This window comes from Felis catus, chromosome D4, assembly GCF_018350175.1.
Source record: "Felis catus isolate Fca126 chromosome D4, F.catus_Fca126_mat1.0, whole genome shotgun sequence".
Taxonomy (NCBI): Eukaryota; Metazoa; Chordata; class Mammalia; order Carnivora; family Felidae; genus Felis; species Felis catus.
The window spans coordinates 28389149-28450681 of record NC_058380.1 but is presented as its reverse complement, the minus strand read 5'-3'; the positions used below and the strand labels follow the sequence as shown (position 1 = coordinate 28450681).

General features: G+C 43.1%; 1 protein-coding gene and 1 pseudogene across 1 annotated transcript; both read right to left on the bottom strand.

The window, feature by feature from the left end:
• Positions 1 to 5938: 5938 nt before the first annotated feature.
• LOC111559122 (procathepsin L-like) lies at positions 5939 to 10392 on the bottom strand. The gene is given in 8 exon segments (XM_023249690.2): positions 5939 to 7110; positions 7564 to 7681; positions 8339 to 8501; positions 8950 to 9174; positions 9358 to 9504; positions 9597 to 9637; positions 9640 to 9724; positions 10263 to 10392. Coding segments are annotated over 8 exon segments (1005 nt in total). The 5' UTR covers positions 10389 to 10392; the 3' UTR covers positions 5939 to 7010.
• Positions 10393 to 15185: 4793 nt separating this feature from the next.
• LOC101080956 lies at positions 15186 to 57970 on the bottom strand (annotated as a pseudogene).
• Positions 57971 to 61533: the final 3563 nt, after the last annotated feature.

Here is a 61533-nt window from a genome sequence, read left to right as displayed (position 1 = left end):
TCAGCAAACAATCAATGTGATTCATCACATCAACAGAAGAAAGGACAAGAACCACATGATCCTCTCAATAGATGCAGAGAAAGCATTAGACAAAATACAGTGTCCTTTCTTGATAAAAACTCTACAGTAAGTAGGGATAGAAGGCTCATACCTCAAGATCATAAAAGCGATATATGAAAGACTCACTGGTAATATCCTCACTGGGGAAAACTGAGAACTTTCTCCCCAAGGTCAGGAACATGACAGGGATGACCACTCTCACCATTACTATTCAACATAGTATTGGAAGTCTTAGCCTCAGCAATCAGACAACACAAAGGAAGAAATGGCATCCAAATCGGCGAGGAGGAAGTCAAACTTTCACTCTTTGCAGATGACATGATGCTCTGTATGGAAAACCCAAAAGATTCCATCAAAAAACTTCTAGAACTGATCCATGAATTCAGCAAAGTCACAGGATATAAAATCAATGCACAGAAATCAGTTGCATTTCTATACACCAATAATGAAGCAACAGAAAGAGAAATCAAAGAAATGATTCTATTTATGATTGCACCAAAAACCACATTATACCTAGGAATAAGCCTAACCAAAGACGTGAAAAATCTATACACTAAAAACTATAGAAAGTTTATAAAAGAAATTGAAGTAGACACAAAAACATGGAAAAATATTCCATGCTCTTGGATGGGAAGAACAAATATTTTTAAAATGTTGATACTACCCAAAGCAATCTACACATTCAATTCAATCCCTATCAAAATAACACCAGCATTCTTCACAGACCTAGAACAAGCAATCCCAAAATTTGTATGGAGCCAGAAAAAACCCCAAATAGCAAAGCAATCCTGAAAAAGAAAACCAAAGCAGGAGGCATCACAATCCCGGACTTCAAGATGTATTACAAATCTGTAAAGACAGAATGGTACCGGCACAAAAACAGACACTCAGATGAATGAAACAAAATAGAGAACCCAGAAATGGACTCACAAACATATGGCCAACTAATCTTTGACAAAGCAGGAAAGAATATCCAATGGAGTAAAGACAGTCTCTTCAGCAAATGGTGCTGGGAAAACTGGACAGAGACATGCAAAAAAAAAAAAAAAAAAAAAAAGAAAGAAAGAACCTGGACCACTTTCTCACACCGCACACAAAAATAAACTCAAAATGGATGAAAGACCTAAATGTAAGACAGGAGGCCACCAAATTCCTGGAGGAGAAAGCAGGCAAAACCTCTTTGGCTTCAGCCACAGCAACTTCTTACTCAACACGTCTCCAGAGGCAAGGGAAACAAAACTAAAAATGAACTATTGGAACCTCATCAAAATAAAGAGCTTCTGCACAGAGAAGGAAACAATCAGCAAAACTAAAAGGCAGCTGACAGAATGGGAGAAGATATTTGCAAATGACATATCAGATAAAGGGTTAGTATCCAAAATCTACAAAGAACTTATCAAACTCAACACCCAAAAAACAAATAATCCAGTGAAGAAAACATGAACAGACACTTCTCCAAAGAAGACATCCAGATGGCCAACCGACACATGAAAAAAGGCTCAACATCGCTCATCATCAGGGAAATACAAATCAAAACCACAATGAGATATCACCTTACACCTGTCAGAATGGCTAACATTAACAACTCAGGCAACAACAGATGTTGGCGGGGATGCGGAGAAAGAGGATCTCTTTTGCATTGTTGGTGGCAATGCAAGCTGGTGCAGCCACTCTGGAAAACAGTATGGAGGTTTGTCAAAAAACTAAAAATACAACCACCCTACGGCCCAGCAATTGCACTACTAGGCATTTATCCACGGGATACAGGTATGCTTTTTTGAAGGGACACTTGCACCCCCATGTTTATAGCAGCACTATCAACAATAGCCAAAGTATGGAAAGAGCCAAAATCCATCGATGGATGAATGGATAAAGAAAACGTGGTATATATATATACAACGGAGTATTACTCAGCAATCAAAAAGAATGAAATCTTGCCATTTGCCACTACGTGGATGGAACTGGAGGGTATTATGCTAAGTGAAATTAATCAGTCAGAGAAAGACAAAAATCATATGACTTCACTCAGGACTTTAAGAGACAAAACAGATGAACATAAGGGAAGGGAAGCAAAAATAATATAAAAACGGAGAGGGGAACAAAACATAACAGACTCTTAAATATAGAGAACAAACAAGGATTGCTGGAGGAGATAGAAGGTGGGATGGGCTAAGTGGGTAAGGGGAATTAAGGAATCTACTGAAATCATTGCTTCACTATATACTAACTAATTTGGATGTGAATTTTAAAAAATAAAAAAGAAAGTTAAATTTAAAAAAGAAAAAAAAAAGAATATTTGGAGTAAGATATTTAATGCCCTGAGGCATGTCCTAAACAGGTCACGTCATCCTAAATAGATAACCGTTGTTTACACCTCTTGGAGTCTAGATGTAGAGCTGTATAAGCTGTCTGCCTTTTTCAGCTAGTACCCCTAAGAGAATGAGAGAGTCCAGAAAAGCTCCCAGCTTGCTTTGTTTATAGAGCAAAGGGTAACAGCAGGGAGCCTTGGGTAGAAGTTACACTGTCTAGCTGGACTTTAAGGACTTGGGAAAATATTGCATACACCAAATATCCTTGGAGTATGCAAGCCCAGGTGAATGGTCTCCCTTTAACGGTGAAGGCACAAGAAACCAGGAGTCAGGGTGGAGAGGAATTGAAAAGGAAGCTGCTCACAGGTCATTTCTGTAAACCAGGTTGCATCAGCAGGAATGATGAAGATTATCAGCTGGATTGCAGGGCACAGGGTGCCGAGAAATTATGAAAAAGATTATGGTCTCTAGATCCTGTACAAATTGATGGATTTGGTTTTCCTCTGAGTCACATTTGCCTTCTTTCTTTATGGGCAAGATTGGGGTGGTACAGGGTCGGGTGGTAAAGACAAGGATGCTGTGGTTCAAGAAAGACTCTATTACAGGGGTATCACTTGCTCTGAGTCTCTAGAGGGAGGGTGCTGGGCCACGAGAGCGAGGGTGGGTTCGTCTCCCAAGAAATGCACCCAGGCTCCCACTTCCTAACAACTCAACTTCAACCGTGTGTGTAGCCCAAAGACTGACTCAGGCATCTTTTAAACATCCATCCTCTTCAGAGGAATTTATCTCAGGATGAACTTTCAGTACAGAGAGCAGGACACTTGGAGCTTGACCTGAAGGTGAGGAAACAAAAGTGACTTTTCTTATTGCAATTTACATTGGCATTAAATGTAGATAACAAATCTTTACCAAGAAGGTTTGCCAGTTAACATCTGGGAAGCAGCAAGGCCTGGGAGTGTGAACAGGGCCTGAAGAATCTGGGCTGGGCTGGGACATGGGCAGTAAGACGGGTCGCCCTGAGACTCTGAGAGCCTGAACAGAGTCAGGTGACAGGTAGAGATCAATCCTCTGAGCAGATGGGAGAGAGAGTCACACCATTGCAACTCAAGATATCTAGTTCCTGAGCCTCTGTTTAAAGTTATCTGGAAGGTCCTGGCGTTGACTGAGTACTGGCTGACCCATCATTTAAAGGGGGAATTGTCCCTCTGGAGAAAAATGAATTTTTTCAGGGTTACGGGGATTAGGGGAAATTGTTTCTTAGACTTTCCTTTTTCTTAAGTGCAGGACAATTTCTCTCCCAATGTCCTGTATTATTTGCAATATCTGCAGTTGTCTGGAGGCAAACGGGGACACGTCAGAGTAGGCTGGAGTCATTCTCCATCATGCTTTCACCTTTCCAAAGATTCAAGTTGTAAGGCAAGACTTGTTTTCTGTTCCTTTCTTTTATTCCTGTTGGCTTTCTTGCGAGCTATTTTCAAAGATGTAGGTAGCTGTCTCCATTATTTTGTTTGGTGTTTGCCCTTTCCCACCAACCACATTATTGTGGACTTGTCAGGTATTTTTTTAAACCATTTTTTAAATGTTTATTCATTTATTTTTGAGAGAGAGAGAGTGAGAGCAGGGAAGAGGGAGACAAGCACAGAATCTGATGCAGGCTCCAAGCTCAGAGCTGTCAGCATAGAGTCCAACGGGGGGTTTGAACGCACAAAAGGTGAGATCATGACATGAGCCAAAGTTAGATGCTTAACTGATTGGGCCATCCAGGTGCCCCTGTTTTTTTTAATATCGGGGAGGAAATTTCCCACAGAAGCAGAAATTACAAGAATTTTATGTTCTGGGGCTACCGGATTGAATACAGTGTGCTTCTTAGTTTGTATATAATGCTTAACAAACGCTTTTGGATGTTCCTCTACTTCCTGAGTGTATATTTCAACCGTAGACCAGCTCACTTTGGGGAGACAGGCCTCCTCCATTGCTCCTATTAACCCTTGAACAGTTGAGCCTTCTCCTGGTCATTCCCAGGAGGGCCAGAGAGAGGCTGAGGCCCTCTGTGTCCCCTGTGAGGGGGGCTGTTTGGCCTGCCTGGTAACAGCCATATACTCATGGGCTGGAAGGACTCCCTTTAGCAGCCAGTGAAGGTGTCTGTGAGTTGGGTTGTAAAAAGGTACTAATTTTTAAAATTTCTCTGTAATTTCGGTAGGATCTTCTGAGAGTAGAGGTAAAGGGACTTGATAATTCAAAAGGTCTGTTGCTGTCAGGGGACATGAATTCTTTGTGACAGGGGTCCAGGAAACACTCCTCGAGGACATTGCTGAGGAATGCCTGGAACTGGCAGAGCTATATCATGAAGCCCTGGAGACTCTGAGCAATTGTACGGACCACAGCACAAGCTTTACCACCTAACAGGCCGCTCCTGCTAGATCTACTTGTCGACACTCAGCACCTACAGGAGCAAACTGTATTTCCCAACCAGAAGGCCAGGCCGAGGTACTCTCTATAAATCTTGTAACAAAACAATTGTAAAAATAAGGAGGTGATCGTTCAGGTTTTTCCAGGGAGAGTTGGAGTTTTTGGATTTAAGGGAACTGGCTGAAGAGCTGGGGCTCAGTTTTGAAGGGAGAGTTTCTAGACCAGGAGCCCAGAGATCCAAAAGATCTCCTGGAGGGTCAGGGACAGAGGCTTGGGATGAAGGGGATATAAGAAGGGGGATTGAAGTCAGATTTGTTTTTTAATTCTTATTCTTAGTCTGATTTTTGTTCTCTCATTAAAGATTCCCTAACACTAGCCTTATACTGGTTTGTGTTTTCTTTTCATTTTGATGCCCCACTAAATACCAAGAAGGCAGCTGCTAGAAGGGAAAACTCTCTAAGAAATGTTCTAAATATAGAAAATTTTCTAGTTTGAAAGAATTGCTATCTGCTCTTGGTGAGTGGGATCACTGGTAGTATATTTATTTTCATAGCGACTCAATCCAAGAAGCCTCTTTACGAAAGGACTCAGCGACAACTTTCCAGGCTTAGAATAAGTCTCTACCATGGACACAAGAGATGTTTCTGGAGAGGGTATGAACAATGAGGCCTCCATGATCCAAAGTTTACTCCTGAAAAGAGTAAGAAAACAAAGACCTTTAAGCAACATCCCATGAACAGGTGTGCCAGGATATCCCTGAGGAGCTCCAGGCTCCTATCACCTGGCTTTTGTCTCCAGTGAAACTTGCTGCTGTATTGTATTTGGTGCCTGTCGCCAGATGGCCCAGGGATGTGGGGAAGGCCTGAGACCCTGCCTCGTGATGGGAAGAGGAAAGGCCACTGAGCAGAAGGGTGTGTGGGATGAAGACAAGGCTGGGTCCATTTGGAACATGCAGTCTGCCATAGTCTCTGAACATCCCCTAGAAAGGACTCCTTGTAAAAGTCGTCTTGCTTCACCATGACAGGCTCGCTCAGCCTGCTGTCCACACCATCCTGGGAGTTCAGCCCAAGACTCTGAGAACATGTGCAGGTACCAATGGGACAGAAAGTGGGTAGATCTGACTGATGTGTGAACAATTCAGCAGATGTTAGAAGCTTCTGTAATTTACAAGCCATTCATATTTATTTAAAAATTGGAAAATCACAAATCATCTTTCATAAAACTATTTTGAGGAGCACTTGGATGGCCCAGTCGGTTAAGAAATAGACTCCTGATTTTGGCTCGGGTCATGGTTTCAAGTTCATGAGATTGAGTCTCAGGCTGTGCACTGACAGTGTGGGGCCTGCTTGGGATTTTCTCTCTCCCTCGTTCTCTGAGTTTTCCACTGCTTGTGCTTTCTGTTTTTCAAAATAAATAAATAAACTTAAAAATCCTACTTCTAAGAGAAGCTTATAGACATGAAATAAATAAAGCAGAAACTCCTCCCTAAGTCTTGCATGTATCATAAAGTAATTACCAGTGTTTCCTACATTCCATAGACCTTTGTAATTTCTATCAAAACAAATTGCAAGGGAAGCAAATGATTCAGAAATTAGAAGGTGGAATTTGGACAAGTGTGCGTGTACTTACAACACTTGGTTCTTTTAGGAGCAAAGGACTCAGAAGAGTGAAGAAATCTCCATTCCAGCAGCGCATATATTTCAATCATTATCACTAAAGTTTAGTTAGAGATCATACACTATTCAAGTCCTTCTTTTTTGTTCCAACATTTTAAGGTGGAGGAAAACATTAATGGTAGTTAGGCCACATTTGTGGGCTTCTCTAAAGAAATTAAAATCCTAAACTGTCAGCTCACAGAGCCCAATGAGGGGCTCAATTCCTCGAACCATGAGATCATGACCTCGGTTGAAATCAAGAGTTGGACACTCAACCAACGGAGCCACCCAGGCACCCCTGTAGTTGTTTCACTTTGAAAAAGTAAAATTTCATAATTTTTAAAAGAAACTTGAAAATTCAAAAGTTACTACACTAGTCACTCATACAAAAGTATTTACAGCAGTAATGAGTGAAGTGGTAACATTCACAGTGAAAAATGTCACACAATCAAATCACAACTTGGTTTTTAAATGATTCAAGTGTTTTACCCCACACAGCAGGGTGTGGTAGGCTTGAAAATAAAACCCATTTTCTGGATAATTTGTTGCCAGTCAAGGTCTTCTTTACACCATCATCTCACACGATAGGAAAGCTGGCCATGGTGGCGATTCCACAGTGGTTGTCCCGGTCCTTGGCCATGAGTATGTAGCCGTGTTTGCCCCAATTTGCACCCCAGCTGAAAGAAGATGGGTTTTTTCATTTATTACAGAGGAAGAAACATTTGTCTTTATGGACAATAACACCTGATACTCAGCAGTGCCCCAGAGGCCAGGACAGATTCAGGATGAATCAAGAGAGGCCATCCTTGTTCATGGTTGAGTTCCAACCCAGCAGAGCAATCTATCCCCAAAACTTTCACAAAACTGCAAAATGAGAGACAGGAAAAGGAAAGTCTTGGGTCAGATGTGTTTCGGATGCAGTACTACTCAAACTATATAGCAGGACCATTGCAAGTTTGAAACAGTAGCTTAATGTCAACAAATGAATATGTCTCTGTTCCCACTAAGTAGGGAAAACACTTCTGGGGTCTCAGAAGTGGGCTCAAGGGTTTGATGATCTATATCCAAACACTGATGCCAAAAGGATTTCCTTTTCAATTCCAAAAACAAATATTTTTGGCTTTTTATACCTGTTCTTGACAATCCAGTATTTTTTGTTATCCGATTCTTCTCCTTCAAAGCCATAGCCAACCACCAGAACACCATGATTCAGGCGTTTATTGCTGCACTTTGGATCATAATAAATGCCTGGAAAAGTAAATTCAGTTCCAAGGTGGGACATCAAAGCGACATGATAACATCTAACAATAACCGAGTCACCGCAGTAAAGGAGGCATCTCAAAATTCAGGTGGGATATAAATCCAATAAGACTTAGAAATAAGTTCTTTTTGTTTAGCAAGGCTAGGGATTTAGGCCCTCCCTAAATCTCCCTGCAATACCAGCAGAAATACACATCATCACAATCTCTTTTGTGAAGAACAGTCAAGGGGATGGAAGAACACTCGCTGAAACTTTCTCATTCTATTCTACCATGTCAGCATTGGGAAGCAGCAGAAAAACACACAATCACTTGAGCCAAAGGGTTCTTTCCAGTGTCCATTTCACTAGTAAAACTCTTTGGAAATCTTCCAGGTCTAACAGGTGGGAAGAACTAAAGTAAGTTAAACTATACTAATCAAATTATGTAGCCATTTGAATATATTTATGAAGTGGTTGAAAGAGGGGAATTTGGGTGAAGTCATGTCAACATGCTGAACAACAGGCACAAAATCCCATGTGCTGAAGGAATAACTACGTGAAATCCATACCCTCCTGATCTGTACACAGCAAAGGGTCTATCTTGCCTTATATGATGGTGGTTCCCCATTTGTCCTGCCTACTTTTCTATATAGACACATGCTGACCTTTTTTATAGAACTGGAAGGAATTCAGGCTTGCATCTACAGCAGCAGAGACAGGCCCCACAGTTGCCACTGTGGTCATTAGGCCATCCTCCTTGTTTATGACACTCCAGAAGGCAGTCATGTTGGCAACAGAATTCTCAGGCTTGTATTTGCAGGATTCGTTCTTTGAAAGGTAAAGGAGAGAGGCCTGATCACTACCATCCACCTCCAGGGGAACAGGAGTGCAAAACTGTTTGCAACTGAATGATTTCCAAGTCAAGTTTGTTATAAAGTATCTCAGGACATAAAATGGGATTGATTGTTTTGAAGTTGAAAAATTAGCAGTGTCTATCCAATGAGACACTCTTTGGGTCTACTCATTCATAATGTTTTCACTCTGGAGACCTGTACTGTATATAAGATGGTGTTCGTGTCACCGTGTAACATAGTTGTAGGAACAGCTATATGGTAATGAGGTGATCAGAGAGCTGTGCTAGTAGACTAATACATTTTAATGGCAGTTCTGACCATTTGCAGGTATAGAGTCTACAATCACATACAAGAATTCTAAATACAGGATCTGTTTCTACTGAAATGCTCAACTTTGATAAAAGAGAAGGAACTCCACTTACCCGTGCATGATATGGATAGGATTCCTCTGAGTCCAGTCCCCCATTGTCCTTAATATACTGGAAGGCTTTATCCATTAGGCCACCATGGCAGCCCTTATTGCCATGAGTCCAAGAGCAGTCCGCCAGGTTCTGCTCACTCAATGAAACAAGTTTGCCAGTTTTCTGAAACATCTGTCCTTCTAGGGCACCAGTTGCACTGAAAGCCCTACAAGAACGACAGTCACCCTGAAAACAAAACGCAAAAGCTCTGAGCCTACAAAATAAATTGCAAGACTTTGACAACATCCCATAAATCTTAAAACTCTTCTAAAACATAATAAACTGCATATTGTGCCTCAATTTCCAAAGCAACAACACTGATTCCTTTTGGCTTTACTCTTGAGAGGGATCTGCTGAATATTGTCCCACCTGATCCTTCACGGAAGTCACATAGCCTTTCTCTCCCCAGTCCACAGATGAAGGGATCTTGGCAAAGAGAGGTGCTTGGAACACTTTCCCCTTTTTGTGTTTCTGGATTTTAAGGTCATTCAACACCTGCTTGAATTCTTCACTGGTCTTCAAGGAAAAGGAAACAGAATGTTGGCAAGCATGAGATGTTTTGGAAAAGTACTTAAAGGAAGCATGAAACATCCAACAATCCGTGCCACACTCATCATGTCACCAAAGCCATTCATTGCCATTGTGAGCTGTGTTTCCCTTGGCTGTGTTCCAGATTGTGCTGTTCAATCATTTGCATATTCCTCTCCCACACTGCTCTCTTCTGTCCTTCTTCATCCTGGAGATAAATATTTAACTTATCATCTATATTCCCATTTAAATCCTAGGAATGACCTGGGATACCTGAGTGGCTCAGTCAGTTAAGCATCCAACTTGGGCTCAGGACATGATCTCGTGGTTCCAGGGTTTGAGCCCAGTGTCAGGTTCTGTGCTGACAGCTCAGAGCCAGGAGCCCGTTTAGGTGTCTATGTCTTCCTCTCTCTCTGTTCCTCTCCTGCTCAATATCTGTCTCTCTCTTTCTCTAAAAAATAAATAAATATTAAAAAAATAAAAATAAAAAAACCTAAAGACCTACACCTAGTGGATGTGCTTACAGAAAGGAGGATATCCCACACAACCAGGGATGGCCTGAGGCTTCTGGGAACTGTTCTCCAGCAACCACACAGCAGGACATATGCCCATGTTGTGCACAGTCCCAGTGCCCTGTTTACTGCCTAGGTAAGAATAGCCTCAAGAAGCTACTCCCTGCTATGAACTCCCACCAGCATGGAATGTTCTCTGCAAGGGTCCCTCTGGGAAGTTTAAATGTTACCAACCATGCTATATAGTTTCCCGTGTGTTGCCTTCCACTGGGACCATTGTTCATCTAAGCTCTGATTGACTTGTGGAGCAGCTGACGCTATTCCCAGGCAAAAGGTAGCCAGGAAGAAGGCAGGATGCATGTTCGAAAACCTAGGAAAGGAAAAGAATGAGTGTCTGATTAGATCAAACCACCTAAAAAGCCATTCTTCCCTCTGAGATGTTAGAGCCACTGAAGTAGAGCAAAAAGATTGAATTTATCCTCCTGAGTGTTTACACAGGCCGTGGAGGAAGGCTGAGGATGTGGGATGTGCAGTGCTCCCACTCCCTGCCCTGTGACCCACCTCCTGCTTCCAGAACATGTAAATGGCAGTGCAGGGAGTGAGGAGTCCTGAGTCTTGGTGTGTGGGGGCAAGCTGCCATGTCTGGAGGGGTCAGGTCCTAGAAAAGTGCCTCCTGGGAGCCCCAATCCCCGGATCCCCAAAGCAGCTGTCCCCGGTGTTTTCAGAGGTGGCCCACCCTTCATGCCAGTTCTGGGGATCTCACCTGTGGCAGATGTAGTTGTGCAATTTCAGTCACAGCTTTAGGTCAGGGGATGTCCAGGAAGCCTGGCAATGGTTGGGAGGCTGCTCATTTAAGGTCTGAGATTGGCCCTACCAGCCTTGTGCCCCACCTGCCTGCACTACAATTGGCTGATCCATCCTGTGGGAGGGGCCTCTGTGCCCTGGAATTCTGGGCTGCTGGGGCATGTGATGCCTGGGTCCCTAATTATCCCAGGGGAATTTGTGTCTGCTTCAGTGGCCCCAGGGGGAGGTAAGGTGGAGGACCAGGGACAGCCCTTTGGAGGGGGAGGGTCCAGCATCTCCCTGGGGACCTACATCAACTAATTACCATGAACTTATCCGTTGGTTTTCAGCATCACCCTGCCCGTCCTTTAGTCCTAGCTTTTTTGGTGAAAATCTTCTGGAGGGATGAGAACAGGATAATCTAGTCTAGTGGTTCCTGTTTATTCTGATCAAAGGTGGGGCAGGTAAAGGATGCAGAGTCCACAGGGAGAGGTGTTATCGCTGTGTCAGGATGGGATGCCCCTGGGTATGTAAGAATCTGGAGAGGGCTGGCAGTTCCCCAAACAGGGTATGCACTGGGCAAGGCCCAAGTCATTTCAGGGAAAGGGGCAGATGGGAGGGGTGTCCCAGGAAAGTGTCTTATTTTGTAATGCTCCCTTCCTGCCTCCCCCAAGTAGGGATTGTTCTTCCCTCTCAAGCCTTTTTCAAAACCAACAGAAAAGAGTTATTTACAGAATAATATGGTTTAATAAAAGGAGGACTGGCAGATTGTGGAAACAGCTTTTCCTCCCCAGTCTTTGTGTTATGGATTATTATGGTCCTCACTATCTGACGTGCTTTTCTTCAGATTTAATTTAAAATGTTTCAGAAAGACATTTATCTCAAGCAAAAAATTATTTATCAAGAGTTTATGATTTTCCCCTCTAACAACTGGTTATGCTCTCCTTATAAACAGGATTCCATATGTCTAAACAGTGAGTGGTTGATGACCTCCTTTCCCAGACCTACTACATGCCTGAGACACCCAAGTGATCTTCCTCACATGTTGTTTCCAGCACTCTGTACTCTGGGAGCGCAGTGGTCAGAGGGATTCTGTACAAGGGTTTGGAGTCAGGGCTGGGCCTGCATGGCTATTATACAGTTCTCTTGGTGTGGGTCCCTGGTAGGTTCCCCAATGTCCTCAACCTCAGTTTCTTCAGTGAGGACATGGGGCAATAAGTAGATTTTCCTCAGAGGACTCTTGTGAAGATTAAATGAGATAAAACACGTCAGGCATGAGCATAGAGTAGGGCTAATTTAATACTGCTTCCTTGTGAGGTCACAGAAAATCCTTCCAAAAGCCCTGCTTCATTCAGAAAATATTTATTTGAGAATTTGATACATAGGCAATACCTACCAATTTCTTTACTTTCTGTGAACCAGGTTACCAGATTAGTGAAATGAACGATAAATAAGTAAGCCTATATGCTAAAAAAGCCAAGCTACATCTGCTTAACATTCTTAAATTGTACTCCCAAACTGATAAATGAGGCATACATGTCCTAACTATACCCACAGAACCTAAAATACGTATTGTCTCACGTTTGACCCATTATGCTAGAGGTAATATCACATTTTAAATGTTTTATTTTGCATGGTGTAATCATAGCAAATGGTTTCTGACTAATTGTCCGTGACTGTTGAACTACTTAGTCCTTCACAGTGTTATCTCTGGGCTCATCCTTTTATCCCATTCTGAAGGAGCACCATCACTCTCATCATTATCTTTGTTTTCTGCCATTCTTTACTGCTGGCCCTAAATGGCATTTCCAGGCTCATCTCTCATCCCTGTCACAAAGCAATGAATGGTGTGCTCCATCAGTGGGCTACTGTGATGACCTGATGTTGCCCGAGGGGCTCTCCTGTGCCTCAGTGCCTTTGGCAAGCTGTGCCTTTATTACCTTTATTTACCTTTATTAAAGAATGCTCTTTATTACCATTCTACCTCTTTAAGTGCCTGGTAGAATCCTATTCTTCCCTCCAGTCCCCTAATGAAAAGCCAGTAAATGGATTTTTTCTTTGTGTTTCCACAGATTCTAGACTTCAGAGCGCTCAGGTGCCTGTTACAGTGTTTATACGTTTTTGGTAATCCTGGCTAGGCTGAGCTCTTCAAAGTCATGTTCATGTCTACTACACCATTGAACCCAGTATCTCAATGATTGGTTCAGCAGGTGCTTGATTAATAAGTAAGGTTGCATGTTGTACTAAAAATATGGGCAGCAGAGCCAAATGATGACTTTCAATTCTTTTAGATTTGACTTTTTTTTTTTTTTGGATTTGCAAAGTACATCCATGCATAAAGTTGCTCTCATTTTGGTCACATTAAAAATGAATAAATGGAGCTGAAATATTCACATTTATGTTTACATATTTTTCTGTTTCTTTTTCCAACTTTAATATGTGATAATTCATCCAAGGCAGTCAAATTTTCCTTCCACACTATATGTGAAGGAAGAATTTCACGAAAAAATTAATGTTCAAACAAGTACAGAAAATGTTTTAAATTATTTAGTAGAAAAAAATGCTTATAACATGGTTAGTATTATTATTATCTGCATTCAGATGGCCAGATTATTACAAGTATATCAGCTACTTATTAAGATCATCAGTCTACTTGGTTTCACTTTATCAACAACAACAGCAAGTTACTTGCAACTTTTGCTTCAGACATTCTACAGTCCAGGAAACCAACATCATCACCATCATCGTCATCACCACCTTTGTAGTAGTTGTCAACAACTTGTGATATGTTAGGCATTGTTACATGGCTTAAATATATCACTCTATTTCCTTTCACAGTGACTTCTAAGAGAGTCTTTGAATCCTTGTTGCATGTCCCAATGATGAAAATTTGGAGTTGGCGAACTCTAGGTTAGTCCATATGCAAAGAATAAGAAAACTGACATGATGTGAAACTAGGGTAATTGACAGCTCAGGTATTTTAAGATATCTTTGAAGAGCAAAAGACAGGTAATCCAAACCAATTATATTCTTTTTTTTTTTAAATAGAATTTTGGAGAAGATATTGGGGGTATTGACAGAGTTCATAGCAATGCTAAGAAACAGATGTCAGGACCAAAACACCTGGAATCCAGGGCAAATCTGGCATCTAAGCAGCAGGAACTAGTCAGCAATGTGGTCAGGGCTCAGTTGCTGTAATAAAAGAATTCACATTGTTTCCTCCATCCTTGCATCATTCTGCTTCCAGATTGAAAAACCTGGAAGACAATGTCTGTCAATATTCCATCCTGTGTCTAAGGGAGGGAAAGGCATCTTAATATAGCCCCCTCTCCCACAAGACTGCATGTGATGGGGAAGAAGAAACCACAAATGGGAGCACGCTGTTCCTACCAAGACAAGAGAAAATGGATGCTAGTGGCTAAGAAATAGCCTTTGTTCAACATGGCAGCCCCCATTTAGCTTGTCAACATACAGATAAGCTTTTTCTTTTCATTAAACTTTTCTTATGAAATACTTATAGTCGGATGCAATTGTAAGAAATAATACAGAGAAAACCCATGTCCTTGGCATGAAAACAAATACATAGATGGATGGAACAAAAGAAAAAGCCCAGAAATGAACTCACACATATACAGACAATGTGAATAGATATTTTTCCAAAGAAGACACATGGATGGCCAAAAAGTACATGAAAAGATGCTCATCACTGTTAATTACCAGGAAATGCAAAAAAAAAAAAAAATCACACTGAGATGTTACCTCACACCTGTTAGTGTTACTATTATCAAAAAGATAAGAAATAAAAAGCATAGTGAAGACGTGGAGAAAAGGACTCCCTTGTATACACACTTTGTGGGAATGTAAACTGGTACAGTTCATATGGAAAACAGCATGGAGATTCCCCCAAGTTAAATATATAACTACCATAACATCCAGAATTCCCACTTCTGGGTATTTATTCATAGAAAATGAAAATACTAATTGGAAATGGTATGTACTACATATCCATTGCAGTATTATTTAAAAGAGTCAAGATATAGAAACAACCTAAGTGTCAATGAATGAATAAATGAATGCATAAAGAAGATGTGGCATATATATATATATATATATATATATATATATATATATATATACATACACTGACATACTGCTCAGCCATAAAAAAGAATGGAATTTTGCCATTTGTGACAATATGGATGGACCTTGAGGGTCATTATCCTAAGTGCGATAAGTCAGACAAAGACAGGTAAATACTATATAATCTCTGTCAAATGTGGAATCAAAACAAAAAGCAAAAAAGAAAAACAAACAAAACAAAAATCAAGCAAACAAATAAACAAAAAAACAAAGCTAATAGATACAGAAATTAGATTAGTGGTTGGCAAACACAGGGGCTGTAGAGTGGGAGAAATGGGAAGGGGGTCAAAAAGTAAAGGATATTACAAAAAGAAAAAAAAAGAATCTTGAGGGGATAAAAGCTGTTGGTTCCTTCTGCTGTCTTACCTTCTGTTCCATCTTCAATTCCAACATTAGTCTGGGGCAGAGAATTTAGTGCCTCTAACTCTGCAGGTAAAAAGATGAACAGAATCTAAAACGTCTTCAATTATTGTGCACAGAACTAGTCTCTCTTAACAAGGTCTCCTTCTCTTCCCTGTTTCCTGATGGGTGGTGTGCATAGAAGTTTCTCTGTAAAGGAAGTATGGTTCTTGCTGGAGTTTAGTGCAGGCAGCAAGTAGTAACTACTACATCCTACATTCTCACATTTTTCTGCCAAGTTTCCTAATATTCCAGCCTGGTTAGGCATTGTCTATACCCCCAGGGACAATAGGTGACAGGTCAACCACCTTGTAACAGACATTTCCAGCTTCTCAGCTTACTTAGTAAGTTTCTCTTCAAGCACAGCTGGATTCAATCAGAAGCTTAGTAGGTGTGGGGAGAACCTCTGTGAGTGATGTCATCACCCCCAATGTGATGACACCCATCCACTCTGATTCTGGCTATTGGCTTCACTCTCTGACTTCTTATATCCTCTTGACATTACAGACTTATCTATTTCTAAGGATGGCATTCTCAGAAAAAAAGAAAGGATCTTGTTCAATAGCATAGACAGTCTTGGAATTGTTCCATTTGCTCTAATGAGCCTGCTGCAGGTGCTAATTTTAAATACATGTCTGTGGCTTGTAGATGAAGGAAGAGATGTTGGGCTTGGTCCTGGAGATAGGTTTGGTCAGTGACACCTGAAACACTCTCAGGAAGGAGGAGGTGATTGAAAAGGGGTTAAAAAAAAGTGCAATTGCTGGGTCATAACGTAACAGAATGTTTCCTTTCATAAGAAACTCGTTGGGTGTTGGGGACGTGGAGACAGGAAGACAAAAGGTATAAGCTTCCAGTTATGAGATAAATAAGTTCTTGGCATGTAATGTCCAGTGTCGTGACTATGGTGAACAGTGCTGTATTGTATATTTGAAAGTTGCTAAGAGAGTAGAACTTAAAGATCTCATCACAGGGGATCCTGAGTGGCTCAGTTGGTTAAGCCTCTGACTCTTGATTTTGGCTCAGGCTATGATCTCACAGTTCGTTAATTCAAGCCCTGCATCGGGCTCTGCGCTGACACTCGGAGCCTGCCTGAGATTCTCTGTCTCCCCAACTCTCTCTGTCTCTCTATAAATAAATGAACTTTTTTTTTGAGACAGAGAGACAGAGCATGTGCAGGGGAGGGGAAGAGAGAGAGGGAGACACAGAATCGAAAGCAGGCTCCAGGCTCTGAGCTGTCAGCACAGAGCTCGATGCGGGGCTTGAACTCACAAACTGTGAGATCATGACCTGAGCTGAAGTCAGACGCTTAACCGACTGAGCCACCCAGGCACCCCTAAATAAATGAACTTTAAAAAAAAAGTTCTCATCACAAGGAAAAATAATTATAACTTTGGAGGTGATGGATGTTAATTAAAGTTATTGTGGGGATGATTTTGCAAGTTATACACATATCAAATCTTTATGCTGTACACTTTAATACAATGTTATATCTCAGTTATATGTCAATAAAACTGAGAAAAGCAGAAAATGCTAAACCATATTCTAGAATAGCTATACCATGTTGCATTCCCTCCCACAATGGCTGAGTGGTCCAGTTTCTCCACGTTCTTACGAGTATTAGGTTTTACCTCTATTGTATTTTACCCTATCTAATAGGTGTGTAAAGATGATCATCCTGGCTTAAACTGGCAGTCCTCTAATGGCTGATAGTGGTGAACACTTTCTCATGTGCTCATTGGCCTTCTGCATATCTTCCTTGGCGAAGATAAGATGTTTCCATCACTCTTACCTCATGCACATAGTGCACAGATGTATGGAGCTCATTCAGCACCAAACAAAAGGGCTGCTGTCGTTGCCTATGTTCTTTCTGTTCAGGGTCATCCACAGGCACCCACGCGAAAATGGCTCCTTGATCCTGTCTGCAGATGAGTACTGGGTGTTCAGCAGTGTCATCCAATAGAGGAGTGCAGCAGAGTGTCTACTTTCTCTTAACACAATCTTGGTCATGACCCTCATGGCTACTTTGACGAGCTTCTCAGACCCAGTGTGGACTGTGGTTGTTCCTGCTGCAGGGAGGCTATCTCTGCAGCTCTGCGGTTCTGGGCTCTTCGTGGCATTTAGCGAGAGGAGGTATTGACGTTGCTCGGAAATGCATAAGGGTTGTATTAAAACATAGCCCTTCTGCTATACTAGCAAGCCACTTCGCTTTATTTGAAGCAACAAGAAAGCTCTAAAGGCTTCATGCCAAGGTTTTACAAAATGTTTTGTGAAAAATGCACCACGAGCATGGAGATAGTAGATTGCTGTTCCAACAAACTCCAGTTTTCCGATTCCACTGTCAGGGGCTTCGTTTACAGTTTATTTATTTACTAATGGCTGCTTGTATAAAACCATCACCCTCACAGCTTCACTGGGTGATGTCAGCACACATTAGTCGCATTCTCTAATAACACGAGTCTCTTTCACGACTTAGCTGTGGTCACGACTTGAGGTGGTGAGAGGCTAGTAAGATCGTTCTTTCCTCCCAGTTCTAAGCTCCACAGCCGGAGTTCAGATCACTTCTGTCTGTGAGGCCAGAGCCTTTTTTCAGGGCTGGTCATGTCAGCAGGATGAGAATGCCCCAAATCCCTGTTGTGGCTAAGTACAGCTGTGCCGCCTGACACACCAAAAGCATGCCTGAAAACAACAGTCGCTCACTGGTTCTCGCAGGTCTGTGCCTCGGCCGAAGGTTTTCTGATCCAGGCTGGGTCAGTGGGCTCTGCTCCGTGCATCTCGCATCCTCCTGGTCTCCATGTGGCAATGGCAGAAATAGGAGAGAGTGAGTGGAACACCCGGCTTCTTAGGGCCTGGGCTCACAACTGGCACACTGTCCCTTCCATGTAATTCCATTGGGCAAAGCAAGTCACACAGACAGACCCAACCACATCTGAGCAGAAAGGTCCACCCTGTTGAGGGAATGAATATTTCTGAATAAGAATCCACCTGGCAGCTGGGATCCGGGAGCACGTGTCCCCATAGCAGGGTGGAGGAGTATGGCATTTTTATGTTCCAGTCTCAGAAGACTGTTATGTTTCTGGGACAGTTATCAGATTCCACTGGGTTCAAGAAGAGGGGACATAAGAGGAACTGGGCAACTCAGTCGGTTAAGTGTCTGATGTCGACTCAGGTCATGATCTCACAGTCTGTGAGTTCGAACCCTGTGTCGGGCTCTGTGCTACCAGCTCAGAGCCTGGGGCCTGCTTCGGATTCTGTGTCTGCCTCTCTCTGCCACTCCCCACTCATTCTCTGTCTCTCTGTCTCTCTCTTTCTGCATCTGAAAAATAAACATTAAAAAATATTTTTTAAAGAAGAGGAACATAGACCCCATCATTCAATGCAAGGTATGACAAGGTCATTTGGTAAAAAGACCACATGCAGTTGGAGATATTGATATGGATATCCCTGGTAAATGCTATCAACAAAACAAAACAAAACAAAACAACAAACCCACAATAGTGTTTCAAAGAGACAAGCCCTGTCTTGGCACTCTGTGCTTTGTGTGCTGCAGCACACTCTCAGAATCCTGAGTGGCGGTGGATACCATTTCGTATGCAGAAGAAATTATTTCCTCCAAAGGGAATGAGCTCGTTTCCAGAGTGTAAGTTTCTACCTGGACACTGAGATCTGTCGTGGCTTTAAGGGACTACATTTCTTTCTGGGAGCCCTGACTTGCCAGCGAACACGTGTGGTGGGCAGTGCTGATAACATGGGGCCTCCTACAGATCACTGCAAGATCACCCAAAGCCCATGGCTGCTTTCCCAGGCAGGTGAGGGGGCGAAGTGAGAAGAGTGTGCAGATTCTGGTATAGGCCCCCAGCTTCCCAGGGTGTGACCTTGGGCTCCACTAGCTTCTCTTGGTTCCAGTTTTCTTATTTTGTGAACCAGGAAGGTGAAGCTTGTTCTGAAGGGTAAGCTGGGCTCATGCACACGAAGCACTGGAATTGGCTTTGGGAAAGCTCCCCACACATACGGACTCATATAAAGATGGTGGTGGCTGATAGGCATTGGGATGGAGACACAGCAGAGAACCACTGGGCATTTGCCATAGACTAAAAGCTCATGCCTCCACCAATTCATGTATGGACACCCTAATGCCCAAGGTGAGGGCATTAGGAGGCGGGGTGTTTGGGAGGTGATTGGAGCCCACAGGACTGGGATTAGTGCCCTTACAAAGATGGTCCCAGGGAGCTCCTTAACCTTTTTCTGCCCTGTGAGGACATAGTCAAAAGATGGCCACCTATGAAGAGGAAATAGCCCTTTGTCAGATTGTGGATTTGCTGGTGCCTTGATCTTGGGCTTCCAGCCTCCAGAACTGTGAGAAATAAACTTTCTGTTGTGTACAAGCCCCCTGTATATGTTGCTCTGTTATAGCAGCCAGGACAGACTAAGACAGCATTTATGCATGGCAAAGAGCTGAGTCCTGATTTCCACACGTTGACGCAAGTCTCTGTAGGGCTGGGTGGACAGATAACATTTCTATTCTAGGTTTCCTTTTTAAGGAAACTGGGTTTCCTGTTTTTCCTGAGAAGTGAAGATAATTGCTCTTCTCCACCGGACAGGGTAGAATAGAAGGTATTTGAAGTGATTCTGGATACCAAATATTTATTTGGAGTAGCAGAGAAATCACTGGAAGATGAAAATACTTTCTACAATGTCTGAAGCTTCTTTCTATGTCATTTATTGCCTAAGTAAAGAAAAGCTAAACTCTATGATTTCCTTTTTTATGTATATCAAATAACATTTTATATACTACTTCCTTTCACTCAAAGTATAGCAATTCATCCTTTTATGTCAGTACATGTAGATCTATGTGGTTGTTTTCATGGCTGTATGGAATTCTACCACAGGGACATATCTATAGAGGGACATTTGGTCTGTCTTTGGATTGTTTTTAATTTTTTCCTATGAAAAGTATTGTATGATTATCTTTGAACATTTGTGTAGATATTCCTCTAGATTATTTGGAAACTTAACACATCCATTAGTATGGCCATCAAAAGTTTTGTAAATATTTTCAAATACCCTACAAAAAAACTAAGCCAACTTATAGTCACTCAGTGTTTGAGAATTCTCCCCCCCACACACACACACCCATCTTAGCCCCACTGGATATATCAGTTGAGAATTTACAGATTCAAATTGTTATGGGGAGCTCTCTATGGTAGATATCAATTCTTTATGATAGTATTTGCTTTTGTCTTTAGTATTAGGAAATACTTTAGTATTGTCTGCAATAATCTGTAGGGGTAATCATATAAATAGAATCATGTGACATTTCAGTTTTTTCCATGGGTAGCCATGTACAAATCAGTTTAAGTAAATAGAAAAAAATTTTCCCTTTCTTCTGCCTTATCTCTCTTTTATTATATATACAGGTTTAATGAAGACCAATTCTTTTTTTTTAATATAATTTATTGTCAAGTTGGCTAACATACAGTGTATATGGTGTGCTCTTGGTTTTGGGGGTAGATTCCTGTGATTCATTGCTTAAAACATCCAGTGCTCATCCCAACAAGTGCCCTCCTCAATGCCCATCACCCATTTCCCCCTTCCCCAGCCCCACTGTCAACCTTCAGTTTGTTCTCTGTATTTAAGAGTCTCTTATGGTTTGCCTGCCTCTCTGTTTGAAACTATTTTTTTCCCTTCCCTTCCCCCATGGTCTTCTGTTAAGTTTCTCAAGTTCCACGTATGAGTGAAAACATGTGATATCGGTCTTTCTCTGACTGACTTATCTCACTTAGCATAATACTCTCCAGTTCCATCCACATTGTTGCAAATGGCAGGATTTCATTCTTCCTCATTGCCAAGTAGTATTCCATTGTATATATAAACCACATCTTCTTTATCCATTCATCAGTTGGTAATTTGGCTACTGTTGAAAGCGCTGCTATAAACATTGGGATACATGTGCCGCTATGTATCAGCACTCCTGTATCCTTTGGATAAAATCCTAGTAGTGCTACTGCTGTATCATAGGGTGGTTCTATTTTTAATTTTTTGAGGAAGCTCCACACTGTTTTTCAGAATGACTGCACCAGTTTCCATTCCCACCAACAGTTCAAGAGGGTTCCCATTTCTCCACACCCTCACCAGCATCTGTTGTTTCCTGAGTTGTTGATTTTAGCCACTCTGACAGTGTGAGGTCGTATCTCTGTGTGGCTTTGATTTGTATTTCCCTGATGATGAGTGACATTTAACATTTTTTCATGTGTCTGTTGGCCATCTAGATGTTTTGGTTGTAAAAGTGTCTGTTCATGTCTTCTGCCCATTTCTTCACTGGATTATTTATTTTTCAGGTGTTGAGTTTGGTAAGTTCTTTATAAATTTTGGATAGTAACCCTTTATCTGATATGTCATTTGCAAATATCTTCTCCCATTCTGTCAGTTGCCTTTTAGTGTTGTTGATTGTTTCCTTTGCAATGCAGAAGCTTTTTATTTTCATTTTTGTATTTATTTCCTTTGCCTCTGGAGACGTAGAGCAAGAAATTGCTGTGGCTGAGGCCAAGAGGTTGTTGTCTATTTTCTAAGGTTTTGATGGTTTCCTGTCTTGCATTTAGGTCTTTCATCCATTTTGAGTTTATTTTTGTGTATGATGTAAGAAAGTAATGAAGACAAACTCTTAAACTCTCTCAAGAAAATATTAGCTGGGATCATTCTTCCAGATATCCCAAACACATGATATAATTGGTTTTTTATTTTACTCCCCCAGTGATGTCTCCACAAATCAGATTGTCAGCAGTAATTCCACATCTGCAGGCAGCAATGAGAGTCACATGAAGACTGTCATCAGCATGGGCCTGTCAAACAGGTTCTGTAACCTTCCCAGATGCTAGATATGGAGCCTACAGTAAAGGAAGAGACTGGGAGCTGTCAGCTGGGTCATCAAGTCGCCAGAGGATAGCATGGTGGCAGCACAGGATGACATGGTCCCCAGAGCCAGTTTCTCTGCAGCTTTGTAACATTATAAGTAAGCATCTGCTACCCCTGTGGAGTATGAGATTTTTGAGGTCATGTAGTTCTGACCTGAAATATGTGCCCCGCGTAGGAGTGCTGCTTGGACTATGAGGAAAGGTGGTAAAAAAAGGAAAGTTGGTAAAGGCTATGTACGCAAACAAGATCAGGGCAAAATAACATTGGGTCCTGAAGACTTGAGACCAGATTTGTTCTGTGTATTCTATGCCTTGTAGACAAATCCTGAGACCTAAAATCCTCTAGGGCAGGGCTTCTTAAAATGATGTGCATTGATATCTTGGGTTCATGGATAGACTTCAGGCAGCCTTTATTAATCAGGGTTCTCCAGAGAAACAGAACCACAGGATGTATATATACAGAATGAGATTTATGACAAGGAATTTGTCCACATGCTCAGGAAGGGTGAGAATTCCCAAGATCTACAGCCAACAAGCCGGAAACACAAAAGATCCCAAGGTGTAGTTCAGTCCAACTGGGAAGACCTGACTACCAGGTGTCAGACCCAGAGAGGCAATGGTCCAAGTTCCACTCAAAATGCTGGCAGGCTCCAGGCCCAAGATGAGCCAGTGCTTCACTTCCAGTCCAAGGTCAGGAAAAGACAACGTCCCAGCTAGAAGTCAGGTAGCAAGAAGAGTTCCCCATTACTCAGGAGAGGGTCAGTTGGTTATTTTAACCTATGTAGGCCTTCAACTGATTGGAAGAGGGTTGCCCAAATTAGGGAGGACAATCTGCCTTACTTAGTATATCAATTCCAATGTTATTCTCATTCCAAGTCACCCTCACAAACACACTGAGAATGTTTGAGCAGATGTTCAAATATTTTCTGACCTAGTCAAGTTGACACATAAATTTAACTCTCACAATTCAAGTCCTTGTCCACTTGACATACTCACACATCTTCTCAAACCATACTTCATCTCCACACAAAGACAATGACAAGGTCATAATTCTTCCTAAAATGATCCAACTAAGCTGTCACAACCAAAAATGCACTAATGCCTTTTCCCACAGAGGAAATAAGATTTAAAAAAATTTTTTTAAGTTTATTCATTGTTGAGAGAGAGAGAGAGAGACAGAGCATGAGCAGGGGATGGGCAGAGAGAGAGAGAGAGAGAGAGAATCCAAAGCAGGCTCCAGGCTCCAAGCTGTCAGCCCAGAGCCTGACGTGGGGCTCAAACTGCAAGATCATGACCTGAGCTGAAGTTGGACACTTAACCGACTGAGCTACCCAGGTGCCCCAGAGGAAATAAGGTTCTTGGGTCATATTTACTCTTGTCCTTGATACCCCCAAACTAAAATACTGTGATGTAAAATAAACAATACCTAAATGTCATGACGCAAAGTCAGCACATCTTATGTGACATGATAAAGAAATAAGAGAGGGAAAAAGACAAAGATATTTTATGCACATACATACACATACGTATTCATGACAAAATAGGAAGGAAACGTTCATGGTAATGACAGCCCTCATTCTGAAAGTGGCCACGTGGTACTACATATCTAGTATTTATAACTACTTTCTTCCACTGGCTCTGTGAATACTGAAGATGGACCATTCTGCATTCCCTTGACCCTCAGCAAGCACCTCAGCTGGTCATGATTCTTTACCTGGTACAGGACCCCAACCTTCAACCTGGAAATGTCTTAGGCCATAACTAGCCTGCTAGATTGCATTGCTGTAATTTTCTCTTGACTTTAATCACAGAGAAACCTAAGGTATCTCTTGTACTCCAGACATACTCTCCTTTACCTCCATTGTGGAGTAGCAGTGCAATTTTTCCTTGGTAGTGAGGATTATTCACCTCAGATTGTACTATAGTTCCCTCCTTTGCCTGTTTATTCAAAGGTGTGAAGAACCTAAGCGGTTAGGTATCAGTCTTAACTTTCAGTTCAGTGGAATCATTATGTATGTTCAGGCAGAAGCATTTCTCCCTCTGGAACTAAGGAACCTAGGGCAGTAGAGAATAAGGAGATAAGAACATGTAGCATAAATTTTACTAGTGGATCACTAGGGGTAATAGTGAGAGCTGTCAGTCCCATATCCACCTCTTGATTCTTGGACCTTGGAAGTCTGGCTGTTGGAGAAATAGCACCATATGGATGCTGATTCAGACCACATGCAGCCTGCTAGAGAGCATTGTCTCAGTCCTGCAAGATACTGTCATGCAGCTTGTGCTGTAACTGAGTCTTCAAAAGGACATCACACTATTCTATCAAGCCAGCTGTTTTGGATGTTAGGAAACATGAGAAGACCAGGGAATTCCATGAGCATGGGACCATTGCTTTAGTTCACTGGCTGTCAAGTGAGGTCCTTGAATATGGTAATGCTGTGTGGGATACCATAATTATATTGAATGGGTGGTAGTTTTGGCAAAAACATTGTATAAAATGAAGGCAAATCTATATCCAACTATCTATTGCAAGAAGAACAAATGCTGCCTCTTCCATGATGAAAGTGGTCCAATGTAATCAACCTGCCACCAGGTAGCTGGCTGATCACCCTGGAGAATGGTGTCATATCTGAGACTCAGTGTTGGTCTTTGCTGCCAGCAGATGGGGCACTCAGCAGTGGCCACTGCCAGCTTGCTCTTGTGAAAGAAGCCTGTGTTGCTGAGCCCATGCATAATCTCCATCCCTGCTATCATGGCCACTTTGTCCATGAGTCCATTGGACGATGGCAGGGGTGGCTGTGGAAAGAGGCTGACTAGTATTCACAGAACGGGTCACCCTACCCATTTGATTATTACAATCCTCCTCTGCTGAGTTCACCCTTTAGTGAGCATTCACACAGGACACAAATATCTTCACACTTTCTACCCATTAAGAAAGGTTTGTTCACACACCTTCCTCCCAAATTTCCTTGGAACCACTTATCCAATCATGGTCTTTCCAAGTCTTTAGTCATCCTGCCAAATAATGGGACACAGCTCATAAATCAGAATATAATTGCATGTTTGGCTGTATCTCCTTCCAAGCAAAGTGAACCACCAGGTCTATAACTGGAAGTTCTGCCCCTGGGTAAACTATCTCTTCCCCACTGTCTTTTACAGAGGTCTCAGATAAGACTATAGTGCCACAGCTGTACACTGTCAAGTGAACCCTATCCATTGTGCAGAACCACCTGTAAACCTGGCCTGAATCTTATCTGTTAATAGAGAACTCCCAGTGAGGCCATAGATGCAGGCTGGGCAAAAGAAGGCAAGGGTGGGGGCCATGGACATTCGGCTGCTCTCTAAAGTAAATTACTCATGTCTTCAGGGCCCACCTGGGCCTAACTGTGCATATAGCACTTCCATCTGATGAAGGGTGTTGATGTGCATGTCCAACTTTATGGCTTTGTTCATCAGATAACATCCATGCTTGCTGGGCAGCCCAGGTCACACTGTAAACTGATGTCCCGTGGTTAAATATTCAGACTCTACTAAAGCTTAGCAGCAGGCTAAGACCTCTTTCTCAAAAGGAGACTATGGATTTCTTCCAAAATCCTCAGTGTCTGTGCTCTGGTTCAGCTGCAGGGGCCTGTTTAAGATTCCAAAGAGCACCTCTATCTGCCACTGACTTCAAGCACCATTGAATGTGACCCAAGTGGCAGAACAGCCACATAGTTATTGTACCTGCTACAGAGCTTTCTCTTGTTTCTGAACATCACTCAAAACCAGCAGTGTGTTTGGTTACTCAGTAAATAGACATGACATGACATCCACAGGAGGAATAGGTTGTTTCCAAAATCAAAGATGACAAAACCCAGAGGAAGCCTTGTAACTCTTTCTCGGGGTTGGCCAGGGGAAGGAGGCCAGATGCAATAAGGTATCCTTCTCCTTGGAAGAGATCTCTCCACCAGGCCCACATCATTGGACACCTAGAAATTTCACAGAAATATAAGACCCTTAAATTTTTGTGTGATTTATTTCTCACCCTCTAAAACAAAAAATTTCCAATCAGCATAATGTCATCAATGCAATAGACCACTGTCTTTGCTAGAGCAAAGAGGGGAAATAGGGATAGGTCCTCTCTTTGTCTGCTCAGATGCCATAACAAAATACCATAGACTGGGCAGCTTAAAGGACAGAAATTTATTTCTCCCAGTTCTGGTGGCTGGAAGTTCAAGATCAAGTTGATGGTTGTTTAGGTTTCTGGCGAGAGATCCCTTCCTGTCTTGCACACGGCCACCTTTCTGTTCTGTCTTAAAATGGCCATTCCTTGGTAATGTGTTTGGAGAGAGACAGAGACAGAGATCAGTATTTCTATATCTTCTTATAGTGCCACCAATTTTATTAAATTAGGACCCCACTCTTATGACCTCATTTAACATTAATTAATTCTTAAAAGCTCTATAATCAAATATAGTCACACTGAGGGTTAAACCTTGAACACTGCTGCTGAAAGTGAGGACTAACATTAGTTTTCTGCAGGAGAAATAGTGTTAACCATGTTTTTCAGACTTATATTTTACCCAGGAAATTTCCCCTGTGAGGCGAGAATTAGTTTTCTCCCGATGAAAAATGTTTTGTTCATGTTTTCTTCTTAATTTAGTATTCCTGGCTTTAGAACAAGAAAAGTGGTCTGATTTAGCATGTAAAATATTTAGCATTCAAAATATTTAACATGTAAAAATTTTAAAATATTTTTTTAAAAAATGTTGGAATCCTGCAAAAGTCTCAACACAAAGAGTTTCTGGAGTGAAATGAGGAATTCACACTTGTGCACCAGGGTACCACAGAGCTGGCTGGGGCCACAGGCAACTCTGATCTTTCAATAAACTACAAACAAAACAATGATCTGCCATTCCACCATTATGCCTCCATTCCTTAGGTGTGGACGTGAGATAGTGTTCATTCATTTAACAAGTATTTATTTAGGAACTACATGAATGTGATGATCGATCGGCAGGAAAAGGCAGACAATAATCAAACGAATATGTAGTCATTCAGGCTGCTGATTTTGAAATTGAGTATTTCTAGTTTCAAGTCTTGATTCTACTTCTTACTAGCCATGTATAACCTTGGGCAAGTCCCTTCACCTCGCAGAGCCTCCATTTTCATCAGTAAAAGGGGATTAAAAATACCTATGTCTACTGGTATCATAAGGATGATAGAGGATACATTATATAGTGGTAAATATACAATCCCTAGCACGTATCTACTACTATCATTCTTTTTTTTTTTAATTTTTTTTCAACGTTTATTTATTTTTGGGACAGAGAGAGACAGAGCATGAACGGGGGAGGGGCAGAGAGAGAGGGAGACACAGAATCGGAAACAGGCTCCAGGCTCTGAGCCATCAGCCCAGAGCCCGACGCGGGGCTCGAACTCACGGACCGCGAGATCGTGACCTGGCTGAAGTCAGACGCTTAACCGACTGCACCACCCAGGCGCCCCTAATACTATTATTCTTAATGATGTTCTGGAATTTATTAGGGCCCTTAAACCATCAAAACACTTTCATTGCCGACATGTTTTAGATATATCACTGAAGATTATAGAATTATCTGACAACACAGAGAAATAACAGAACATGTGACAAAGCCTTGAGGTTTGAGGAGGGCAGAGCACCTGGTCATAGGACCAGCAAAGATGGACAGAGGATTAGCAACACGAGGCCACAAACACTCACCTGGGGCCATTCCAACACGCTGCCTCAGGTGTGCTCTGTGCTCGAGGTTGGATGGAGAGTGAAGGACTAAGGTGCCCTTCGAGTCTCTCAGTCAAACTGGCTTCCATCATCAAAGCTTTCTGCCCTGCATTTCCCTGCTTGTTGAGCCCCCAAATGTGCATGACACACTGAAATAGATCACCTGTGGGCAGATTTTTGGGCAAAATGCAATGCTGAGTCCAGCCTTTGCCTTGGTGAACTTTGCTCATCAGTGATCCATCTGGGAAGCTGGTGTTCCTCCCCCCCTTTTCTTGCATGTTGTCAGAAAAATGAAAAACAAGTGAAAATGACTTTGTAGGCTTACGGTAGAGTCAGTCTACAATGGTCCAGGCAAACTGGACTTGCCAGGAGACATGAGTGAAGGATTACCTTAAAATTTCAGTCTCTATGTCCTGGACGTATCCATAATCTAATGGAAATGCAGTGGTTTGCTATAAAAATGAAGAGTACGTGAATGTTTCATTACCAAGTGGAACAATAAACCAAACCTGTTACCTGGCTCATGAGCAACAATGTCACACATTCCTTATGTCATGTCCCTGGGGGGAGGGGGCAGTAATGCAAGGTTGCCCTGGTTTGTCTCCTTGCATTACAACCTTCACGAACAAACTGGCAGTGGCTGTTGTGAAGGATTCTCAGAGGGACCTTGGCCCTTGTCCTTCCAGAGTCTTTCTTTCTTTCTTTCTTTCTTTCTTTCTTTCTTTCTTTCTTTCTTTCTTTCTTTCTTTCTTTCTTTCTTTCTTTTTTCTTTCTCTCTTTTTAAGTTAGAAGACTAATAAAACAAGCAATCATTATGAAGACTTTATAAAGTAGAGATAAGCGAAATGGAAAAAAACATGCATCCAAAATCCTAGACTACTTTCCTGTGGCCTCTTGAAGCCAGTGGACAACTGAATATAGTCACAAACACTCTCCTTTGGATGATGGTCTTTTCACCATAATAACTCCTATTGCATTGAAGAGATGAATGAACTGAAGCTTGGAGAGGGTTGGCAACTTCCTCAGCTGGTGAGCAGGGAGCCAGGGTTTGATCTCAGGAGCTGTAACTCCAGACAAGGCAGCACACAGGGCTGTACCAGACCCGCAATTGAAGGCTGGCCATCAGTAAAGATCATTAAAGACAATTGCGCAGTACAATAGCTAGTGTTTTATGCTGCAGTCCTGGGGACAGCAACCAAGGCACCACAGTCCTCCCTGGGGCCCCACATCATTACCCCTGGCACAGTCCCTAACCCTCTGTCACTGTGTCCATTCAACATTTCTGGAAAGTGCCTCCTGTGTCTGTGACTTGCACTGCCTCATGGGGAGATCTTCCCTTCTCCCCCCGGGAACCACAACTCTCTTCTCCTAGCAGAAGACCTCCCACTCCTGAGTTCTTTCTTCTAGAGCAGGTCCTGGGTGCCGTTGTCAGGGCTGAGGGGAGACTGTATCAGATGCTGAGAGGGGCCCTGTAGCCACCTGCAGACCTGTGTCATGTGTGTCACAGGGTAGTGGTACTGTCTGAAATGTCAGTGTTCTTTTCCCATTTGCATTCCATTTTTAGGGACTGGTCCTCTCTATGGCTAGGGACATCCTTGTCTCATGGAAAATGAGGATTTCAAAAGCAGGAATGCAAAAAGGAAAAAGAGTCACTTTTCAGCAATTGACATCTCATTTAGAATTCCTGAGTCCAAGGGCTCTGAAAACCAAGCTTTCAAGACAAAACAATAAACAAACAAACGAACAAACAAAACCAAAAGATTTCCTAATTGCAGGGAGAGAGACTACCTCCTATAAGGTCGCTGTCATCAAGGAATGAAGTGTCCATTGCTTACTTGAATGAGACAAGAGGGAGAAGGGCAGGGCACAAGGCCACAGAAGTACAAGGTGTAAAGAAAAGATAGATGTGATTGTGTCAAAATGGGAATTACCCCCAAAAACAAAGTTAAAAGACAGTCTACAGCACAGGAGAAAATGTTTGTAATATGTAACACAAAGGGCACATCAGGATCACACCTATTAAGGAGGAAAAGATAAATCATCCCAGAGAGATGAACTAAGGATATAAGATTACAGTTTGTGAGGAGAAAATCCAAAAGTAGATGAAGCCATGAGAGACGGTGAGCCTCCCTGAGGATCAGGAAATGAGAAGAGCATGGCCCATCCGTTCTCACTTAGCAGATGCACAATAAACAGCAGCGACTGATCCTTTCAGATATCCTCAGGTGCTGGGACACGGCCCTCTTCTGCCTGCTGGAGAGACAGATCACAGGACAGCCACGGGACGGCAACGTGGCAGCTCTGTGGACGTTGAGAAGTTTAGATAAGCAGGCCCTCTGACCTGCGGGGTCAGCAGGGAAACCTAGATGAGCCTTTCTAAAGTTACATATTGTCTGTAAGAGCAAAAAGATGGGAAGGATCGAAGTGTCCAGCAGTAGGGAGATGGTTGACTGTGGAAGCTCTTCAGTGGTTTGAGAAAGTTGGGAATTACTTAGAAACCCACTCAGCTTTTATGAGCTTGGAAATCAATCCCTTACCTGGTTTTATACAAAGGCATTCTTCACATCACAATAGAGAAATTGAGGAAGAAATAAATATATTGGCTCCATGCTGAGGCCTTTTGCTTCCACCTAACCTGATGACAATTAACACTGTCTTTGCTCTCTGTATTCACTTCCTGTAATGAAACTAACTACCTTCTATCATTATTATTATTATTTGCAAAGAAGGGAAAAGACATGAGAAAAATATGGAGGAAAGTAGGAGATGGTGCGTGGGTCTATAAGATGGGTCCATGTATCAGTCTGAGGTCCCCAGAGAAACAGAACAGAGTTTAAGCCCTCCACCCCACGTAAACACACACACACACACACACACACACACACACACACACACACTGTGTCACAGTCTAGACGCAGCATTTCTTCTTCCGCAGAAACCTCAGTTTTGCTCCTAAGACATGCAACTATTCGGTGAGGCTGCAGGGGTACTGGACACGCTCCCCCAAAGTAAGCGACTGTGGCATATTGGTTGTTTTGAGCTGCAGGCACTTGAGAAGCAGCAGGTGCAGGAAGGACTCTCTGACATCCCCTTTCCAGAAGCAGGTCATAAAATTTCCCTGAGAAAGGTGCTCTCCCATGAGAAAAGATCCAGCAAGAGAGCATCCTGACCAACGGAGGCTGGGAGTCAACACCTAACACATCTATGCAAACACAATTCCTAAATAATCCTGTTCTTCCACTAGTTTCGTCCCCTGCCCTACAAAGTATCTCCTTGTCACTTCCCCAAAACTTAACTACGCTTTGCCTTGTCATTTCTTTACAAATTATCAAGACTTCCTCTAAAGGTATAGAAGCTTCCAGCTGTGGTCACTCCTTGGGGTATTTAATTCGATTGTGAAGGCCCCCATGTCAATATAAAAATTTAATACAACTTGGATGCTTCCTCTGATGAATTTGCCTTATGTCAGTTTAATCTCACGTTAGACCAGAGATCTTAAGAGCACAGGAAAACATTTTTCAGCCATGTGTGCTCAGGTGTGGGTTCTGTGTCCTGGCTGGGAACTCGTTCCCCAAGCCCCAGTCTCCTCCACCTGACTTATGTGGATTCCTGTTGCAAAGGGGAACTGTTCTAAGGTTGCTGCCCCATGATTTTCACAGTAGAGGCTCAGTGAGCACTTGAATCAGAGGAATCCAAGCAGTCTGGGCAATAATCCAACAGGTGCTCTGCTGTGATGTTACTAGAAAGGTCAGGCTTGGTGCCAACAATCACCTGTACAGGAGGAGATCCTGCCCCAGCCACACAGGGCTTGGGTTGAATGCAGGTGAAATGTGGGCCCCACGGCCCCCTCCTCCAGGCACCTTATAGCAGTCTACACAGCACACAAGCATTTGCAAGGTCAGACAGGAAATATGCTGCTGCAGGGAAGATACCCAGCCCTCTGCACCCCTGTTTGTTCAGAGCTCATGATCTAGACAGGTGGGGCAGGCACAGGGTCCCTGCAAGCTGGTGACACTCACAGGACTGCACCAGGCAGCTGGACCCCTGGGGTCAGCACTGCCCTTCTGAGCCCACCTACCACCATTGTGCCCAACTTGTTCCTTGTTTTTTTTCCAGGTAGGGGTGAGAAATCTTCCCACACTCACCTGTTCACTGGGAAGCAAGCTGGATTACTTTTTGTGGTGAAATATGCATAACATAACAAAATTGATCCCTTTAAATATTTTCATTTAGTGCAGTCACCCTGTTTGTAAACCTCACCACCACCCACTTCCAGAATGTTCCTCATCTCACATTGAACTCTGTCCTCATGAAAACCTAATACCCACTACCCTGTCCTCCCAGCCCCTCAATTTCAACTGTGATGAGGATAATATATTTGGAAGGTTTATGTTCATTTTTTATTCACATTTGTATATGCAACACACCCTTGATTCACCAGAAGTGTCCATTGCCTTGGGAAGTGTAGTAAAGGAGACATGAAAATAAAAGTCAAATGTTCAGGATTTAACTTGCAAAACCAGAGTTTTGAGCTCCTGGCTTTCAATAATAAGCCAGGCTTTATAGATAGATACACTGTCCTTCCAAATGCCAGACGCTCAGGAGAAGCTGGGTGGCACTGAGGACCTCCGACTCACAATTACCTTGTCTTCCACTGTGCACGTCTTCAAGAGGCAAAGGAATCCACAAGCAGCACCATAACTAGTTGTCTTAGAAATGTTTACATGGCTATCGTGGATGAGGATTCCAGGCTTCTCTGTCACGTGGAAGGAAGGACAGGGATGGGAAGTTCAGGTGGGAACATGAACACTCTTATGAAGTAAAACCTGCTCTTCCCATTCTCCATCCCAGAGTCTATGGAATAGAGATGCACCGACCCTTGTGTTTCATGACAGGCCGTGGTCTGACATGTGCATGACTCCAGGTTTCCTACTAACACTGAGATCCGTGAGCGCATTTCAAGAGCAGCCAGAATCACTGGTCTTCCCAAAGTGAGGCCCTGCCTGCGGAACACGGGATGAGTTTTATAGTGTCAGGGGACAGGATCCACGTGGCCACAAAATATTTCATGGGCAGGGCCTGTGGGGCTTTCCCTGCATTTCTATGCACAGCACAGAACAAATGCTTCTAGACAAGCCAAACAGCAATAAACCTCAAAAATAAACGTGGTCACTAGTCTTGTGAAATGGAGAAGAAATAGGACGATGGGACGATTTTTTCTTTTTTTTTTTTCAATATATGGAGTTTATTGTCAAATTGGTTTCCATACAACACCCAATGCTCATCCCAAACGGTGCCCTCCTCAGTACCCACCACCCACCCTCCCCTCCCTCCCACCCCCCATCAACCCTCAGTTTGTTCTCAGTTTTTAAGAGTCTCTTATGCTTTGGCTCTCTCCCACTCTAACCTCTTTTTTTTTTCCTTCCCCTCCCCCATGGGTTTCTGCTAAATTTCTCAGGATCCACATAAGAGTGAAAACATATGGTATCTGTCTTTCTCTGTATGGCTTATTTCACTTAGCATCACACTCTCCAGTTCCATCCACGTTGCTACAAAGGGCCATATTTCATTCTTTCTCATTGCCACATAGTACTCCATTGTGTATATAAACCACAATTTCTTTATCCATTCATCAGTTGATGGACATTTAGGCTCTTTCCATAATTTGGCTATTGTTGAGAATGCTGCTATAAACGTTGGGGTACAAGTGCCCCTATGCATCAGTACTCCTGTATCCCTTGGGTAAATTCCTAGCAGTGCTATTGCTGGGTCATAGGGTAGGTCTATTTTTAATTTTCTGAGGAACCTCCACACTGTTTTCCAGAGTGGCTGCACCAATTTGCATTCCCACCAACAGTGCAAGAGGGTTCCCGTTTCTCCACATCCTCTCCAGCATCTATAGTCTCCTGATTTGTTCATTTTGGCCACTCTGACTGGCATGAAGTGATATCTGAGTGTGGTTTTGATTTGTATTTCCCTGATGAGGAGCGACGTTGAGCATCTTTTCATGTGCCTGTTGGCCATCTGGATGTCTTCTTTAGAGAAGTGTCTACTCATTGCTCTACAGTTTTTTTTAGATTCTATATTGTTTATTTCTGCTCTGATCTTTATTATTTCTCTTCTTCTGCTGGATTTAGGCTGTCTTTGCTGTTCTGCTTCTATTTCCTTTAGGTGTCCTGTTAGATTTTGTATTTGGGATTTTTCTTGTTTCTTGAGATAGGCCTGGATTGCAATGTATTTTCCTCTCAGGACTGCCTTCGCTGCATCCCAAAGCGTTTGGATTGTTGTATTTTCATTTTCATTTGTTTCCATATATTTTTAATTTCTTCTCTAATTGGTTGGTTGACCCATTCATTCTTTAGTAGGGTGCTCTTTAACCTCCATGCTTTTGGAGGCTTTCCAGACTTTTTCCTGTGGTTGATTTCAAGCTTCATAGCATTGTGGTCTGAAAGTATGCATGGTATGATTTCAATTCTTGTATACTTATGAAGGGCTGTTTTGTGACCCATGATTTTTTTCTAAGATTAAGTTATTCAATTGAAAAAAATGTCCATAATTTTGAGACTCTGACTTCCCCAGATTTCAGATTTTTTTCTTTTAAACGCTTGTTTTCTTTCTTTTTCTCTTGGTAGCCAATACAATGTTTAAAACTATTTTACCATGACAAGCGACTGTGCTGGGAAGCTGTTGCTGTTTCTAAGTGGTCTTACTCTGTGTAACAGAGTGTCAGTCTCCATGCTCTTTGTGAAATTCACACAGTGTGGGAACCTCGGGCACACAGTAGGGCTGCTTAGGTTCTGGAGTCAGCAAATAAGAAGCTCATCTATGTTAAAAACAGTCTCAAACTACACACTTTGGGAACAGAGGTAGTAAAGCTTATTTTTATTTATTTTAAGGACAGTATCTTGTCAAAACGATGAATGGAAGCTAATCCAGCTGGAAGTCCACGTTTGTCCAGTTTATGGGGCATAAGTTAGATGTCACCAGGAGGAACAATCAGATATGGCCGCAAATCAGAACATTCTACAAGATAACCAGTTTTGCATGTTGGCCCTGGGGCTAGGTATTCTCTACACAGAAGGGTCTTTCGTGGCTTCCTTGCTATGTACAGCCCTTGTTGACTGATAAGGTCCCCCAGTCCTTTCCCAATGGGAGGCCAGGCAGTGGACAGCCGGCTCCCAGGAGCAGAGACATAAGGAAGCTGGAGAAGTGGGGACCTGGTCTGGGTGGCAGGGGAGCCTCACAGGGAGAAGAGCCCAGAGCACTAGTGAAGTTGTGTCCCCAGCAAGCAGAGCCTGCAGATGATCTCAGCCCCTCAAACCAGATTAAAGAGGCAGACCCCCACAGACTGGCTAATATTGTTGCAATTCAACGAGCATTCAAATGAGTCAGCAAGTGAGAAAACTCCACGTGTCTGAAGATTCTAAAGTTTACGTTTCAATAAAAAATATCTAACTTGATAGAGGTCTTCCAGATTTGAAAAAAATTCTTAACACTTCACCCATAATAAGTTTTGAGGCTGAAGGTTTTCTAAACTAATAATAACTATAATATTGACCAACATTTTTGTCTCTCATCATGGTGGGAAGATTGAACTTTCTTTCCATTCCTGCTAAAATGTGATATTATAAAAGTTGTTATATGTTGTAAAAAATTATTACAAGGTATGTCAACAGTTCATTAATAAATTCATATTTTTCTAGGAAAAGTTCTCAGGATGCTCTTTCCATCCCCTTGAATATGGCAAACAGGTACTCATGGATGAATCAGTGAGTCTCAAGGTTCTTGCCCAGGAGATCAACTTTTTAGGGCCAGAAAATCCTTTACCTCATGAAAAACAGACACACATACACATACAATAACACACACACACACACACACATATATACATATAGACACACATATATACACATATGCACTTACACATATGCACACATACAGTTACATATATGCTCACATGCATATATATATATATATACTTATGCACACACACATGCGCACGTATGCATACACACTTTCACAGTATACAAATATACATGTACACTCATAACACACACATGCACACACACACTACTTTACCATATAAATACTTAGCACAGGAGAATAACTGGCCCCCAAGTGTGGGCAGACAGCCTGACAATTAGTCTGAATTGTAATAATTGAAGGTAAAATTCTGTTTAAAATCTTAAACCCTTTGTTTCAGGTCACAGAGAGAATGGCTTAATCAAACCCTCCGAAAGTCTCTTTAGTTGTAAATTCCATGATTTCAGGGGGACAAGGCACATTATCCTTCCCAGAGCTGGCCTAAGTACCCTCTCTGTGCCCCTGACAGGAGTCCCGAAGGGTGGAGTCACACCCTCAGGCACCCGGCCAGGCCCCCTCACCAAACATCAGCCCCAAGAGGGAGGGCGCATCACAGTCCCACCTCGGGGGAACCTCTGCTGTAGAAACCTGTGCAACTTCTTTCCTGCCCCTCCTCTCTACACCTACACTCTTCTTCATTCTTTAGGAGCAAAGACTTGGCCCTATCAGCAATAGTCACAACCAGCAAGCATCTGAGGCTGGGGTTCTGGAAGATTAGCAACTGTCCCCTGGGTCATTTCCTGCTCCTGCCACACAAATTCCCAGAAGTGCCCATGACAGGGCACTGATCACTCCTTAAAATCCCTTCCAGGTTCTCCTCCATGGCCCTCCCTCCTCCAGGGTATTCAGTGGGGACCTGCGCTCCCGTCCCGGTCCTGGTCTGTGTCTGCAAGCTGCTGAGTTCCAGGCTTGAGGTGGTGGAGGCCCCAGCTTCTCAGCAGCACAGGGCCTTTGGTTGCAAAGATGAAGTCTGATCTTACTCTCAGGTGGCCATCCAAAATACAGCTCCAATCCCTGGAAATAACACCCAGAAACAAATTTTCAGGCACTGTTGACTTGACCCTGGTGATCCTCCTGGGTGACCAGGCACATGGGCGAACCTGTCTCTGTGCCCTCGTGTGAGCCGGGGGCTGGCACTCACGATACCTGCTCAGCCATGATCTGGAGACAATGAGTATGATAACCGTGCACCTAACAAAGAGTTTGGCTCAATTAAGTCCTCAAAAATCCAAAGTCCGGACAAGACTATGATGCCACCCCACATATAGATTCAAACTGGGGGAAAAAAATGGAAAAACAAATAGAAAACAGTCAAACAAAAATTTTAACTCTTCCTCCTCTGATACCACTTTAGATGTTTCCCTAAAGTAACAAATCTCAAATTCTTACAAAGTGCATTGGATCATGTTTTCTATCTCAGCCCTTTTTGGGAGCCCAGCTTCTCTGCATACTCTGAACACAGTGGGTAATTTTGCATATGCAAGCTTTTCTCTTACCTGGTTATTTTTAACTTTCAGCTTGATGTTTTTTTTTTTACTTTGTTTTTAAGAAATTGTGGTAAGAGAGACAAACCTCAAAATTGGTCGTTTTAGCACATTTACCTGCGGGGTGCAGGGGCAGCCAATCCTGTGCACCTTCAGCACCAGCCTTCTCCAGAACGTTTCTCATCTTGCAAACCTGGAAACTACTCACAAAGGCAGTCATTTTCAGCCTCAGGTCTCCCAACCTCCCTCAAGTTTTACAGCCTGCCTGCCATCTAGCGGCTGCTTGTGCAGGTACAGCCAGGCCAGCCCTTGGTGTTGGAGGGGCTCTCCCAGGGTCACGCCATCCAGGTTTAGTGACAGCCCCGTGGACTCTGGACGTTGATGAGTCTCATTTGGCTGCAGGGGCTGAGCCATGTTCTGGTTTCTTCCTCCTGCAGGGGGTGGAGCCAGCTACGCATGGTGGGACTTCACCAGACAGTTCCCACCTCACCTGATTCCAGGAACAGAACACCCTGAAGGCCCCCCTGGCCTCTCCCCCGAGGGCTTTCCAGGATGGGGCAGTGAGCACAGTGGTCCTTAAGCCCTTCGGGTTTGGGTTATATGCCTCGTTGTTTTACTTTAACATTCCCAGAGCCCAGGCAGCCCCACATGCTGATGAACACGTGCCAGTCCCGGCACCTGCATCTGAGAAAAGTAGACAGACTCTTGCCATCCTTTGCTTTTCTTTGCCCAGAGCTCTTCTGGTCCCTTCCCTGTTAACAGAACTCTCCCCATGGGGAGGATGGCTCCTTTCCCAGCACCGCCCCGGGGCCCTGGGGCCCTGGGGCCAGGCCACCAGGGAACTCCATCTCCCCACCCCTTGATGTTTATGCAGGCCCACTCCAGAACCCACGCTGGGCCAGTCAGAACCTTCTGTGGAGCTCTGCACACAGAGAAAGACAGAGACAACCCTGACTTCTGGGTTCGGGCAGTGTGGTGCCACATCCCTGTATGTGAGGGTCTCTTTGAAGCAAGAGAGAGAGCCGTGGCCATTCAGGAGAATGTTGTCATGAGAAAAGAGCATCCACTCTCCTAAGGAAGGGATGCCCCGAAAGGTGGACCCCATGGACGGCCTCTCCCAGGCTTGCCTGTCATTGGGCTTCTACTTAGGGTCGGCTAATGGGGGCACTGCATGGGCTGGGGGAGATTAGGCTCACGTGTTTCCTCCCCCATCACTCAGTGCTGCTTCTCTGACTCCAGCTGTGTGTCTGTGACTCTAAATTCTTGAGCGGCTTCACCCCTGGGCTCCAGCTTCCCCAGGAAAGGATTTATCCCTGTGTCTTTCTGCCCCAGGGGAGGTAATGGCTTCCTTCTGTCCCAGCCTCCAGATGCTTCACTGTCTCTTGGGTCTTCCTGTGAATTTTGCCCATGACTCTGCCTTTCATTAATGCCCCCACCAGGACCCTGACTGATGTGGATCAAGCACTACCACTCAGGTCCGAGAGACCGTTTTGTGTCAAAGGCAACAATAAGTGCACACAGGAGCTGTCCGTGGTTTTCGGTGCCGCTGAGCGTCCCAGTGAGGAAAATCTTCCTTTATGGAATCCCCTCCAGGGCTTTTGGTCACTCTAGGGGCAGGTCTCGGTTTGTGGCCTGAAGTTCCTCTCGGCTAATCTCCCCTGCTGAGAAAGCAGGACTGAGCAACTGCACGTACCAGATGTCAGCCCCGTGGTTGGCGGTTCACGCAATATTTCTATCAATGGCAGCAATAGTGCTTTTCTGTTATGGGAAGGATATTAACGATCCACTTTTCAAGTCCACGTCTGTTAGTAAATGGAAATAATGGATCAATTTTGAAATATCACATAAACATGTATGGTGAGACCTGTGAGGTTAGCTGGAAACACGATTTGGGTCCCTTGCGTCTGTACCTAGAGCCTGGGGGCCTCAGGAGTGGTGCCCATGGACCCACGGCCCCATTACTAGCGTGCCAGCCTGTCTCTCCTCCATTGTCCTGAGGGCAGAGCTAGTCTGTCTGCCTCAGGGCTGGGACTTGGGCTGTGAGAGGCGGTTCCCCATAAGTGCACTGGGGGAGGGACCCGGGGAGCTGAGATACAGCTGTAGTTAGCACCTTAGGTTTGCAGGGAATAGTAACACACATTGCAAAGTCCTGAAGAATTGACCATTTCCCCTGGGCTGCCTGACTTTCACAGTCGGTGAGCCAAACACAAAGTGAGCCCTTGCATAAGAGCAAAGATTTCAGACTGAGGACAAGCCCAATGGGAAAATTCAAGGCAGGAAGGAGAAAAGCAGGAACAGTTACTCTTAAGTGAATAGGTCTCTCTCATTATACAAGTAGGACACTTGGCCAATAGAAATGTAAAGAAGAAATGACGCAACCCTCAGTGGCAACGTGGTCCGCGTCACAGTGTGCTTCTCTGCAGACTCTTAGTCCAAGTGGCGAAGGCTCTCGGGTTTCCCACGAAGGGGTCTGTCCACTCCCCGTGGCGTCAAGCCTGTGTCCTGGACAAGCACCGTCAGGGATGGACTGTCTCAGTGGCACCACGGCCTCTGGCTTCCTAGGAGCAGACCAGATTTGCCAAATGAAAGGCATTCCGGCACCTCCTGCAGGAACTTTTTGTCGGGAGGACAAAAGATTGGGACAGGCTTGTACACAGTATTACAACAATAATGATTTCATGTGGAGACATTAAAATTACAGTGGGAAAACATTAATTTTTGCTAACTGCTGGCCCCTAGTGGCCTGATGGAGAAGCCCCTTTGCAAGCTGGGCAGAAGACCCTCCCTTGTGCTCCTCTCTGGGGACAAAGGGCAGCAGCCCTCTGCAAGAGGCCCAAAACCCAACTTGTCCAGTGACATCTCTTCAAGTGTGAATGGTGGCCGCAAATCCAGTTTTCCTCCTCCCTCCCTCACCCATGTGCACAGCACTGCCAGACCCTGGGTCTCAGCCTCTTCTGTCGTCACAGGCACATTATGTCTCTGAGCCCCGGGTTACTTCTCCCTGAAGGGGGTTTATCACACAAGCTCACCAAGTCCAAAGAATCCGGTGAGATGACACATGTGTGGCACCTGGACCAGGTCAGCAGCCTCCCTGGGAGACCCGCTGCATCTCTGTGCTGATTGCAGCTGGGGTGGCTCTTGGGTCCAAAGGGCACATCCTCTTGACAGAACCTTCTGTCACCAGGCCCCAAGTCCCAAGTCTCCCTAAGCAGTGGCTGAAGGATGCTGCCACACACAGTGACACTTGTGGATAATCCCGCCACCCTGGGCCACATTTTGTCAAGAATCTACTTGCAGAATCTTCAAGTTAGGGAAAATTGATGAGAAGGAAGATGAACGGAGACACGACTTCTGAGGGGTGAGGGCTGAGTAGCAAATAACACTTCTCCCTCCTCAGGAACCATGTGTCACTTGATGTGTGGCTGGTTCAGGGTAACTCCTGGGCCCCTGGGGCATAATATTCATTATCTATGAGGACCTATGCAATTTCCAGGTAACAGATCTAAATAGATTTCTTTGTGTGTGTGTCTCTCTCTCTGTCTCTTCCTCTGTCTATCCTTATCTCTCTGTCACCAATCTCTTTGTCTCTGTCTCTCTCGGTCTCTCTCTCTCGGTCTCTCTCTCTCTCTTTCTCTGTCTCTCACTCAGGCACACAAGTTCTCATCCTATCCTGCCTCCCCTGTGGTTCAGACTGGAATAAATGTAACCCCACAGCAGGGAGCTGGCTCCCTCTAGGGGGAACAGCAGGAATTGTGAGGGAACTTGACCTACAACTAGAAGCACTGGCCTGGTCCATATTCAGAGTCTGAGCCTAATCATTAAATCAGGAAAACTGCTGCCCTCAGAGAAGGTGTAACCCATCCTACATTTATAAATCAAATCAAAACTACAGAAGAAAATGAAAAATGCGTGTATGAGATTGCCTTTATGCTGAAGTCATCACTAGGCACTGGCAAAAGGACCAGATGCTTCATGATCTGCCAGCTGTGTTGCAAGGGCAGCCCGCTTGGCCCCTCCAGGCTTCAGTGAAATTGTGGAGAGAAACCCTGTAGGCTCTCGTGTGGACATCTATGAGGTGTCACATGTACTGTATTTTGTCCAGTGCTCTGCACACACTTGGTGCTCAGAAAGTAGTAGCAATATGTATGAGCAACATTGTAGACATCAATCCACTTTGGTATTATTTCTTCCCAAAGTAGCAATTCTTCTGTGTTCACAAAAAATAAGTGGAAAGGGCATGTTAACCTCAGTAAACTGTCCCCTGTTCCCAACAAATTCGACCCAGATGTCCTTCCTCATGGAGAGAGGGATCACATAGAAACATCATCTATAATACCATTGTTTTTGATGTGGCTACAGATATGACACTACGTGATATCGTGTACACAAGTGATTTTGAGTCACAAATTGAAATCAATACTAGGCTATATTCTTATTTTCCCAGATGTAATTCCCTTGCTCAGTGTGATTCAGAAGAAACAACATCCCAGATGACACAATTTCCACATGCTCATCTCAGGTGGCTCTCCCTGGGGAAGGAATGGCAACCCTCAGTTTTGGGTGTGAATCCACACATAACTGTCTGCTGAAAGTAGAGGAATGTAGCAAAACTTGTCTACAATGAGGCTCCGTGTGAGTGGACAATCCCAACTTGAAACCTCATTACAGAGCATTCATTCCAAGAGAATCAACTTTGAGATGCACAGGAACGGGATTCCACAGGAACCCAACTGCACTACTCTCTGCTCTCCAGTCACTGGGTGTGCTTAGCATTCCAAGAAGAAAGCCTAAGAGGAGGTACAATCCTGCGCCCAATGTTGGTCTGTGCAATCTGGAAGCTATGCTCATCCAAACTCACTGTGTCTTCAAGGGCTGAACCCTTCCCAACCCCACAAGTAGCTCCCCAAGTAGAACACAACACCATCTGCAACTTGACATTTGTGATTTGCACTTTTGGATATTTGACCGTGATTTCTGTGAGGCCTGTCCTTACTATTGCTGGGACATCTGCAAGTTCAGGCCAGGAAGGGGGTAGACACAGGACCCACAGCCAGGCTGACCATACCTAAGGTCACCAAGGTATGGGGACCCAGGTGACATGAGCCAAGCAACTAAAACAAAGCCAGCACTCCTCCTAGACTGTGACAGGAGATGGCACAAAGCAAGCACGGAGTTGAGAGACAGGAACCAAGAATGAGGCACCTACCTGTTGGCTTGGATGACAGGGTGAGGGCGGGAACCTGGTGGAGTTGGCAGAGGAGAGTCTGGGCCAGTGTTTTCTGAGAAATCTTCTCAGCAGCCCACACTTAACAGATCCCTCCAGGGTGGTTTTCCCAGACCCCAAGGGGCCCAACAATTGCAGTTTGATTCCAGCCTGGAGGTTCTGTGAGGGTCACAGCTACTGGAGGAAGGGTTCTCAGTGCTCATCCTGAACACAGGTGACAGAAGGTATGTTACAGAAAAAGGCAAGGCCCTGAGCAGATTTTAAATTTTGCCCCAGGTTCAGAATTCCTGCCTGGTCTGTGCTTTTTGTGATAAGAGCTTTTAAGAGCTCCTCCCTTAGGGGGAAATATTGCATATTTCAAATATGCAATAGAGTGTCATGAACTGTGGTTCCATCCTGTACAGTACATCCTGGGACTTACTTATTTTACACCTGGAAGTGGTACCCTGGTCAGCGATGCTACCCATGTCCTATTCTGTTGCTGCCCTTATGAAAATCAGGTCAGCATGCTGTTGCAGTGTCCGCATGCCATCCCAGCACTCCAGGATGCACGGGTGTCTGCAAGCACTTCATAGTGACCGTGCACGGGTCCCCATACCTGCCAATTTCACTACAGCCCTCATGCCCTGGGCCCCAGCATTTATACACTGCAACACATTATATTTCACTATAGATATTCCCTTTGATGTCTTTGGTATGTCACAGGGAGGCCATTCCATTCACATTTAACATAATCTGTGCAGGTACTTGTCACCCGTGAACTCCTCCCCCTGCCCAGTGCTCTGTAGAACTTGACGCTGTCCTTATTCTAGCTTCTCCCTTAGCCGCAAATTCCAGTAAGTTCAGACACAAAGCCCTGCAGGGAAGGGGAAGGGCTGGGGGACCCCTGAATTGTGACCCAAGTCAGTGCAGAGGCTGAAGATGTTCTGTTGTGACACAGTCACTCATCCCAGAACTCCCCATCAGGCAGGAAGAAATGGGGTCACTGGATCTCTTCCTGATGCCATGTAGTGTTACAGATAAGCCCTTGACCCCAGAAGCAAATCTGCCTCCCAACACTCTAATTTAACCTTCAAAGCCTGCCCTTTCCCCTTCCCTTTAAGTCAGTCCCTGGTTCTCCCTCCCCTGCAGGGGAAGCATCTGAACTGCAGTCACCATGTCCTATGAGCAACACCGTCCATTAGGAGTATCTCACCAAGTGGAATAAAACATTATCCACCTAGTTTGTAACACACAGCTACTAACATACCAAATCTTTTGAGGGCACCGGTGTCCTCTTCTCTTGTGACAGGGGAAAGGCAGAAACCTAATTCTGGCTATAATTGTACCACCAGCTGCCGGGGGACACTGTGCAATAATTGACTTGTGGCCCTTTCTGTTTTGTGTGCTGTTGATCTTGGCACCTTGACTTTGGCCAGCACTTCTGCCCGGTGTGCAGGATTGAGGGGATCCCCTCTGCCTGAGCCCCTCTGGTCCTTGCACTCTGAAGACCCTAGAGGCATGGTAGCCATGGCACACTGCTGAAGCCCCCCCAGAGAACTTCCAGAAGCCTCTCTGCCCCAAGGCTGGCTTGCTCCTGGGCAGCTGAGGGAGGGCATGTCTGTGCCCCGCCCAGCGCTGCCCTCCACTGACTCCAGCTCACTCGTTCAAATGACCTTGAAGGCAGTGCTGGTAAAAAGCTGCTCAGTCTAAAGGGAGACAAACTTAGAAAACACAACCATTCTGAAAACTCCGAAGATGCACTTTGGAACTTTTCACAAGTTTAAAAAATATACGTGACTTTGAAAAGTACACAAGTTTCTAATATCTGAAGTTCACACATCAGCCAGCTCTTCCTGCTTTCCTTCACATCGGCACCTGCACATGTTCTCAGAGTCTTGGTCTGAACTCCCAGGACAGTGTGGACAGCAGGCAGAGAGCCTGTCATGGTGAAGCAAGATGACAGTCACAAGGAGTCCTTTCTAGGGGATGTTCAGAAACCGACTGTGGCAGACTGCATGTTCCAAACGGTCCCAGTCTTGTCTTCATGCCACACACCCCTCTGCTCAGTGGCCTTGGCTCTCCCCATCACAGGTGGGGTCTCAGCCCATCTCCAGGTCCCTGGGCCGTCCCTGGTGACAGGCTCCAAATACATGCAGGAGCAGAGTTTCACCAGGGAGCAAGGTCAGACCATAGGAGTCTGGAGCTCCTTGTGAGCATCCTGGCACACCTGTTGTTGGGACTTGATCTCAGATCCACCTTCAAACTGTGGGAGCCCAAGCAATGGGGAGGCCAGCACAGGCGCCCTCGTCAGCAGCCCAGGTAGAACTCCCCGCCCACACTCCCTGCCAGTGCCTCTGTGTGGCCACTAGCCCATCCCAAAAGGGGGTTCCAGCTCTTGAAACGACTTCCAGGAAGAACCATGCCCCTGAGCCCAGGTGGGAAACGGGAGAGACAATTTTTGACAAAATCACAGAGCTGCAAGGATTCCGAGAGTGTGTTTACATTAACAGATAACCGGTCTCTCCATTGCTTCCCCAGTGGTGCCACCCTGTCCTAAAACCCTCGTGTGGACCCAGCCTCATCTCCCCGCACCATCACCTCACTCTCTTTCCACGTTCTCTAGATGCGCTGTCTCTTTCCTCCGGGGTTCTGAGCCCGAGCCTCTGCTCAGAAACCCCTCTTTTCTCTTGTCCCCCTGACCGGCTCCTCTGGGTTCTCATCAGGCACCTCTCCCTCCTGCTGTTCTGAGCTACCTCCTCTCCCTCCCAACACCTGCTCCTCCTGGCGGTTGGGGATGTGCCTTCCACCAGGTGATGGCTGAGACCCAGCAGGTGCTGCATCAGTTCTGGTTGTTCCAATACAGTTTCCCCCTGGCAGAAGGGATTCCGCTGGGGAGTCCCCACCTCTCCTGTGACTGCCCCTGACAGCACTGTCAGGAAGCCCACAGAATTTCCCTGCACACACCACATTTGTCATTTTAGGTTAAACAGTTGGAAATGTAAGCGTCTAGGAGGGAAGCCTCATGGAGGGTCCTTCCGCCATGACAAGTGGCCCAGTCCAAAGGGACTTGTCTCAAGGTGCTGGAGGTTTTGTGGGCTGAGACCTGCTGTCTTCCACCTCATGTGCTCATGACCGGTTATGGGGTCTATTAACTACAACTTACATCTTCTCCTCACGCTTTCTGAGCAGGAACATGAGTCAACCTGCAGAGAGAAAATGGAACTATGTGCTTCTTTAGCCTGCGAACAGTAGGCAGAATGTCTTCTTTTAATCAATTCCGGGCTTGAGTGGCTGGGTGTAAATGAGGCCTCAGATGATCACTTTGGATGTCCTCACCTGTCTGCCACCTCTGAGGCCCAGTTCTATTTTTGAAGCTGGCCTCGTGTCTGGGGTTTACCCTTAACCCTTGTGGACCCAAGATACACATTCCTACAACCCACTGTGTCCAGTTCTTCCTCATCCGCAAAGAGGTTACATGATCTTCTCTGGCATTTGGGGAAGATTCACCTGAAACTGACCGTGGCATCTGTCTTGTACTTGGGTGGGTTGTAACCATTTGGGGTCAAATGACCATGATCTTTAAGGCACTATTCTACCTTGGTAATTCAATATATGTATGTTCACTTTTCTAACATGTCAAGTTTTTCCTCATTGAAAGAACGTATCTTTGTACTTACAGATCATTGTTCATATTTTGCTCTATTCAAGCGTTGGGACGGACACAGCCAAAGGGCAGCTGCCATGACATGTGCCTATTTACAACTACAAGAAGCAGACACCATCCAGCATTCTCCTAGTGGGCCACTGGCATATTCAGTTACATTCCTAGACACCAATAGCATTTTTAACTCTATGAAAATTTAATTAATTAAAAACTTACCCTACTTCCACTTTGAAATGTCTTTATTTTAAAAGGAAAAACTTCATACATCATTTTAAAATATGCAGTTTTGGGGCACCTGCATGTCCCAGATGGTTGAGCATCCAGCTCTTCATTTTGGCTCAGGTCATGATCTCAGGGTCCTGGGATCGAGCCCCATGTCCATTGGGTTTCACACTCATCAGGGAGCCTGCTTGAGGATTCTTTCCTCTCCCTCTCCCTCTGCCCATCCCCTTGCACATACACACTCTCTCTAAAATAAATAAATCTTTCAAAATAAGTAAATAAAAATAAAAGATGAATTTTACAAGTTATTTGATAAGTTCATACAAAGCTACTTACAGCAATAATGAGAGAGTTGGGAACATTACCGGCATAAACTGTCACAAAATCAATTCACAACTTGGATCTTCAACCATTCAAGTATTTTATCTCACACAGTAAGGTCTGGTCACTGTTAAGATAAAATCCTCTTCAGCAAATTCTGTCCCGAGTCAAGCCTTTTCTTACACTATCATCTCACACTGTAGGAAAGCAGGCCCTGGTTCTACAGGGGTTGTCCCGGTCCTTGACCATCAGTATGTAGCGGATGATGTACCCCAGCTGAAAGAACACAGGGTTTGACATTTTACTCAAACAATCAAACACATTTATCTTCATGAACAATAGTACCTGATACTGAGCAGTGCACCACAGGCCAACACAGATTCAGGAAGAATCAGGAGAGGCCATTCTTGTTCATGGTTGGGTTTTAACCCTGCACAGAATACTATCCCAAAACCTTTAATGGACTGCAACATGAGCAGGAAAAGGAAACTCTTGGGGCCAGATGTGTTTCCAAAATAAGAAAAAAATTTCCATCTCCAATTTAGAAATATAATGGTATCATAGTTATATCAATACCCTAGAAAGACTGAGACAGTATCTTTTTTTATAATGTTTTTAATGTCTATTAATTTTTGAGAGAGACAGAGCACAAACAGGGAAGGGACAGAGAGAGAGGGAGACACAGAATCCGAAGCAGGCTCCAGGCTCTGTGCTGTCTGCACAGAGCCCAAAGAAGGGCTCAGACTCACAAACTGTGAGATTCTGTTCTGAGCTGAAGTTGAATGCTTAACAGACTGAGCCACCCAGGCACCCTGAGTCAGTATCTTAATGTTATCATGAGATGAAAATGTCTGTGTTCCCCCTAAGTGAGGTAAACACTGCTGGGATTTCAGAATTGTGCTCAAAGGGTTTGAGGATCTGCATCCAAGCACTGATTTATAAAGGGAAATCTTTTCAGTTTCAAAGAGAAGTATTTTTGGCATTTTATACCTGTTCTTGACAACCTAATATTTTTTGTTATCCAATTGTTCCCCTTCAAAGCCATAGCCAACCACCAGAACACTGTGATTCAGGTTTTCACTGCTGCTCTTTGGATCATAGTAGATACCTGGAGAAGGAAAATTCAATGTTGGGTTGAGAACACCCCAGATACACGTGATAGTAACTCAACCTATCAACCATAGTATGGGAAACATTTCAAAACTTGTTAAAATGACACAAAAGCAGATAATATTTAAAAGACATCTTTTTTGAGCTATGATAATAATTTAGGTTCTCATCTAATACTGGAATAAATACAAAGTGGTGCACTCTCGTTTTTAAACAAGTGGATAAGGGCACCTGGGTGACTCAGTTGGTTAAGCATCTGACTCTTAGTCTCTGTTCAGATCACGATCTCACTGTTCATGAGATCCAGCCCCACATCAGGCTCTGTACTAACAACGTGGAGCCTGCTTAGGATTCTCTCTCTCCCTCTCTTTCTCTGCCTCTCACATGCTCATGATCTCTCTCTCTCTCTTTCTCTCAAAAATAAATGAATAAGCATTTTTAAAAAGTTAAAAAAAATAGATACATCTGGGTGGCTCAGTTGGTTAAGCCTCTGACTCTTGATTTCAGCTCAAGTTATGATGTCATGGTTTGTGAGTTCGAGCCCCACATCAGCCTCTGCACTGACAGTGTGGAACCTGCTTGGATTCTCTTTCTTGCTCCCTCTATCTCTGTTTCTCCCACACTTGTGCTGTCTCTCTCTCAAAATAAATAAATTAATTTAACAAATTTAAAAATAAACAACTAGACAAGAGGCATAAAAAACCATTTGTGAAAATCTTCTCATTCTACTTTGAGGATGTCAGCCTAAGGAAGAGCACAGAACACAAAATTACTTGAGCCAAGGGCTTTGTTCCAATTTTTTGTAGTAAAATCATTCAGAAAATTTGAAATATGTAATAATTTGTAAAATGGAAATAAGGTAAGGTATACTGATAGAATTATGTCATCTTTAAGTATACTTATGAAGTGCTGAAAATATGGGGAATATAGATCCAGTCATGTCAATGGATACATCAGGCACAAATATTACATGTACAGAATGAACAATTGTGTTAAATCCAAACCCAGAAAAATTCTACATTAAATTCTACATACCAAAGAGTCAATCTTGTCATATATCATGGAGGTTTTCCCACTTCTCTGCCCACATTTCTACATAGATAAATGTTTACCTTTTTTCTAGAACTAGAAAGAATATAAGGTTGCATCGATAGCAACAGAGATGGGCCCCACACTTGCCTCTGTGATCATAATCTCCAGCCCATAGACTCCCAGGAGACAGTCACATCAGCAGTTGAATATTCTGGATTGTGTGAAAGGCAGGATTCATCCTTTCAAAGGGAAAGGGAAAGAGACCTGATCACTATGATCCACCTCCAGGGGAAAATGAGTGCAAGACAGTTTGTAGCTGAATGGTTTTCAATTCAAGTTGGGTATTAAGAATCCCAGGACCTGAAATGCTATTGGTTGTTTTGAAATGAACAGTAGAAGGTGTCTATTTAAATAAGAAATTCATGGTCTACCTGCCCTGAGAAATTTTTCATTCTGGAGAAATCTGTACTATATATAAGACAGCATATATATCACCACATAGCAGAGATGTAGGAACAGTAATATGGTAATGATATGAGCAGAGAACTGTGCAAGGCTAACAAATTTTAATGACAGTTCTGAAAGTTTGCAGATACTAAGACTACAATCTAAAATGAGAATATTAAATATGATATCTCTGCTTCCTGAAAATGCTCAACTTTGATAGGAATATCAGGAGCTCTGTTTACCTGTGCAGGATAAGGATAGGACCTGTCTGAGCCCAGGACTCCATTATCCTTAACATACTGGAAGACACAAGCCACTAGGCCACCACTGAAGCCTCCATTGCCTTTAGACAGAGAGCAGTCCACCAGGTTCTGCTCACTCAGAGAAACAAGTTTGCCAGTTTTCCGGAACATCTGTCCTTCAAGGGCACCAGTTGCACTAAAAACCCAACATAAGCCACAAACCTAATTATAAAGCTCTCAGTCAACAAAACAAATAGCAAGATTTGAGAGCATCCCACACATCTGAAACTCTGTTAAAACATAGCGAACTGCACATTGTTTCTCAGTCTACCATAGCAAGGACATTGATTCCTTTTGCCTTTATTCTTGAGAGGAACCTGCTAAATATTGTCACACCTGATCCTTCACGGGAGTTACATAGCCTTTCTCTCTCCAGTCCACAGATGAAGGGAACTCAGCAAAGAGAGATGCTCAAAATGCTTTCCCCTTCTTGTGCTTCTGGATTTGAGGGCCATTCATCACATGCCTGAATTCTTCATTTGTCTTCAAGAAAAAGGAAATAGAATGTTAACAAGCAGGAGATTTTTTTTGGTATAGTACCAGGGAGATGAAGCACAAATGGTCAGCAATTCATGCCACACTGACCATGTCACCAATGTCACTCATTGCCATCATGAAGCACATTGCATATTCCCTTGGTCATATTCCTGATTGTGCTGTTCAATCATTTTTATATTCCTCTCACTCACTCCTCTCCACCCTTTTTCATCCTGCAGAAAAACAAATAACCTATCATCTTTATTTCTTCTTGTGTGTGTGTGCTAAAGATCTAATTTTATTTTATATTTTAATTATCTTTTATATAATTCCAAGTTAGTTAACCTGCAGTGTAATAATGATTTCAGGAATACAATTTAGTGATTCATCACTTACATATAACACTCAGTGCTCATCCCAACAAGTGCCATCCTTAATGCCCTGAACCCATTTCTCCCATCCCCACCCTTAACACCCCACCAACAACCCTCAGTTTGTTCCCTGTATTTAAGAGGCTCTTATTGTTTGTCTCCCTCTCAGTTTTTATCTTATTTTTGCTTCCCTTCCCCTATGTTCATCTGTTTTTGTTTATTAAATTACACATATGAGTGAAATCATATGATATTTGTCTTTCTCTGACTGACTTATTTTGCTTGGCGTAATTCACTCCAGTTCCATCCATGTTGTTGCAAATGGCAAGATTTCATTTTTTTGATCCCCAAGTAATATTCCAGTGTGTGTGTGTGTGTGTGTGTGTGTGTGTGTGTGTGTATACATACACACACACACACACACACACACACACACACACATATATATATATACCACTTATTCTTTATCCATTCATCTGTCGATGGACTTTTGGGCTCTTTCCATGCTTTGGCTGTTGTCAATAGTGCTGCTATAAACATTGGGGTGCATGTGCCCTTTCAAATCAGCACTCCTGTATCATTTGGATAAATGCCTAGTAGTGCAATTGCTGGATGGTAGGGTAGTTCTATTTTTAATTTTTTAAGGAACCTCCATACTGTTTTCCAGAGTGGCTGCACCACTTTGCATTCCTACCAGCAGTGAAAAAGTGTTCCTCTTTCTCTGTCGCTTCACCAACATCTGTTGTTTCCTGAGTTGTTAGTTTTAGCATCTCTGACTGGTGTGAGATGATATCTCATTGGGGTTTTGATATGTATTTCCCTGATGATGAGTGATGTTGAGCATTTTTTTCATGTGTCTGTTAGCCATCTGGATGTCTTCTTTGGAGAAGTGTCTATTCATGTGTTTTGCCCATTTCTTCACTGGATTAGTTGTTTTTTGAGTGTTGAGCTTGATAAATTCTTTATAGATTTTGCATACTAACCCTTTATCTGATATGTCATTTGCAAATATCTGTCAGTTACCTTTTAGTTTTATTGATTGTTTCCTATGCTGTGCAGAAGCTTTTTATCTGATGAGGTCTCAATAGTTCATTTTTGTTTTTATTTCCCTTGCCTTCAGAGACATGTTGAGTAAGAAGTTGCTGTGGCCAAGGTCCAAGAGGTTTTTGCCTGTTTTCTCCTCGAGGATTTTGATGGCTTCCTGTCTTACATTTAGATCTTTCATCCATTTTGAGTTTATTTTTGTGTAGCATGTAAAAAAGTGGTCCAGGTGCATTCTTCTGCATTTCGCTGTCCACTTTTCCCAACACCATTTGCTGAAGAGTCTGTCTTTATTTTATTGGATATTCTTTCCTGCTTTGTCAAAGATTAGTTGGTCATGTTTGTGGGTCCATTTCTGGGTTCTTTATTCTGTTCCACTGGTCTATGTGTCTGTTTTTGGTCCAGTACCATACTACTGTCTTGATGATCACAGTTTTGTATTATAGCTTGAGGTCCAGAACTGTGATGCCTCTGGCTTTGGTTTTCTTTTTAAACATTACTTTGGCTATTAAGGGTCTTTTCTGGTTCTGTACAAATTTTGGAATTGTTTATTCTAGCTCTGTGAAGAATGCTGGCATTATTTTGATAGGGATCCCATTGAATATGTAGATTGCTTTGGGCAGTATCGACATTTTAACAATATTTGTTCTTCCAATCCACAAGCATGGAATGCTTTTCCATTAGTTTGTGTCTTCTTCAATTTCTTTCATAAGCTTTGTATGGTTTTCATTGTATAGATTTTTTACCTCTTTGGTTAGGTTTATTCCTAGATATTTTATGGATTTCAGTACAATTGTAAATGGTATCAATTCCGTGATTTCTCGTTCTGTTTCTTTACTATTGGTGTATAGAAATACAACCAATTTCTGTACATTGATTTTATATCTTGTGACTTTGCTGAATTCATGTATCAGCTCCAGCAGTTTCTTGGTGGAGTCTTTTGGGTTTTCCATGTAGAGTATCATGTCTTCTGCAAAGAGTGAGCATTCAACTTCCCCCTTGCCAATTTGGATGCCTTTTATTTCTTCTTTTTGTCTGAGGTTAGGACTTCCAACACTCTGTTGAAGAACAGTGGTGAGAGTGAATATCCCTGTCGTGTTCTTGACCATTAAGGGAAAAGCTCTCAGTGTTTCCAAATTGAGGGTGATATTAGCTGTGAGTCTTTTGTATATGGCCTTTAAGATATTGACCTATGTTCCTTCTATCCTTACTTTCTTGAGGGTTTATCAAGAAACAATGCTGTGTTTTGTCAAGTGTTTTCTCTGCATCAATGAGAGGATCAGGTGGTTCTTATCCTTTCTTTCATTAATGTGGTATGTTACATTGATTGATTTGCAGATACTGAACCAGCCCTGAATCCCAGGAATAAATCCCACTTGATCGTGGTGAATAAATCTTTTAATGTATTGTTGGAACTGGTTTGCTAGTATCTTGTTGAGAATTTTTGCAACCATGTTCATCAGGGAAATCGGTCTGTAGTTCTTCTTTTCAGTGGGGTCTTTGTCTGGTTTTGGAATCAAGGTACTGTTGGCCTCCTAGAACAAGTTTGGAAGTTTTCTTTCTATTTCTATTTTTTTGAGCAGCTTCAAAAGAATAGGTGTTGACTCTCTTTATATGTTTGGTAGTATTTCCCTGGAAAGCCATCCTGCCTTGGACTCTTATTTGTTGGGAGATTTTTGATTACTGACTCAGTTTCTTTATTGGTTGTGGATCTGTTCAAATTTTCTATTTCTTCCTGTTTCAGTTTGGTAGTTTATATGTTTCTAGGAAGTTGTCCATTTCTTCCAGTTTGCCCAATTTGTTGGCATATAATTGCTCATAAGATTCTCTTACTACTGTTTGTATTTCTGCAGTGTTGGTTGTGATCTCTCCTCTTTGATTCATGATTTTATTTATTTGGGCCCTTCTCTTTTTCTTTTTGATCAATCTGGCTACAGGTTTACAGTTTTGTTAATTCTTTCAAAGAACCAGCTCCTAGTCTCATTGATCTGTTCTACTGTTTTGTTTTGTTTTTTTATATCATGGCTTTATGCTCTAATCTTTACTAATTTCCCTTCTTCTGCTGGTTTTGGGCTTTATTTTCTGTTCTTTTTCAATCTGTTTTAGGTGTAAGGTTAAGTTGTATATCTGAGACCTTTCTTCCTCCTTTAGGAAGGCCTGGATTGCTATATACTTCCTTCTTATGACTGACTTTGCTGCATTTCAGAGGTTTTGAGGTGTCATGTTTTCATTTTCATTGGTTTCCATATACTTTTAAATTTCCTCTTTAATTTCTTGGTTAACCCATTCATTCTTTAGTAAGGTATTCTTTGATCTCCAAGTATTCTTGGTCTTTCTAAATTGTTTCTTGTGGTTGATCTTGAGTTTCATAGCGTTGAGATCTGAAAATATGCAAGTCATGATATCAATCTTTTTGTACTTGTTGAGGGCTGATTTCTGAGGCAGTATGTGATCTATTCTGGAGAATGTTCCATGAGAACTCGAGAAGAATGTGTATTCTGCTGCTTTAGAATGAAACATTCTGAATGAATCTGTTAAGTCTATCCAGTCTAGTGTGTCATTCAAAGTCATTGTTTCCTTATTAATTTTCTGCTTACATGATCTGTCTATTGCTATAATTGGGGTGTGGAAGTCCCCAACTATTATGGTATTATTATCAATGAGTTGCTTTATGTTTGTGATTAATTGATTTATATATTGGGTGCTTTCATGTTGGGTGCATAAATATTTACAATTGTTAGATCTTCTTAGTGGATAGACCCCTTAAATATATTATAATGCCCTTCTTTATCTCTTGTCACAGTCTTTATTTTAAAATCTAGTTTGTCTTATATAAGTATGGCTGCTCCAGCTTTCTTTTGACAACCATTAGCATGATAGATGGCTCTCCATCCTCTTACTTTCAATCTTATAGTTTCTTCAGGTCTAAAATGAGTGTCTTGGACTCAACCTATCAATGGGTCTTGTTTTCTTATCCATTCTGATGCTTTATGTCTTTTGATTGAAGCATTTAGTCCATTTACATTTAGAGTGAGTATTGAAAGATATGAATTTAGTTCCACTATATTGCCTGTAGAGTTGGTGTTTCTGGTAATGTTCTCTGGTCTTTTCTAGTCTTTGTTGCTTTTGGTCTTTGATGTTTTATCTTTCTCCACTCAGAGTCCTCCTTGAAATTTCTTGCAGGGCTGGTTTAGTGGTCACAAATTCTTTTAGTTTTTGTTTGGGAGACTCTTTATCTCTCCTTCTGTTTTGAATGAGAGCCTTGCTGGTTAAAGAATTCTTGGCTGCATATTTTTCTGGTTCATCACGTGTAATATATCTTGCCACTCCTTTCTTGCCTGCCAAGTTTCTGTGGATAAGTCTGCTGTGTACCTGATATGTCTTCCCTTATATGTTAAGGACTTTTTTCCCCTTGCTGCTTTTTTAATTCCTTCCTTGTCTATTTTGTGAATTTGACTATGGTATGTCTTAATGGTGGTGGGTTTTGTTGAATCTAATGAGAGATCTCTGTGCTTCCTGGATTTTGATGTTTGTGTCCTTCCCTTAGGAAAGTTTCCCTTCCCTTAGGAAAGTTTTCCACTATAATTTTCTCACATATACATTCTGCCCTTTTTTCTCTTTCTTCATCTTCTGGGATTCCTATGATTTGGATGTTATTCCTTTTTAATAAGTCACTGAGTTCTCTAATCTTGTATCATGATCTTTTGCCTTTGTTTTCCTCTTATTTTCTGCTTCACCATTCGCCATAATTTTATCTTTTTTTAAACATTTTTTTAAATGTTTTTATTTATTTTTGAGACAGAGAGAGACAGAGCATGAGCAGGGGAGGAGCAGAGAGAGAGTGAGACACAGAATCTGAAGCAGGCTCCAGGCTCTGAGCTGTCAGCACAGAGGTCGACACAGGGCTTGAACTCACAGACTGTGAGATCTGAGCTGAAGTTGGATGCTTAACTGACTGAGCCACCCAGGTGCCCCTCCATAATTTTATCTTTTCTATCCCTGATTCACTGCTCTGCTTTGTCAATTATTGCCATTATTGCACCCATTTGAGATGGTATCTGTTATAGTATTTTTATATTTTATTTCTTTTATCTCTACAAAAAGGGATTCCCTCATATCTTCTATACCTTTTTCAACCCCAGGTAGTATTATTATTATGGTTCTCAATTCTAGTTCAGAAATCTTGTTGATGAGTCCCTGACTGTCATTTCTTCTTGTTCTTTCTTTTGGGATGAATTCCTTCATTTCATCATTTTGAAGGGATAAAAGGAATTAATAAAGTAAAAAAAATGAAAAATGAAAAACAAAGCAAAAAAACAAATAAAAAAAGCTAGGTCCTAGCTGTCTTTCAGTCAGATTGTTGAAAGAAGCATGAGAGAATAGAGAAAAAAGGGAAAGGAAAGAAAAAAAGGTAAGAAAACATTTAAAAGTTAAAAAAAATGTATAATAAAGAAAATGAAATAGAGAAAAAAATTTAAAAATAAAAGATAAAGTAAAAAAAGAAAAAAAATTCTTTGTATATCCAAAAAAGAGAGAGAAAGGAAAACAACTTAAGCAAAAACAGAGGTACATAAAACGAACAAGTAAGGGAACCAGCAAGAAAGAATGACACCTGAATGAAGTTACATCCAGTTTCTCCTAGAACTGAAACTATGAAGCATTCTACAATCCATAATCTTTTTAAAAAATTTTTAATGTTTATTTATTTTTGAGAGAGAGACACACACACACACAAAGTGTGAGTGCAGGAGGGGTAGAGAGAGAGAGGGAGACACAGAATCTGAAGCAGGCTCCAGGCTCTGAGCTGTCAGGACAGATACTGACACAGGGCTTGAACACACAGACTATGAGATCATGACCTGAGCCGAAGTTGGACACTTAACCAACTGAGCCACCCAGGTACCCCAACAGTCCGTAATCTAACCAGGTGGAGTGACTTGTGCTGATCTTCTGGAGGGTGTGCTTGGAGGGGTCAGTTAGGCAGGACTTGGTTTAACAGCTCCTTTCTTCACTAGGTGGTGCTGCTTAGCTTACTGGGATGGATCAGTGTGAGTGTGTGCATGCGCATGTGTGAGATAGCTTCACCTAGTTCCCTAGTCTCTGGCACAGGAATTTTGTGTTCTCACCCACCCGCGATTAAGCATCCCTCCTTTGTCTCAGGTCTTTGTCCACTCCCTGTATCTATCTTGTCCATGTCCAAGCTGTCTGACGTCCAAGCGGCACCTCCCTCTAGAGTTTTATCTCAGTTGGGGCTGTGTTTCAAAATCCCCTAATTCAGAGAACACTGTGGTTTGCATCCATGCCAAATCTCTGGGGGAGGGTCTCGCTGAGCAATGGCCAGGTGCCGCTTTGCCCCAGAAAATGTCTGTGCAGTCATGCAGTGACAGAGGTTCAGAGATTATGACAAACCACAACACACAGCAGGAGCCAGGTTTACTACAGTCTGGCATCTTTATCCCAATAACCACAAACTTGGCTACCCTCTGTGGTCCACTGGGACCTTTGGCTTCTACCAAATGCACTCCAAGCCCGGGAACCGCTTCTTCCCATGTGGCACACAGATCAGTCAGATCCCACTGCCTGTTCCTAGGGACTTGCCCTGCTTCCTCATCAGAGCACAGCCAGGAACTGAACTCTGAAATTTCACTCTGCTCTCCACTCTTTATAGAATCCTGGTGGTATTGAAACCGTCTTCTTTCTCCCTGTAAATGATTTGGGGGAACAGATTCCTTGTTCAGTCCCGTGCGAGTATTTTCACTTTCTCTTTCTTTCTCTCCAGCTACTTTCAGGGAGAGTGCTTTTAGTGCATGATCCCGATGTGCAGCACTCTCCTTATTTCTCTTTCTCTCTCTGTTCTCTCTCCATGAAAGTGGCTCCCTTCCCTCCAGGGCTTTCCTCTCCCCCACTTGACTTCTCCACACCATGGACCTGCTGAGTTCTGTAGCTCAAGTTATGCATATTGTTGCACTAATCCTCAGATCAATTTCCTAGGTGTTCAAAATGGTTTGGTGGTGATGTAGCTGCATTTCAGTGATGAGAGAATTCAGTGTCCATGCTGTTCTGCCATCTTAAATCCTTCCCTGTGATCTTTATTTCTATTTAAAACCAACTCACCTGCTCCAAGTGGATGTGCTCACAGAGGAGGAGAAAACATAGCCAAAGATGGCCTGATGCTTCTGGGATCTGTTCCCCAGCAACCACAGAGCAGGACATATACCCACATTGTGCACAGCCATGGTGCCCTGCTTATTGCCTTGGTAAGAGTGGGTTCAGGAAGCTACTCTCTGCTCTGAACTCCTACCAACATGGAACGTTCTCTGCAGGGGTCCCTCTGGACAGGTTAGATGTTACTCCATATAGCTTCCCGTGTGTTGCCTTCCACTGGGATCAATGTGCATCAGAGCTCTGATTGAGTTGTGGAGCAGCTGAAGCTATTCCCAAGAAAAGGGCAACAAGGAAGAGAAGAAGGAAGCTTGTCTCAAAACCTAAGAAAGAAAAACACATGAGTTTCTGATTAAACCAAACCATCTAAAAAACCATCCTCTTTTCTTCTGAGATGGTAGAGCCACCACGGTGGAGAACAAACATTGAATATATCCTCTGACGTGTTTGCACAGGGCTGGGGAGGAAGGTTGAGGATATGGGTTGTGCAGGGGACTTGCCAAACTGCTCCCTGCCCTGAGACCACCGCCGCCTCCAGGGCATGTGGACAGGGACACATGGCACTGCCATCCCACAGTCCAGCTGGAGAGGTGTATCATGGGGCCACTACCTTTTGGTGGCAGTTCCAGATGGCCCCGCCCCTCAGGATTGACTCCATGCTTCACCTGTGGCAGGGGAAGCTACCCTGGCCAATCACAGGTGCAGGTCCAGGTTAGTTTAGAGTCCCAGGCTATGCATTAAGGCCCTGGTTTTCCCAGGGCCAGCCCCCCCTCCCACCCCACTGTGTGTCTCAATGTGATTGTCTCAGCCTGCCTGTGCACAGAGCCTCTGGGTTCTGCCTACTGGCAAGTGAAAAGGCTGGGTCTCACTTGCCCAGGGCAAGTGGTATGTGACTCAGTTGACCTGGAGAAGGAAAAGTTGGGGAACTAGAGACTGTGCTTGAGGAGAGGTCCATACCTTCCCTGGGGACCCAGATCAACTAATTAGCCCTAATTCATGTGCTGACAGGTGGTTCATGATTAGAAGTCACTTGGGAGCCCCAAGTAGGTTTTCAGCCTCAGCCTACATGTCCTTTCATCCTAGAGTTTTGGATTAAAATCTCCCTGAGCACTGAGAACACCATAATCTAGTCTAGCAGTTCCTGATTATTTCAGGCAAAGGTAGGTGCAAGTGGAGAAGGCAGAGCCCAGAGACAGATTTATTATCACTATTTCAGGATGGGATGCTTCTGGATTTTGGAAGAATCTGGAGTGTACTGTCAATCCCCAAACAGTTTCCCAAATCCTTAGAAGGAAATGGGCACATGGGAAGGGTGTCCAGGGAAGGCATGGTAGTCTGTAATTCTCCTTTCCTGTGTCTTCCAGGCTGGGATTCTTCTCCCTTATTATGTCTTTCTCAAAGCCAACAGAAAGGAGTTCTTTTCAGAAAAATATGGTTTAATAAAAGGAGGAAAGGTGGAATGTAGAAACTGCTTTTTCCTCCCCATTCTCTGCATTATGGATGTTCTTCAGTATCCAATGAGCTTTTCTTGAGGTTTAATTTAAAAGCTTCAGAAAGACATTTATTTCAAGCAAAAAAGTATTTACCGGGAGACCATTAATTTGCCCTCTGATGACCGGTTTTGCTCTCCTTACAAACAGGATTCCACACATCTAGACAGTGGTTCAGGACCTCCTTCTCTAGACCTACGTTCATGAGACACCCCAGTGATCTTCCTCACACATTGTCTCCAGCACTTCTCTGTTCCAGGAGAGCAGTGATCAAAGGGATTCTGTACACAGGCTGAGTCAGGGCTGGGCCAGCAGGGCCATTCTACAGCTCTCCCGTTGTGGAGCCCTGGCAGGCTCTGCAACATCCTCAGCCTCAGTTTCCTCAGTGAGGACATGGAATAATTAGGTTTTCCTCAGAGGATTCTTGTGAAGATTAAATGAGATAATACATATCAGGCATGAGCATACAGTAGGGCTAATTTACTACTGCTTCCTTGTGAGGGCTGTTGAAAAGAAATCCACAGGCCCAAAATGATGTCGCTTAGGTTAAGGGCCCAAGTCCGGAAACCAAGACTTAATACCTAACCCAACTGCAGGTTCAACACTCAGCAAGGTAACCTTGAAAGAGTCAACCTGGAATTTCCTGGTCCACACTGGGGAATCTACTAAGAGCACCTCTGCTCTTCGTAGCAGGGCCACCTTTTCCAAACAATGAATTCCTTACTAATAAACTCTTTACTTCTTCTTTTTATGCTTTTTTCTCTGCCTTTTAAAACATTTCTTTTGTTTAGCTCAGGGAGGGGCAGAGAGAGAGGACAAGCAATTCCATACTGTCAGCACAGAGCCTGACTAGCGGCTCTCTCTCAGGAACCATGAGATCATGACCTGAGCTGAAATCAAGAATCTGATACTTAACCAACTGAGCCACGCAGGTGCCCCTGTTTGTCCCATTTTTAAATCAATTCCTCCTGAGCCCAGGTGACAAATAAAAATTCACATTATCCCTTCCTTTCCAAGTCCAGACTCATTGGTTATGGATCCTTTTTCCCCGAGGAATAACTATTTCCTTCTTGTCCCTCTGGTTTTACATCCTCAGAAGGTGGCTTGGCTTTCCACTTGCCTGGGCTCTCTCTTCAGTTATCTTTGGGAGTGGCTCTAGCTCTTGTCAAAGTAGTACTGTTTACACTCTCTTTGAGGATGTCTTTTCAGATCCATGTTTAATCTGCCAGAAATGTTACCATTTTTCCTGGCTAAAACCTGATAATATATTTTTAAAATTTTTAATAATTCTATAGTAAAAAAATTTGGCCAAATTGAAAGCTGCTAAGGAATTTTTTCATTTTTCTTTTTTTTTTTAATTTTTAGGCTTTTTCTGTTAAGCAAAATTTACCCAGAAGAAGACTTTCTCACAGATGGATGGGTGTGTCAGTCCTTTGACTGTTATTAAAGCAACAGGCCAATTCTTTGAGAAGCTAAAAACAGATGTCCTTGTCTTACAGATCTAGTCTTCACTGGAGCACAGAGATCTGGTTCCAAAAATAATCCAAAGAATGCCAATCCTTTTTACTAATCCACAAACCTCCCTTATTTATCTCAAAAGGCTTACAAGTATTGTAAAAGTTCTTGCTCAATGAGATCAAAAGTCCTTCTAGAAAGTGCTTGCATTTTTTCCTTTGCCTTCAAAATATAAACATTCAGTGTTCTGCTGGTCTTCTCCAGGAATTTCTTATCTGGGCCATCTCTTCACAGTGCAGATTCCAGGGAGACCATTGTTACCAAGCAAACATGGAAGGCAAAGCCATTTAAAACTTGATTTGCCAAGGATAAATAAAAATCTTAAGTGTCTTCTCCACAAATATTAAAAACAAACAAACAAAAAGCTTTAGCCATCTAGACCAACAATCTTAACTTATTCTATTGGGCAGAAAAATAAAAACAGATCCAAACTTAGAAGTTTTTTTTTAAGATTTTATTTTTTAGGTAATCTCTACACCCAATATGGGGCTTGAACCAACAACCCCAAGGTCCAGAGCCACATGCTCTACTAACTGAGCCAGGCAGGTGCTCTGAAACTAGTACGTTTTATACCTATTCCACGACAGTAATTTTACAACAGAGGCTATACGGTCTGCGACTCTGTATGTTCACATGCATCCTTATATGTATGACAAATGCCTCTACATTCGGATGGCATTGCTAAAATTACTTTGTGAAGACCTCTATTTAGTTGCTTTGAAGGCAAATGACATTAAGCACTGGGCATTCTAAAACTCCAAAGGTAGAAACTAACCCAAGTGCTTTCAAATTCAAAACATCTAAGAAATTATTTGATATTAAAGGTACTTT